We start from the raw sequence: 72,089 nt of genomic DNA on the forward strand, positions 1-72,089 counted from the left end.
AACATCATAATTCTGTTCCGCTGAGGAAAACTTCTTAGAAAAGAAACCGCAGGGGTGAAGCTTGGCCTAAGGGGATTACCTTTGAGAAAGAATAGCGCCTGTGCCAACGTCAGATGTGTCCACCTCCAGAGTAAATGGTAGTTTGGGATCTGGATGACACGATAGGTGCAGAGCCAACAGCTTCTTTGAGAGATTTGAAGGCTTGAAGTGCCGCAGGTGGCCAGGAAGAGGTGTTTGCTCCTTTCTTTGTCAAGGCCGTGATAGGAGCTACAGTAGAAGAATTATTTTTTAATGAATTTGCGATAATAATTAGCAAATCCTAAGAATCGTTGAATTGCTTTCAAGGAGGTCGGCTGTGGCCATTCTAGTACTGCCTTGAGTTTGGCATGGTCCATGGAGAATCCGGTGTCCGAAATAATATAGCCCAGGAAAAAAATGGATTTCTGGTGAAATAGGCACTTCTCTAGTTTGGCGTGTAGGAGATTCTCCCGAAGGCGAGACAAGACCAGCTTAGTGTGATGGATGTGTTCTGAGAGAGATTTAGAGAAGATGAGAATGTCGTCAAGATAGACTATGACAAAAAGATTGAGAAGTTCTCGAAAAATCTCAATTACGAATTCTTGGAATACTGCCGGAGCATTACAAAGATAGTCAGTGGCTTCTCAGTTGCATAGGTTCAGGATCGTCTGAAAGTGAAGGATCTATAGGAACAAGATTGTGGATAGAAGGTCTGGCCGGAAGAAGCCGAGAGTAAGAGCGTTCAACCTTCCTCTCATGGAGACGCTGGTCTACACGGACACATACCGCAATGAGATCCTCTCATTTAGTAGGTCTTTCCTGAGCAGGCAGTTGATCCTTGAGGGGTTCGGCTAACCCCTGCCAGAAGGCCGCAGACAATACCTCATCATTCCAGGCTCTGCTGCGATGGTCCGGAACTCAAGAGCGTATTTAGCGACTGGCCAGAGACCTTGAGAAATATGAAAGAGAGAGGATGCCGCGGTGATCTTGTGACCCGGGGTGTCAAAGACCTGCTTAAATTCTTTTATAAAGTGAGGGTAGTCCTGGGTAATCTCTGGTCTTTATTCCCAAATGGGGGATGCCCAGGCCAGGGCGTCACCGGTCAGCAGGGCGATGATTTAGGCTACTTTCGACCTTGCAGAGAGAAAACGAGAAGGGGTTAATTCGAATTGTATTCCACATAGGTTAAGAAAACCTCTGCATTCATGGGGGTCACCAGCGTAGCGGTTAGGAGTAAGGAGACGCGGTTCAGCAGACGTGGTTAGTTCCGAAGAGGATGAGAAAGTCGCTGCCGGTCTCGTAGGTCTATTTTGCTGCTGCCGCAGAGAGAAGTTTGCAAAATCCTGGTTTAGAGAGCTGACCTGCGCCTCTAGCCGATAGAGACGGTCTAGAGGGCTTGCTTGGCCCACCTCAGTGGGGTCCACGTTTGTTGGGCTGAGCATACTGTAACGCTTGCGCTCACCACGAACAAGGCAGGACCCCCGGTGCTGAGTATGAAACTGCGCACCCACAGCAGCACAGGCACGCCTGGAGGGTGGATAGTTGAGGTCGCCGGGTCTGGGCTGGAGAGAGTGGGTTAGTCTTAAAACTTGCCGAGGTCGTAGGTAGGTGCCAGGAGGGTAGTCAGTGTCCGGAGTGCAGAGGTCTGGGGTTGGAGCCAGTAGGGAGGTAGTTGGTCCGATAGCCGTGGTCAGGGATGGAGAATAGCGAATGGTCGGAGGCAAGCCGGGGTCGGTAATCCTGAGAGAGGTCCTAAAGTCAAGCCGGGTCGGTACACAGAAGAGATAAGCAGCAGAGGGTTAAAGCGCAACAGGAACAAGGCAGGGCAGGGACGTGGGAACCCAAGGCTACCATGAACTATGCTCAGCCAAAGAATGAAAGTAAAGGCTGAGCATACATAGGAAAACTGGACGAACAGGACTGAGGGGAGGAGTGGCCTCCGCAGAAGTAGGGATAGGCTGCAAGGTGCAGGAGACAGGTGGGAGAGAGATTAGTGCTGACGCGCAGCTGGAGAGCGGTGCACGCGTGTCATGTGGGCGCACCACGCGGGGCGGCCGCACGGTACCAGCGGAGGGGCGTAGCCAAGCTCCGTGTGATCATTGAAAGCCCTCCGTGGGTGCGCGCGCTCTGTAAGGTGCACGGGAGGCTGTAAAGCAGAAGGCAAGGAGGAAGAGCACCACGAGGGACGCGCTCTCTTGCAGCGGGATGCTGTGCAGCAGGAGGAAAGGAGGAAGCGCGCCGCGAGGAACACGCTCTCTGACCGCTTGCAGTGGGATGCTGTGCAGCAGGAGGTAAGAAGGGAACGCACCGCAGGGGACGTGTTCGCCGATTCCTTACAAAGCATCTGCGCACAGTGACCATCGGAGATCGCCAAGCAGCCGGCTTGCTCGACTCCGGTGCCACTGTTACCCTTGTCCAACCTGATATGGTCCGGCCAGAGGATTTGCTCCCGGGCACCGGGATGCAAGTGACCATGCCAGACGATGGACCACGGTCCATCCAGGTTGCTCGGGTCTTCCTTGATTGGGGTGCCGGATGTGGCAATGAGGGAGGTGAGAGTATTGCCCGAGTTAGATGCTGAGGTCCTCCTTGGCAATGACCTAGGGCATGCAACATGTGTTTTTACGGCAGAGCTGGCTCCTGTTGCAGCGATTACCAGGAGTCAGTCATCAGGAGTTGCACCTGACGGGTTCGCCGTCCCCCCACCATTGGGACCAACAGTTCCAGGGGTCTCTGAGGAGACTAGGCAGGTAAGCCAGACTGGGTCACGACAGTGTGATGACTTACCTTCTCCTTTACCTGTTTCCCTGTCCCCTGACTTAGGGACTAAGGAGGGGTGGCCAGAATTAGGGACACAATTTAGGGATGCAGCGAGGATGATCCCAGCTTGGAGTGCATGAGGCTCCGGGCGTCCGAGCCTAACTCAGGCAGTGGGTCAGAACTGTTCTCATGGCACCACGGGCTCATATAGAGAGCAGACAGCTATGGGTCTAGTTAGGGTCTGGACCGGTAGGAGACAGCTAGTGGTACCTAGGGAGTATAGGCATCAGTTGTTACAGATAGCTCACTCAAATCCACTAGCTTGGTATCAGGGGGTCACTCGGACGAGAGCCCGGCTGTTGCAGCGTTACTATTGGCAGGGGGCATCAGGGGCAGTGGCAGAAATCTGCCGGTCCTGTGATGCCTGCCAGCAAGTAGGTAAGGTGGATGATTGGGTGAGGGCACCCCTGAACCAGTTACCGGTAATTGGGGATCCATTCCAGAGGATAGTTATGGATATAGTGGGACCCCTCATGATCCCCAGTTGGGCGGGCAAGCGTTACATACAGTACTCACGGTGGTGGATTATTCCACCCGGTACCCCGAGGCTGTAGCACTTGCCACCATCGATGCTAGGGCAGTAGCTGAGGCATTGTTAGTTATCTTCATTAGAGCAGGTTTCCCAAGTGAGATTCTAACTGATCAAGGGTCACATTTCATGCGTTAATTGTTAGTGTCTCGGGGACGCGCGAGGGGTAAAGCACCAGCGCATGACCCCTTACCACCCCCTGACAAACGGATTGTGGTATATAAGGGGGCAGTGTTATATCAGGGGGCGGTGGTATATCAGGGGGCGGTGGTATATCATGGTGCGATGGTATATCAGGGGGCGGTGGTATATCAGGGGGCGGTGGTAGATCGGGGGCGGTGGTAGATCAGGGGGGCGGTGGTAGATCAGGGGGGCGGTGGTATATCAGGGGCAGTGATATATCAGGGGGCGATGGTATATCAGGGTGCGATGGTATTTCAGGATGCGATGGTAGATCAGGGGGCGGTGGTATATAAGGGGGCGGTGGTATATCTGGGGGCGATGGTATATCAGGGGGCGGTGGTATATCAGGGGGCGGTGGTATATCAGGGGTCGATGGTATATCAGGGTGCGATGGTATTTCAGGATGCGATGGTAAATCAGGGGGCGGTGGTATATCAGAGGGCGGTGGTACATCAGGGGGCGGTGGTACATCAGGGGGCGGTGGTAGATCAGGGGGCGGTGGTAGATCAGGGGGCGGTGGTACATCAGGGGGCGGTGGTAGATCAGGGGGCGGTGGTACATCAGGGGGCGGTGGTACATCAGGGGGCGGTGGTACATCAGGGGGCGGTGGTAGATCAGGGGGCGGTGGTATATCAGGGGGCGGTGGTATATCAGGGGTCGATGGTATATCAGGGTGCGATGGTATTTCAGGATGCGATGGTAAATCAGGGGGCGGTGGTATATCAGAGGGCGGTGGTACATCAGGGGGCGGTGGTACATCAGGGGGCGGTGATAGATCAGGGGGCGGTGGTACATCAGGGGGCGGTGGTACATCAGGGGGCGGTGGTATATCAGGGTGCAATGATTTTTCAGGATGCGATGGTAGATCAGGGGGCGGTGGTATATCAGAGGGCGGTGGTATATCAGGGGGCGGTGGTATATCAGGGGGGCGATGGTATATCAGGGGGGCGATGGTATATCATGGGGCGGTGGTATATCAGGGGTCGATGGTATATCAGGGTGCGGTGGTATATCAGGGTGCGATGGTATTTCAGGATGCGATGGTAGATCAGGGTGCGGTGGTATATCAGGGGGCGGTGGTACATCAGGGGGGCGGTGGTAAATCAGGGTGCAATGATATTTCAGGATGCGATGGTAGATCAGGGGGCGGTGATATATCAGAGGGCGGTGGTATATCGGGGCGGTGGTATATTAGGGGGGCGGTGGTATATCAGGGGGCGGTGGTATATCAGGGTGCAATGATATTTCAGGATGCGATGGTAGATCAGGGGGGCGGTGGTATATCGGGGCGGTGGTAGATCAGGGGGCGGTGGTAGATCAGGGGGGCGGTGGTAGATCAGGGGGCGGTGGTAGATCAGGGGGGCGGTGGTAGATCAGGGGGCGGTGGTAGATCAGGGGGGCGGTGGTAGATCAGGGGGGCGGTGGTAGATCAGGGGGGCGGTGGTATATCAGGGGTCGATGGTATATCAGGTTGCGGTGGTATATCAGGGTGCGATGGTATTTCAGGATGCGATGGTAGATCAGGGTGCGGTGGTATATCAGGGGGCGGTGGTACATCAGGGGCCGGTGGTATATCGGGGTGCAATGATATTTCAGGATGCGATGGTAGATCAGGGGGCGGTGGTATATCAGAGGGCGGTGGTATATCGGGGCGGTTGTATATTAGGGGGGCGGTGGTATATCAGGGGGCGGTGGTATATCAGGGGGGCGGTGGTACATCAGGGGGCGGTGGTAGATCAGGGGGGCGGTGGTAGATCAGGGGGGCGGTGGTACATCAGGGGGCGGTGGTAGATCAGGGGGGCGGTGGTAGATCAGGGGGGCAGTGGTACATCAGGGGGCGGTGTAGGATAAGGGGGCGGTGGTACATCAGGGGGCGGTGGTACATCAGGGGGGCGGTGGTACATCAGGGGGCGGTGGTAGATCAGAGGGCGGTGGTAGATCAGGGGGGCGGTGGTAGATCAGGGGGGCGGTGGTAGATCAGGGGGGCGGTGGTAGATCATGGGGCGGTGTAGGATAAGGGGGCAGTGGTATATCAGGGGGCGGTGTAGGATAAGGGGGCAGTGGTACATCAGGGGGCGGTGGTACATCAGGGGGGCGATTTCTTAGAGGCAGTGTTTATTTTGCAGATCCCGCATCATTTCCATTTTCCTGATATAAATCCCGTTACATTTCCGCCCCCATAACTAATACATGTAAATACTAAGTACTACCCCTTACATTACGCGCCCCGGACCCTGCATTTCCCCCGTGCCCCCCTTTAGCTGTGCATTGCAGGACCCGATTCATTGCTAAGGGTCAGTGTCGGCTCAGGCCCCGGTCACTGTCGGCTCAGGCCCCGGTCACTGTCGGCTCAGGCCCCGGTCACTGTCGGCTCAGGCCCCGGTCACTTTCGGCTCAGGCCCCGGTCACTGTCGGCTCAGGCCCCGGTCACTTTCGGCTCAGGCCCCGGTCACTGTCGGCTCAGGCCCCGGTCACTGACGGCTCAGGCCTCGGTCACCGTCGGCTCAGGCCCCGGTCAGTGTCGGCTCAGGCCCCGGTCAGTGTCGGCGCAGGCCCGGTCACTGTCGGCTCAGGCCCCGGTCACTGTCGGCTCAGGCCCCGGTCACTGTCGGCTCAGGCCCCGGTCACTGTCGGCTCAGGCCCCGGTCACTGACGGCTCAGGCCTCGGTCACTGTCGGCTCAGGCCCCGGTCAGTGTCGGCTCAGGCCCCGGTCAGTGTCGGCGCAGGCCCGGTCACTGTCGGCTCAGGCCCCGGTCACTGTCGGCTCAGGCCCCAGTCACTGTCGGCTCAGGCCCCGGTCAGTGTCGGCTCAGGCTCCGGTCAGTGTCGGCTCAGGCCCCGGTCAATGTCGGCTCAGGCCCCGGTCACTGTCGGCTCAGGTCCTGGTCAGTGTCGGCTCAGGTCCCGGTCAGTGTCGGCTCAGGCCCCGGTCAGCGTCGGCTCAGGCCCCGGTCACAGTCGGCTCAGGCCCCGTTCACTGATGGCTCAGGCCCCGGTGAGTGTCGGCTCAGGCCCCGGTCAGTGTCGGCTCAGGCCCCGGTCACTGTCTGCTCAGGCCCCGGACACTGTCGGCTCAGGCCCCGGTCACTGTCGGCTCAGGCCCCGGCCAGTGTCGGCTCAGGCCCCGGTCACTGTCGGCTCAGGCCCCGGTCAGTGTCGGCTCAGGCCCCGGTCAGTGTCGGCTCAGGCCCCGGTCAGTGTCGGCTCAGGCCCCGGTCAGTGTCGGCTCAGGCCCCGGTCACTGTGTTTCTCTCTGTACAAACCTGTCCTCTCCTGAGTCACTCACATCATCCAATTAACATAACCAGCTGGACATCACTTAGCAGCCTTAACGACAGAGTCCTAATGAGCGCCGCGGGAAGCTGCATGTCTCTGCTGGACATTGGGGACGGGGCTCCCCGGGGGTCTCTCCAGGGGGTGGGGGGCGCACCGGTCACCCGTCATCCAATTAAACATTAATTGGTTATCCAGTATAGCTGCTTCTCTTATTTCTGTGCTTTTCCTTTGGGGCAGTTTTTGTGTATTACGGTGTTTAGAAAACACGCAATCCCCCGGGCGTCCGGCTCCTAATTAACCGGCCCGGCAAAATGGGCCGTGTGTTGGCATTAGAATAACAGGTTTAACCGCTTAGGTGCTGAGAGGTAGTTGGAGCTTTGGCATAGCGGACTGATGATCATTTACAGAGATGTAACATTCAGGGAGAGATGGAGGTTCTGGGCTGAGAAATGACATTGGGATGTGCTGAGTGAGACTGAGCCCAAAACAGAGAGACTGAGCCCAAATCCGAGAGACTGAGCCCAAATCCGAGAGACTGAGCCCAAATCCGAGAGACTGAGCCCAAATCCGAGAGACTGAGCCCAAATCCGAGAGACTGAGCCCAATCCGAGAGACTGAGCCCAAATCAGAGAGACTGAGCCCAAATCAGAGAGACTGAGCCCAAATCCGAGAGACTGAGCCCAGAACAGAGAGACTGAGCCCAAATCAGAGAGACTGAGCCCAAATCCGAGAGACTGAGCCCAAATCCGAGAGACTGAGCCCAAATCAGAGAGACTGAGCCCAAATCAGAGAGACTGAGCCCAAATCCGAGAGACTGAGCCCAAATCAGAGAGACGGAGCCCAAATCAGAGAGAAGGAGCCCAAATCAGAGAGACGGAGCCCAAATCCGAGAGATTAAGCCCAAATCAGAGAGACTGAGCCCAAATCAGTGACACTGAGCCCAAATCAGAGAGAAGGAGCCCAAATCCGAGAGACTGAGCCCAAATCAGAGAAACTGAGCCCAAATCAGAGAAACTGAGCCCAAATCAGAGAGAAGGAGCCCAAATCAGTGCGACTCACCCCCAATCAGTGCCACTCACCCCCAATCAGTGCCACTCACCCTCAACAAGTGCCACTCACCCTCAACAAGTGCCACTCACTCTCAATAAGTGCCACTCACCCTCAACAAGTGCCACTCACCTTCAACAAGTGCCACGCACCCTAAAACGTGCTACACCCGGTGCGCGTTAACAAGATGACGCACATTACACTGTTTCAGTGTGCCTACTCACACTCGCTGCACCGGAAGTGGGAACTAACGCCTCACTAACTGCGCCTACTCACACTCGCTGCACCGGAAGTGGGAACTAACGCCTCACTAACTGCACCTACTCACACTCGCTGCACCGGAAGTGGGAACTAATGCCTCACTAACTGCGCCTACTCACACTCACTGCACCGGAAATGGGAAATACTGCCTCAATAACTGCATCTACTCACACTCGCTGCACCGGAAGTGGGGACTAACGCCTCACTAACTGCACCTACTCACACTCTCTGCACCGGATGCGGGGAACTAACCCCTCACTAAATGCACCTACTCACACTCACTGCACCGGAAGTGGAAAACTACCACATCACTAACTGCGCCTACTCACACTCACTGCACCGGAAATGGGAACTAATGCCTCACTAACTGCGCCTACTCACACTCGCTGCCCCGGAAGTGGGAAGTAACGCCACAATAACAGCGCCTAATCACAATCACTGCACCGGAAGTGGGAACTAACGCCTCACTAACTGCAATTACTCACACTCGCTGCACCGGAAGTGGGAACTAACGCCTCACTTACTGCACCTACTCACACTCACTGCACCGGAAGTGGAAACTAACCGCTCACTAACTGCGCCTACTCACACTCACTGCACAGGAAGTGAGAACTAACGCCTCACTAACTGTTCCCACTCACACTCGCTGCTCCGGATGTGGGAACTAACCGCTCACTAACTGTGCCTACTCACACTCACTGCACCGGATGTGGGAACTAATGCCTCACTAACTGTGCCCACTCACACTCGCTGCTCCGGATGTGGGAACTAACCGCTCACTAACTGTGCCTACTCACACTCACTGCACAGGATGTGTGAACTACCGCCTCACTAACTGCGCCTACTCACACTCACTGCACCGGAAGTGAGAACTAACGCCTCACTAACTGCACCTACTCACACTCGCTGCACCGGAAGTGGGAACTACCACCTCACTAACTGCACCTACTCACACTCACTGCACCGGAAGTGGTAAACTACCACCTCACTAACTGCGTCTACTCACACTAGCTGCACCTGAAGTGGGGAGCTAACGCCTCACTAACTGCGCCTACTCACCCTTACTGCACCGGAAGTGGGAACTAACACCTCACTAACTGTGCCTACTCACACTCGCTGCACCGGAAGTGGGAACTAACACCTCACTAACTGCGCCTACTCACACTCACTGCACCGGAAGTGGGAACTAACGTCGCACTAACTGCACCTACTCAAAATCACTGCACTGGAACTGGGGAACTAACACCTCACTAACTGCACCTACTCACACTTGCTGCACCGGAAGTGGGCACTAACGCCTCACTGACTTCGCCTACTCACACTCGCTGCCCCGGAAATGGGAACTACCGCCTCACTAACTGCGCCTACTCACACTCACTGCACCGGAAGTGGGGAGCCAACACATCACTCTGTGCCTACTCACACTCACTGCACTGGAAGTGGGAACTAACCCTCACTAACTGCACCTACTCACACTCACTGCACCGAAAGTGGTGAACTACCGCCTCACTAACTGCGTCTACTCACACTCGCTGCACCTGAAGTGGGGAGCTAACGCCTCACTAACTGCGCCTACTCACACTCACTGCACCGGAAGTGGGTACAAACACCTCACTAACTGCGCCTACTCACCCTCACTGCACCGGAACTGGGGAACTAACGCCACAATAACTGCGCCTACTCACACGCGCTGCACTGGAAGTGGGGAAATACCACCTCACTAACTGCGCCTACTCACACTCACTGCATCGGAACTGGGGAGCCAACACATCACTAGCTGCGCCTACTCACACTCGCTGCACCGGAACTGGGGAGCCAACAGATCACTAACTGTGCCTACTCACACTCGTTGCACCGGATGTGGGAACTAACGCCTCACTAACTGCACCTACTCACACTCACTGCACCGGAACTAGGGAACTAATGCCTCACTAACTGCGCCTACTCACACTCGCTGCACCGGAAGTGGGGAGCTAACGCCTCACTAACTGCGCCTACTCACACTCGCTGCACCGGAACTGGGGAACTAATGCCTCACTAACTGCGCCTTCTCTCATTCGCTGCACCGGAAGTGGGAACTAACACCTCACTAACTGCGCCTACTCACACTCACTGCACCGGAAGTGGGAACTAACACCTCACTAACTGCGCCTACTCACACTCGCTGCACCGGAAGTGGGAACTAACACCTCACTAACTGCGCCTACTCACACTCACTGCACCGGAAGTGGGAACTAACGTCGCACTAACTGCACCTACTCACACTCACTGCACCGGAAGTGGGGAACTAACACCTCACTAACTGCACCTACTCACACTCGCTGCACCTGAAGTGGGAACTAACGCCTCACTAACTGCGCCTACTCACCCTCACTGCCCCGGAAGTGGGAACTAACGCCTCACTAACTGCGCCTACTCACACTCACTGCACCGGAAGTGGGAACTAAAGCCTCACTAACTGCGCCTACTCACCCTCGCTGCACTGGAAGTGGGAACTAACTAACACCTCACTAACTGCGCCTACTCACACTCACTGCATCGGATCTGGGGAGCCAACAGATCACTAACTGCGCCTACTCACACTCGCTGCACCGGAACTGGGGAACTAACCCCTCACTAACTGCGCCTACTCACACTCGCTGCACCGGAACTGGGGAACTAATGCCACACTAACTGCGCCTACTCACACTCGCTTCACCAGAAGTGGGAACTAACGCCTCACTAACTGCGCCAACTCACACTCACTGCACCGGAAGTGGGAACTAACACCTCACTAACTGCACCTACTCACACTCGCTGCACCGGAAGTGGGAATTAACGCCTCACTAACTGCGCCTACTCACACTCGCTGCACCGGAAGTGGGAACCAACGACTCAGCAACTGCGCCTACTCACACTCACTGCACCGGAACTGGGGAGCCAACACATCACTAACTGCGCCTACTCACACTCGCTGCACCGGAGCTGGGGAACTAACCCCTCACTAACTGTGCCTACTCACACTCACTGCACCGGAAGTGGGGAACAAACCCCTCACTAACTGCGCCTACTCATACTCACTGCACCGGAAGTGGGGATCTAACGCCTCACTAACTGTGCCTACTCACACTCGCTGCACCGGAGCTGGGTAACTAACGCCTCACTAACTGCACCTACTCACACTCACTGCACCGGAAGTGGGGAACTAACCCCTCACTAACTGCGCCTATTCACACTCACTGCACCGGAAGTGGGGAACTAACCCCTCACTAACTTTGCCTACTCACACTCGCTGCACTGGAAGTGGGAATTAAAGCTTCACTAACTGCGCCTACTCACACTCACTGCACCGGAAGTGGGGAACTAACCCCTCACTAACTGTGCCTACTCACACTCACTGCACCGGAACTGGGGTGCCAACACATCTCTAACTGCGCCTACTCACACTTGCTGCACCGGAACTGGGGAACTAACCCCTCACTAACTGTGCCTACTCACACTCACTGCACAGGAACTGGGGAACTAACCCCTCACTAACTGCGCCTACTCACACTCACTGCACCGGAAGTGGGGAACTAACCCCTCACTAACTGCGCCTACTCACACTCACTGCACCGGAAGTGGGGAACTAACCCCTCACTAACTGTGCCTACTCATACTCGCTGCACCGGAAGTGGGAAACTAACGCCTCACTAACTGCGCCTACTCACACTCACTGCACCGGAACTGGGGAACGAATGCCTCACTAACTGCGCCTACTCACACTCGCTGCACCGGAAGTGGGAACTAACACCTCACTAACTGCGCCTACTCACACTCACTGCACCGGAAGTGGGAACTAACGTCGCACTAACTGCACCTACTCACACTCACTGCACCGGAAGTGGGAACTAAAGCCTCACTAACTGCACCTACTCACACTCACTGCATCGGAAGTGGTAAACTAACGCCTCACTAACTGTGCCTACTCACACTCGCTGCACCGGAACTGGGGAACTAATGCCACACTAACTGCGCCTACTCACACTCGCTTCACCAGAAGTGGGAACTAACGCCTCACTAATTGCGCCAACTCACACTCACTGCACCGGAAGTGGCAACTAACACCTCACTAACTGCACCTACTCACACTCACTGCACAGGAAGTGGGAACCAACGCCTCAGCAACTGCGCCTACTCACACTCACTGCACCGGAACTGGGGAGCCAACACATCACTAACTGCGCCTACTCACACTCGCTGCACCGGAGCTGGGGAACTAACCCCTAACTAACTTTGCCTACTCACACTCACTGCACCGGAAGTGGGGAACAAACCCCTCACTAACTGCGCCTACTCATACTCACTGCACCGGAAGTGGGGATCTAACGCCTCACTAACTGTGCCTACTCACACTCGCTGCACCGGAAGTGGGGAACTAACGCCTCACTAACTGCACCTACTCACACTCACTGCACCTGAAGTGGGGAACTAACGCCTCACTAACTGCGCCAACTCACACTCACTGCACCGGAAGTGGGGAACTAACCCCTCACTAACTGCGCCTATTCACACTCACTGCACCGGAAGTGGGAACTAACCCCTCACTAACTTTGCCTACTCACACTCGCTGCACTGGAAGTGGGAATTAAAGCTTCACTAACTGCGCCTACTCACATTTGCTGCAACGGAAGTGGGGAACTAACCCCTCACTAACTGTGCCTACTCACACTCACTGCACCGGTACTGGGGAGCCAACACATCTCTAACTGCGCCTACTCACACTTGCTGCACCGGAACTGGGGAACTAACCCCTCACTAACTGTGCCTACTCACACTCACTGCACCGGAACTGGGGAACTAACCCCTCACTAACTGCGCCTACTCACACTCACTGCACCGGAAGTGGGGAACTAACCCCTCACTAACTGTGCCTACTCATACTCGCTGCACCGGAAGTGGGAAACTAACGCCTCACTAACTGCGCCTACTCACACTCACTGCACCGGAACTGGGGAACTAACCCCTCACTAACTGTGCCTACTCATACTATCTGCACCGGAAGTGGGGAACTAAAGCCTCACTAACTGCGCCTACTCATACTCACCGCACCGGAAGTGGGAACTAACGCCTCACTAACTGCGCCTACTCACACTCGCTGCACCGGTTGTGGGAACTAACGCCTCACTAACTGCACCTACTCACACTCGCTGCACCAGAAGTGGGAACTAATGCCTCACTAACTGCGCCTACTCACTCTCACTGCACCGGAAGTGGGAACTAACGCCTCACTAACTGTGCCTACTCACACTCGCTGCACCGGAAGTGGGAACTAACACCTCACTAACTGCACCTACTCACACTCGCTGCACCGGAAATGGGAACCAACACTGCGCCTACTCACACTCACTGCACCGGAAGTGGGGAACTAACACCTCACTAACTGCGCCTACTCACACTCACTGCACCGGGACTGGGGAGCCAACACATCACTAACTGCGCCTACTCACACTCGCTGCACCGGAACAGGGGAACTAACGCCTCACTAACTGCGTCTTCTCACACTCGCTGCACCGGAACTGGGGAACTAACACCTCACTAACTGCGCCTACTCACACTCGCTGCACCGGAAGTGGGAAATAACACCTCACTAACTGCGCCTACTCACACTCACTGCACCGGAAGTGAGGAACTAACGTCGCACTAAATGCACCTACTCACACTCACTGCACCGGAAGTGGGAATTAACGACTCACTAACTGCGCCTACTCACACTCGCTGCACCGGAAGTGGGAAATAACACCTCACTAACTGCGCCTACTCACACTCACTGCACCGGAAGTGAGGAACTAACGTCGCACTAAATGCACCTACTCACACTCACTGCACCGGAAGTGGGAACTAACACCTCACTAACTGCACCTACTCACACTCGCTGCACCGGAAGTGGGAATTAACGACTCACTAACTGCGCCTACTCACACTTGCTGCACCGGAAGTAGGAACCAACGCTTCAGTAACTGCGCCTACTCACACTCACTGCACTGGAACTGGGGAGCCAACACATCACTAACTGCGCCTACTCACATTCGCTGCACCGGAACGGGGAACCAACGCCTCACTAACTGTGCCTACTCACACTCTGCACTGGAAGTGGGAACTAACACCTCACTAACTGTGCCTACTCACACTCTGCACTAGAAGTGGGAACTAACACATCACTAACTGCGCCTACTCACACTCGCTGCACTGGAAGTGGGGAACAACCCCTCACTATCTGTGCCTACTCACACTCACTGCACCGGAAGAGAGGAACTAACCCCTCACTAACTGTGCCTACTCACACTCGCTGCACCGGAAGTGGGAACTAACGCCTCACTAACTGTGCCTACTCACACTCACTGCACCGGAACTGGGGAGCCAACACATCACTAACTGCGCCTACTCACACTCGCTGCATCGGAAGTGGGAACTAACGCCTCACTAACTGTGTCTACTCACACTTGCTGCACCGGAAGTGGGAACTAACCCCTCACTAACTGTGCCTACTCACACTCACTGCACCGGAAGTGGGGAACTAACCCCTCACTAACTGTGCCTACTCACACTCACTGCACCGGAAGTGGGGAACTAACCCCTCACTAACTGTGCCTACTCACACTCACTGCACCGGAAGTGGGAAACTAAACCCTCACTAACTGTGCCTACTCACACTCGCTGCACCGGAAGTGGGGAACTAACGCATCACTAACTGCACCTACTCATACTCACTGCACCGGAAGTGGGAACTAACGCCTCACTAACTGCACCTACTCATACTCACTGCACCGGAACAGGGGAACTAACCTGTCACTAACTGCGCCTACTCACACTCGCTGCACCGGAACAGGGGAACTAACCCGTCACTAACTGCGCCTACTCACACTCGCTGCACCGGATGTGGGGAACTACCACCTCACTAACTGCAACTACTCACACTCACTGCACCGGAACTGGGGAACTAACGCCTCACTAACTGCGCCTACACACACTCGCTGCACTGGAAGTGGGAACTACCCCCTCACTAACTGCGCCTACTCATATTCACGGCACCGGAAGTGGGAACTAACGCATCACTAACTGCGCCTACACACACTCACTGCACTGGAAGTGGGAACTAATGCCTCACTAACTGCGCCTACTCACACTCGCTGCACCGGAAGTGGGGAACTACCACCTCACTAACTGCAACTACTCACACTCACTGCACCGGAACTGGGGAACTAACGCCTCACTAACTGCGCCTACACACACTCACTGCACCGGAAGTGGGAAATAATACCTCACTAACTGCGCCTACTCACACTCACTGCACCGGAAGTGGGAACTAACACCTCACTAACTGCGCCTACTCACACTCACTGCACCGGAAGTGGGGAACTAACACCTCACTAACTGCGCCTACTCACACTCACTGCACCGGATGTGGGAACTAATGCCTCACTATCTGTGCCTACTCACACTCACTGCACCGGAACTGGGGAGCCAACACATCACTAACTGCGCCTACTCACACTCGCTGCAACGGAACTGGGGAACTAATGCCTCACTAACTGCACCTACTCACACTCGCTGCACCGGAAGTCGGATCTAATGCCTCTCTAACTGCGCCTACTCACACTCACTGCACCGGGAGTGGGGAACCAAGCCTCAATAACTGTGCCTACTCACACTCGCTGCACTGGTACTGGGGAACTAACGCCTCACTAACTGCGCCTACTCACACTCGCTGCACCGGAAGTGGGGAACTAACGCCTCACTAACTGCACTGGAAGTGGGAACTAACGCCTCACTAACTGCGCCTACTCACACTCGCTGCACCAGAACTGGGAACCAACGCCTCACTAACTGCGCCTACTCACACTCACTGCACCGGAACTGGGGAGCCAACACATCACTAACTGTGCCTACTCACACTCGCTGCACCGGAAGTGGGAACTAACACCTCACTAACTGCGCCTACTCACACTCACTGCACCGGAAGTGGGGAAGTACCACCTCACTAACTGCGCCTACTCACACTCACTGCACCGGAAGTGGGGAACTAACACCTCACTAACTGCGCCTACTCACACTCACTGCACCGGAAGTGGGAACTAACACCTCACTAACTGCGCCTACTCACACTCGCTGCACCGGAAGTGGGAACTAACACCTCACTAACTGCGCCTACTCACACTCACTGCACCGGAAGTGGGAACTAACGTCGCACTAACTGCACCTACTCACACTCACTGCACCGGAAGTGGGGAACTAACACCTCACTAACTGCACCTACTCACACTTGCTGCACCGGAAGTGGGAACTAACGCCTCACTAACTGCGCCTACTCACACTCGCTGCCCCGGAAGTGGGAACTAACGCCTTACTAACTGCGCCTACTCACACTCACTGCACCGGAAGTGGGAACTAAAGCCTCACTAACTGCACTTACTCACACTCACTGCATCGGAAGTGGTAAACTAACGCCTCTTTAACTGTGCCTACTCACACTCGCTGCACCGGAAGTGGGAACTAACACCTCACTAACTGCGCCTACTCACCCTCGCTGCACTGGAAGTGGGAACTAACTAACACCTCACTAACTGCGCCTACTCACACTCACTGCATCGGATCTGGGGAGCCAACAGATCACTAACTGCGCCTACTCACACTCGCTGCACCGGAACTGGGGAACTAACCCCTCACTAACTGCGCCTACTCACACTCGCTGCACCGGAACTGGGGAACTAATGCCACACTAACTGCGCCTACTCACACTCGCTTCACCAGAAGTGGGAACTAACGCCTCACTAACTGCGCCAACTCACACTCACTGCACCGGAAGTGGGAACTAACACCTCACTAACTGCACCTACTCACACTCGCTGCACCGGAAGTGGGAATTAACGCCTCACTAACTGCGCCTACTCACACTCACTGCACCGGAAGTGGGAACCAACGACTCAGCAACTGCGCCTACTCACACTCACTGCACCGGAACTGGGGAGCCAACACATCACTAACTGCGCCTACTCACACTCGCTGCACCGGAGCTGGGGAACTAACCCCTCACTAACTGTGCCTACTCACACTCACTGCACCGGAAGTGGGGAACAAACCCCTCACTAACTGTGCCTACTCATACTCACTGCACCGGAAGTGGGGATCTAACGCCTCACTAACTGTGCCTACTCACACTCTCTGCACCGGAGCTGGGTAACTAACGCCTCACTAACTGCACCTACTCACACTCACTGCACCGGAAGTGGGGAACTAACGCCTCACTAACTGCGCCAACTCACACTCACTGCACCGGAAGTGGGGAACTAACCCCTCACTAACTGCGCCAACTCACACTCACTGCACCGGAAGTGGGGAACTAACCCCTCACTAACTTTGCCTACTCACACTCTCTGCACTGGAAGTGGGAATTAAAGCTTCACTAACTGTGCCTACTCACATTTGCTGCAACGGAAGTGGCAACCAACGCCTCACTAACTGTGCCTACTCACACTCAATGCACCGGAACTGGGAGCCAACACATCTCTAACTGCGCCTACTCACACTTGCTGCACCGGAACTGGGGAACTAACCCCTCACTAACTGTGCCTACTCACACTCACTGCACCGGAACTGGGGAACTAACCCCTCACTAACTGCGCCTACTCACACTCACTGCACCGGAAGTGGGGAACTAACCCCTCACTAACTGCGCCTACTCACACTCACTGCACCGGAAGTGGGGAACTAACCCCTCACTAACTGTGCCTACTCATACTCGCTGCACCGGAAGTGGGAAACTAACGCCTCACTAACTGCGCCTACTCACACTCACTGCACCGGAACTGGGGAACTAATGCGTCACTAACTGCGCCTACTCACACTCGCTGCACCGGAATTGGGAACTAACACCTCACTAACTGCGCCTACTCACACTCGCTGCCCCGGAAGTGGGAACTAACGCCTCACTAACTGCGCCTACTCACACTCACTGCACCGGAAGTGGGAACTAAAGCCTCACTAGCTGCACCTACTCACAGTCACTGCATCGGAAGTGGTAAACTAACGCCTCACTAACTGTGCCTACTCACACTCGCTGCACCGGAAGTGGGAACTAACACCTCACTAACTGCGCCTACTCACCCTCGCTGCACTGGAAGTGGGAACTAACTAACACCTCACTAACTGCGCCTACTCACACTCACTGTATCGGATCTGGGGAGCCATCAGATCACTAACTGCGCCTACTCACACTCGCTGCACCGGAACTGGGGAACTAACCCCTCACTAACTGCGCCTACTCACACTCGCTGCACCCGAACTGGGGAACTAATGCCAAACTAACTGCGCCTACTCACACTCGCTTCACCAGAAGTGGGAACTAACGCCTCACTAACTGCGCCAACTCACACTCACTGCACCGGAAGTGGGAACTAACACCTCACTAACTGCACCTACTCACACTCGCTGCACAGGAAGTGGGAATTAACGCCTCACTAACTGCGCCTACTCACACTCACTGCATCGGATCTGGGGAGCCATCAGATCACTAACTGCGCCTACTCACACTCGCTGCACCGGAACTGGGGAACTAACCCCTCACTAACTGCGCCTACTCACACTCGCTGCACCCGAACTGGGGAACTAATGCCAAACTAACTGCGCCTACTCACACTCGCTTCACCAGAAGTGGGAACTAACGCCTCACTAACTGCGCCAACTCACACTCACTGCACCGGAAGTGGGAACTAACACCTCACTAACTGCACCTACTCACACTCGCTGCACAGGAAGTGGGAACTAACCCCTCACTAACTGTGCCTACTCACACTCACTGCACCGGAAGTGGGGAACAAACCCCTCACTAACTGCGCCTACTCATACTCACTGCACCGGAAGTGGGGATCTAACGCCTCACTAACTGTGCCTACTCACACTCGCTGCACCGGAAGTGGGGAACTAACGCCTCACTTACTGCACCTACTCACACTCACTGCACCGGAAGTGGGGAACTAACCCCTCACTAACTGCGCCTATTCACACTCACTGCACCGGAAGTGGGGAACTAACGCCTCACTAACTGCACCTACTCACACTCACTGCACCGGAAGTGGGGAACTAACCCCTCACTAACTTTGCCTACTCACACTCGCTGCACTGGAAGTGGGAATTAAAGCTTCACTAACTGCACCTACTCACACTCACTGCACCGGAAGTGGGAACTAACACCTCACTAACTGCACCTACTCACACTCGCTGCACAGGAAGTGGGAACTAACCCCTCACTAACTGTGCCTACTCACACTCACTGCACCGGAAGTGGGGAACAAACCCCTCACTAACTGCGCCTACTCATACTCACTGCACCGGAAGTGGGGATCTAACGCCTCACTAACTGTGCCTACTCACACTCGCTGCACCGGAAGTGGGGAACTAACGCCTCACTAACTGCACCTACTCACACTCACTGCACCGGAAGTGGGGAACTAACCCCTCACTATCTGTGCCTATTCACACTCACTGCACCGGAAGTGGGGAACTAACCCCTCACTAACTGCGCCTACTCACACTCACTGCACCGGAAGTGGGGAACTAACACCTCACTAACTGCGCCTACTCACACTCGCTGCACCGGAACAGGGGAACTAACGCCTCACTAACTGCGTCTTCTCACACTCGCTGCACCGGAACTGGGGAACTAACACCTCACTAACTGCGCCTACTCACACTCGCTGCACCGGAAGTGGGAAATAATACCTCACTAACTGCACCTACTCACACTCACTGCACCGGAAGTGAGGAACTAACGTCGCACTAAATGCACCTACTCACACTCACTGCACCGGAAGTGGGAATTAACGACTCACTAACTGCGCCTACTCACACTCGCTGCACCGGAAGTGGGAAATAACACCTCACTAACTGCACCTACTCACACTCGCTGCACCGGAAGTGGGAATTAACCACTCACTAACTGCGCCTACTCACACTTGCTGCACCGGAAGTAGGAACCAACGCTTCAGTAACTGCGCCTACTCACACTCACTGCACCGGAACTGGGGAGCCAACACATCACTAACTGCGCCTACTCACATTCTCTGCACCGGAACTGGGAACCAACGCCTCACTAACTGCGCCTACTCACACCCTGCACAGGAAGTGGGAACTAACACCTCACTAACTGTGCCTACTCACACTCTGCACTGGAAGTGGGAACTAACACATCACTAACTGCGCCTACTCACACTCGCTGCACCGGAAGTGGGGAACAACCCCTCACTATCTGTGCCTACTCACACTCACTGCACCGGAAGTGGGGAACTAACCCCTCACTAACTGCGACTACTCACACTCACTGCACCGGAAGAGAGGAACTAACCCCTCTCTAACTGTGCCTACTCACACTCGCTGCACCGGAAGTGGGGAACTAACGCCTCACTAACTGCGCCTACTCGTACTCGCTGCACCGGAAGTGGGAATTACCGCCTCACTAACTGTGCCTACTCACACTCACTGCACCGGAACTGGGGAGCCAACACATCACTAACTGCGCCTACTCACACTCGCTGCATCGGAAGTGGGAACTAACGCCTCACTAACTGTGTCTACTCACACTTGCTGCACCGGAAGTGGGAACTAACCCCTCACTAACTGTGCCTACTCACACTCACTGCACCGGAAGTGGGGAACTAACCCCTCACTAACTGTGCCTACTCACACTCGCTGCACCGGAAGTGGGAACTAACGCCTCACTAACTGCGCCTACTCACACTTACTGCACCGGAAGTGGGAAACTAAACCCTAACTAACTGTGCCTACTCACACTCGCTGCACCGGAAGTGGGGAACTAACGCATCACTAACTGCAACTACTCACACTCGCTGCACCGGAAGTGGGGAACTACCACCTCACTAACTGCAACTACTCACACTCACTGCACCGGAACTGGGGAACTAACGCCACACATAACTGCGCCTACACACACTCGCTGCACTGGAAGTGGGAACTACCCCCTCACTAACTGTGCCTACTCACACTCGCTGCACTGGAAGTGGGAACTACCCCCTCACTAACTGAGCCTACTCACACTCGCTGCACCGGAAGTGGGGAACTAACCCCTCACTAACTGTGCCTACTCACACTCGCTGCACTGGAAGTGGGAACTAATGCCTCACTAACTGCGCCTACTCACACTCGCTGCACCAGAACTGGGAACCAACGCCTCACTAACTGCGCCTACTCACACTCACTGCACCGGAACTGGGGAGCCAACACATCACTAACTGCGCCTACTCACACTCGCTGCACCGGAAGTGGGAACTAACACCTCACTAACTGCGCCTACTCACACTCACTGCACCGGAAGTGGGGAACTAACACCTCACTAACTGCGCCTACTCACACTCACTGCACCGGATGTGGGAACTAATGCCTCACAATCTGTGCCTACTCACACTCACTGCACCGGAACTGGGGAGCCAACACATCACTAACTGCGCCTACTCACACTCGCTGCAACGGAACTGGGGAACTAATGCCTCACTAACTGCACCTACTCACACTCGCTGCACCGGAAGTCGGATCTAATGCCTCTCTAACTGCGCCTACTCACACTCACTGCACCGGGAGTGGGGAACCAAGCCTCAAGAACTGTGCCTACTCACACTCGCTGCACCGGAAGTGGGGAACTAACGCCTCACTAACTGCACCTACTCACACTCACTGCACTGGAAGTGGGAACTAACGCCTCACTAACTGCGCCTACTCACACTCGCTGCACCAGAACTGGGAACCAACGCCTCACTAACTGCGCCTACTCATACTCACTGCACCGGAACTGGGGAGCCAACACATCACTAACTGTGCCTACTCACACTCGCTGCACCGGAAGTGGGAACTAACACCGCACTAACTGCGCCTACTCACACTCACTGCACCGGAAGTGGGGAAGTACCACCTCACTAACTGCGCCTACTCACACTCACTGCACCGGAAGTGGGGAACTAACACCTCACTAACTGCGCCTACTCACACTCACTGCACCGGATGTGGGAACTAATGCCTCACTATCTGTGCCTACTCACACTCACTGCACCGGAACTGGGGAGCCAACACATCACTAACTGCACCTACTCACACTCGCTGCACCGGAAGTCGGATCTAATGCCTCTCTAACTGCGCCTACTCACACTCACTGCACCGGGAGTGGGGAACTAACGCCTCACTAACTGTGCCTACTCACACTCGCTGCACTGGTACTGGGGAACTAACGCCTCACTAACTGCGCCTACTCACACTCGCTGCACCGGAAGTGGGGAACTAACGCCTCACTAACTGCGCCTACTCACACTCGCTGTACCGGAAGTGGGGAACTAACGCCTCACTAACAGCGCCTACTCACACTCGCTGCACCGGAAGTGGGGAACTAATGCCTCACTAACTGTGCCTACTCACACTCACTGCACCGGAAGTTGGATCTAATGCCTCACTAACTGTGCCTACTCACACTCACTGCACCGGGAGTGGGGAACCATAGCCTCATTAACTGTGCCTACTCACACTCGCTGCACTGGTACTAGGGAACTAACGCCTCACTAACTGCGCCTACTCACACTCGCTGCACCGGAAGTGGGGAACTAATGCCTCACTAACTGTGCCTACTCACACTCACTGCACCGGAAGTTGGATCTAATGCCTCACTAACTGTGCCTACTCACACTCACTGCACCGGGAGTGGGGAACCAAAGCCTCATTAACTGTGCCTACTCACACTCGCTGCACTGGTACTAGGGAACTAACGCCTCACTAACTGCACTTACTCACACTCGCTGCACCGGAAGTGGGGAACTAACGCCTCACTAACTGCGCCTACTCACACTCACTGCACCGGAAGTGGGAACGAACGCCTCACTAACTGCGCCTACTCACACTCACTGCACCGGAAGTGGGGAACTAATGCCTCACAAACTGTGCCTACTCACACTCGCTGCACCGGAAGTGGGGAACTACTGCCTCACTAACTGTGTCTACTCACACTCGCTGCACCGGAAGTGGGGAACTACCACCTCACTAACTGCGCCTACTCACACTCACTGCACCGGAAGTGGGAACGAACGCCTCACTAACTGCACCTACTCACACTCACTGCACCGGAAGTGGGGAACTACCACCTCACTAACTGCGCCTACTCACACTCACTGCACCGGAAGTGGGAACGAACGCCTCACTAACTGCGCCTACTCACACTCACTGCACCGGAAGTGGGGAACTAACACCTCACTAACTGCGCCTACTCACACTCACTGCACCGGATGTGGGAACTAATGCCTCACTATCTGTGCCTACTCACACTCACTGCACCGGAACTGGGGAGCCAACACATCACTAACTGCACCTACTCACACTCGCTGCACCGGAAGTCGGATCTAATGCCTCTCTAACTGCGCCTACTCACACTCACTGCACCGGGAGTGGGGAACTAACGCCTCACTAACTGTGCCTACTCACACTCGCTGCACCGGAAGTGGGGAACTAACGCCTCACTAACAGCGCCTACTCACACTCGCTGCACCGGAAGTGGGGAACTAATGCCTCACTAACTGTGCCTACTCACACTCACTGCACCGTAAGTTGGATCTAATGCCTCACTAACTGTGCCTACTCACACTCACTGCACCGGGAGTGGGGAACCAAAGCCTCATTAACTGTGCCTACTCACACTCGCTGCACTGGTACTAGGGAACTAACGCCTCACTAACTACACTTACTCACACTCGCTGCGCCGGAAGTGGGGAACTAACGCCTCACTAACTGCACTTACTCACACTCGCTGCGCCGGAAGTGGGGAACTAACGCCTCACTAACTGTGCCTACTCACACTCACTGCACCGGAAGTGGGAACGAACGCCTCACTAACTGTGCCTACTCACACTCACTGTACCGGAAGTGGGGAACTAACGCCTCACTAACTGTGCCTACTCACACTCACTGCACCGGAAGTGGGAACGAACGCCTCACTAACTGTGCCTTCTCACACTCGCTGCACCGGAAGTGGGGAACTACCACCTCACTAACTGCGCCTACTCACACTCACTGCACCGGAAGTGGGAACGAACGCCTCACTAACTGCGCCTACTCACACTCACTGCACCGGAAGTGGGGAACTACCACCTCACTAACTGCGCCTACTCACACTCACTGCACCGGAAGTGGGGAACTAACGCCTCACTAACTGCGCCTACTCGTACTCGCTGCACCGGAAGTGGGGAACGAACGCCCCACTAACAGCGCCTACTCACACTCACTGCACCGGAAGTGGGGAACTAAAGCCTCACTAACTGCGCCTACTCACACTCGCTGCACTGGAAGTGGGGAACTAACGCCTCACTAACTGCGCCTACTCACACTCACTGCACCGGATGTGGGAACTAACGCCTCACTAACTGTGCCTACTCACACTCACTGGACCGGAAGTGGGGAACTAAAGCCTCACTAACTGCCTACTCACACTCGCTGCACCGGAAGTGGGGAACTAAAGCCTCACTAACTGCGCCTACTCACACTCGCTGCACCGGAAGTGGGAAATACAGATTAAATCGGGGTGTTGCAATTTATCTGCACGATGGGTATTTGCCCGATACTGCTCCTAGTTACCCTATAATAATAATAATAGTATCATTGTCCCTCTTTCCGCACTGGATTGCACAGTAGAGGTGGCTGCACGCGCACCTCTGCTTTATGAATTTATTCCATATTTACTGTGTTAGAAATGAATCCATTCCTAGATAATCGGTTTCTTGCGCTGTGCTAATGTGCCCACTAGGTGGCAGAGCTGCACCACATCTGTGCTGATGTATACTGTGATTCCATCCCATCCTCCGGCGGCAGCGGCAGCGGCGAAGGGTTAATGGTTTAATAGTTACCCGCACTTGTAATGTTTCGGTGATTTACGATATGTTTAATAGCGCTTCAAATACAGGTCACACGTGTAGCTGCCGTGTGCAGCGCAGGAACACACACCTGCACCATGCGCGTTCACACGGGGGGTTCGCACGGGGGGTTCGCACGGGGCGTTCACACGGGGGGATCACACGGGGGGTTCACACGGGGGTTCACACGGGGGGTTCACACGGGGCATTCACACGGGGGGTTCACACGGGGGGTTCACACGGGGGTTCACACGGGGGGTTCACACGGGGCATTCACACGGGGGGTTCACACGGGGGTTCACACGAGGGGTTCACACGGGGCATTCACACGGGGGGTTCACACGGGGGTTCACACGGGGGGTTCACAAGGGGCGTTCACACGGGGGGTTCACACGGGGGTTCACACGGGGGGTTCACACGGGGGGGTTCACACGGGGGGTTCGCTTTCTGCTGCAATGAGCGTTTGGGACAGGATTAACACTTTCAGGAGTAACACCTTCTACTAAAGTTACCATGACAACGGGATGCTGCATGGCGTCGCGGTGTCACGTTTTCACGGCGCCGCGACGTTGTCATGGCAACGCGCATCACGTGATGCTGTGACATAGCGTTCCCGTTGACATGGCAACACGGCACCATTTGACGCCGCGCGGCCATATTGACAGGAGTTACTTGCAGGGGAAGGTGCCGGGAGGACTCTGACGCCGGGAGACGCCGCCACCGCCGCACGCCACCGCCCTATGTTTAATATGTAACCCGGAGACCGGAGATACGTGGTCAAAACTCGGAGTGGGGCTGAGCCCTGGGTTAGGATTTTGTGGATCTTACAGTCTAACATGTAATGCCTGGAGCATGGGGGGCCACAGGGGGGCATGGGTCATTGGGGGGCCACAAGGCGTCATTGGGGGGCCACAGGGGGTCATTTGGGGACATGGGGGGGGGTCATGGGGGTACCACAGAAGGGCATGGGGGGGACACAGGGGGCTATGGGGAAATACAGGCAGGGCTGCCAATAGGGGGGGTCTGCCAGGGTTGCCGTCCCGGGCCCGGTGAGTGGCCGTGTAATTAAAAAAAAGTGTCAGAAGAAAATAAATAAATTGTCGGCCATCCCCGTGCGTATGCGCAGAGCAGAGGTCTCGGCGAGCAAGCGCCTGATGGGCTGCCCCCCCAATCGCGGACCCCTTCTTCGCTCCACCCCTGGTCCTGTCTCCCCGCCCGCATGGGCACTCGAGGGGAATGTGGGCTGGAGGGGGATGCGCCGTGCTTAACCCTGCTCCAGCCTCCTGCACCAGTCACCCAGGCTGTTAGTCAGTCAGTCACCCACCCTGTCAGTCACCCACACAGTCAGTCACCCACACAGTCAGTCAACGCAGTCAAGTCAGTCAGTAACCCGCCCACACACCCACGCAGTCAGTCAGACGCAGTCAGTCACCCAAACCAACGCAGTCAGTCGCCCACCCACACAGTCAGTCACTCAAGCCAACGCAGTCAGTCAAGGTATTACAGTACCTCTCATTTTTTACTGGACAGAGTGTCCAAATACAGGACAGTCCAGTTCAATACCGGACACCTGGCAACCCTATGCATTGCCAATATAAACACGCTTAGAATGCCCCCACGCGGGCCTAATAACTGAGGGCTTCCCGGGACACTCGCCAGTTACCTGCACACGCTCCACGCTGGTAATGTCCCATGATTCATCGGGCTGTTTGCACTGAGACTTTTGGGGCCATATCATCACATTAGTAACCACAATGTCAGAAAAGGTGTTACAGGGCCGAGTTCTCTTGCTGTGTTGCATCTTCGATATACAGTAAATGGCTAAGCCAGGCAGCACGGTTTAATGTATATTGTGAGATAAACCCCATTCATTTTGTCACGTAAAAAGGCCTTGAAACACTGCAGGGGTTGTGTTATCGTGAGTGCCGTATTGCTGCTATGGCCGTCACCGGAAAACCTGCAAGCGCTTCACCTCGTGTCATTATTTTGCCAAGAACTCCTCTCCCTATAGTAAAGGAGATAATTAGCACGCCCGCTCCGGTTAATCAGGTCAGCGTGTTATAATAAGTCCAGCCGGGGCAGGCCGGGAGACGAGGGACCGTGGCTGAAGCTGCACTTATTAGCGTGTTATAATAAGTCCAGCCGGGGCAGGCCGGGAGACGAGGGAGCGTGGCTGAAGCTGCACTTATTAGCGTGTTATAATAAGTCCAGCCGGGGCAGGCCTGGAGACGAGGGAGCGTGGCTGAAGCTGCACTTATTAGCGTGTTATAATAAGTCCAGCCGGGGCAGGCCGGGAGACGAGGGAGCGTGGCTGAAGCTGCACTTATTAGCGTGTTATAATAAGTCCAGCCGGGGCAGGCCGGGAGACGAGGGAGCGTGGCTGAAGCTGCACTTATTAGCGTGTTATAATAAGTCCAGCCGGGGCAGGCCGGGAGACGAGGGACCGTGGCTGAAGCTGCACTTATTAGCGTGTTGACAAAGCACAGGTCTCCTGAGAGATGAGTGTCCGTCCCGGACTGTCCCCTAAGGAGGTCTCCTCGGTCTGATGCCAGAATTAGACGCACCACAGTTACAAAGCGTGGCGTGGTGAGCCGCGGCCACACAAACGCCTTAACCCCTTCACTGCAGGGGGAATGGATATCATGGTCACCCACTGAAAGACGCTCTGGAAAAGTACAGCACACACTTCTATAGCAGCGATGTACTAATACAGCACGGAAACTTTCATTCAACACTATTTTGGGGCCAATGTCTTGAAGTCCTATTTTAATCATTTTGATGCCAATTAACCTTCATAATATGTGTGTTACCCAAGCAGCAATCCAAATGTTGAACAGGGATCAACATTAATAAAAAGGAGTGCAGCATTCAACTAGTACAATGCACACGTACATATCGAGTCATCAGATAATGCTCAATGCACCTTTAAAATAAAGTCAGCTTAACTTCTGTTGCAAGAAAAAAAAAAAAAAGGGAAGCCACAGAAAACAGACCTCCCCCAGCACAGCTTCCTAAATCACAGGCTTAAAAATACAGCCGCCCACACACTTCTGAAGCTCATAACCTATACACAGGATGCATCATTAGTTGTTTGAAATTATGTGAGAGGGTGTCAGGCATTGGACATCAATCACCTCCACCCAATCCCTCTTTGCCACCTCACTTGAGAGGCAAAGTAATACCTGCCCACTGGGTGGGCCTTATTCTAATCAGGGGCTCATTTCCCTAGCACCCCTCCCACAAGACCGGTGTCTGAAAGTCTAACAGACATGGATCTGGTCAGGAAATCCTTTGTCTTAAGGTGTGAAACACAACACTTATCACAAGTACCCACGTCCTGCTTTGTTTTGTGCTAGCATACACAATCAGGGTGGGGGAGCCTTTGATCAGGGGGTTTATTGTAGACCATTTGTCTCCCTCCTGAGCATTAACATACCATATGGGCTCTGGCTTCCCCGGGCTTTTATACCAGACCCAAAATACAATACATTCTTTAATATCTACACATATTAAAATAATCCGTTCTGTGGGTCTGAGCGGGCTGAAATTTGCCAGGTCCTCATGCCGGAGGACCCTTGCCATAGTGGCCAAATATCAGCCTTCCTCGACCCCCAGAACTGGAGATACAAAAATACAGTTTAAAAGCACATTACAAAAGTGGCTTTTTTCTGCCATGCAAGTCAATGGCAGAAACGTAAACTTTACCATTTCCCTGACTCCATTCTGTTGCTCCGAGAGGGTCGCTATATGTCATGCAATCCTGCCAAAACTAGGACTACCTGGTGGCCGAATCTCAGCCCTCTAGGTTGAACAGAACCGGAGTTATGGGTTCCAGGTTTCTGCTCATTCTGACTTAGCCGTTTTTTTCACACGGCTTCCCTCCATTAAAATCAATAGGGTCGGCGCCTCCATAGGAAATGCATGGGCCGTCGCCACCGTAGGATTCAATGGTAGGACCCTCCTGGCCGGCGCGACCCTTTCTCGCCGCCATTAATTGTCGGACCCTGTTGGGGTCAAGTGAGGGGGTTCCTAACATCTAGGGTCAAAAGGAATTTTATTTCTGGGTGTCCTAGAACAAACGTTCCCACGCCAATTGGCCGTGAACTTGACCGAGGCCCTAGTTCCCACGCCAATTGCGCGATCAAAGCTCTTTTTTGACAATGTTGCCGCTCTTGCGGTTTTGCGGTCTGGCTGGCTGCCAGCTCGTCTCCGGAGGTCGGCATCCAGGAATCCCCATTGAAATGCATTACTCCATTCACTTTCAATGGGGAACCGCCGCTCCTCCTCTCGAGCGCCACCTGCAGGACTTCTACGGAAACGGGCCCAAATCGCCGGAATCTCCATAGGATTGTATTGAGCCCCAATGGCGACCTATGGAGAAACTGCAAAATGGAGCCTGCAAAGGCGGGAAAAGGTACAAAGGGCCATAAACACAGAATTAACATTAACCCTTTCCCTCCCGCATAGATCCCAGTGTATGTGTTGATGCAGAAACTGGAATGGGAACAATATATATTCACAGGGGGATACACAGTGGGTGCTGAAGCAGGGGCATAACTACAGTACTGGACATCATTCCAGTTAACCTCTCGCCTCCCAGGTGAGAGCAGGGGGTGGCCAAATGGGGTGTAACCACTTTAATACCGGCCAAACCCCCTCTCCCATGACAGTGTAGATTTTCTGCCTGGATGTGTAGCCCTTTAATTCTGGTCTCTGCTGCATGTGATTCTTTGCTTTGTTGCTCAGGCTGTTTGCAGGAACTATGTAGGCAAAAGAACAAAAAAATTCACAGGCAATCTCCGGGGCCCCTTTGAACTTCAAGGGCCACCTCTCATCCCAACTTCTGACACCATATGTAAGAGATGTGTGCAGAGGTATGCAATGAAGACCGTTTTTGAGGTGAAATTAAAATAAGGCTTTATTGCGCCTGTCCCTTTTAACACAGCAAAACATATGAAAACAACAAACGCCTATCCCTGTGTAAGGGCTAACTTACTTCCCCAGTCCCTTTCTCCAGGGCTGGAGGGATAATCCCATTACCACCCTATTCCCCAAAGTCACAAAAGATACCTTAAAGCAGGTAGCCCTTCGTGTCAGTCTGGTACAGTAGGTTCCTGTGTCCAGGAATATAGGTCTTTGGGTGTCTTGATTTCAGCAGAGCCTTTCTGCTCAAGACCTCTTTCCTCTTGTCAGCACCCTTGTGTACTGAGGAAAATCTCCCTTCCTGTCTCTGAGGCAGGCTTTTTTGACACCTGTAATCAGCCAGGTGGTGTTGGTTAATTGTCTACAAGCAGTTAACCACCACACTGCTGGATTAGAGGCACATTTCTGAACAGGGATAAGTCCCCTGTTACACTTCCGCTTTCCCTTCCTCCGCGGGTGTCGCACGCACGCGCAAGTATGTCCACCTCCACTGCCGCCAATGATCTTGTTTCTTCCACACCTGCCCTGCATCCAGCTTCAGCCTATCAGCGCTCTACCTACGTCTGACCTCACTGCTGGTAGTTCCCATTGGTCCCTCTCGCTATATAGTGCTACCAGCCCTGAGCTGATTGCTGAGCATAGTCAGTCTCTCGTTGTGCTTGCTATAAGCTACCTCGCAGTCTGCTCTTGTCCTTCTGTTACAGACTCTCGCTTGTTTCCAGACTCCCGACTTCTTTCACCCTTGACCCCGGCTCGCTCATCGGATTTCTACCTTCTCCTCTCCTCGACCCTAGCATTGGACTTCGAATACTCTTGACCACTCCGACCCTGATTCCGGCAAATACCTCTACAATTCTATACTCTCCAGCCCCGACCCAAGCTATCCACTACTACTCTGCTTACCGGACCCGCCCACGCGGCTGTAGGGCGGTGGCTTACCCGTATTCCCACCTCGGCCTCGCGGTCCAGTCCGGTTTGTGGTGAGCACCAGAGACATTCCCGTGACATAGGTGCAGGCAGTGGTTGGGTTAATTCCGTCAGAAAGGCCCTGTGTGCTTTTTTGATTTTGTAAGATAATATATAATATAATAATATATGTAACACACATCCCCCCCCCCACCTCCCCCGGCACTATAAGCATACGCGACAGTTACAATGCATTTCTTTTGCCGTGACGGCGCCGGCACTATAAGCGCAGCCTTAGACACATCTGACGTATCTAAGGGCGGGCCTAGCAACAGCCAGAGAGTGTCAGCCTGAGGGAAGGATACTGATTGGTTCATCTGCTGTATGTGATGACCAATCAGTATTCAGAGCTGCTCTTTTATGGGGCGTGGTTACATCTCCTCAGGGGGATTCTGGCACTTTCTGTCAGTTCTGTTTCCCTTCCCCTGAGGAGTGTGTGGGAGTGAGTGAGTGTGGATGTCAGGATTACTATCAGGGACAGTTATTGGGATGGGGTGTTGGGGTGAGTGTGTGGGAGTGGGTGAGAGTGCCTGGGAGTGGGTGAGTGTGGGAGCGGATGTCAGGATTACTATCAGGGACAGTTATTGGGATGGGGTGTTGGGGTGAGTGTGTGGGAGTGGGTGAGAGTGGGTGGGAGTGGGTGAGTGTGGGAGCGGATGTCAGGATTACTATCAGGGACAGTTGTTAGGATGTGTGGGAGCGGGTGAGTGTGGGAACGGATGTCAGGATTACTATCAGGGACAGTAATTGGGATGGTGTGTGTGTGTGTGTGTGTGAGAGTGTGAGAGTGTGTGTGTGTGAGTGTGTGTGTGTGTGTGTGTGTTTGTGTGTGTGTGTGGGAGAGTTTGTGTGTGTGTGTGTGGGGGAGAGTTTGTGTGTGGTGTGTGTGGGGGGGAGAGTTTGTGTGTGTGTGTGTGTGTGGGAGAGTTTGTGTGTGTGTGTGTTAGTGTGTGTGTTTGTGTGTGTGTGTGTGTGTGTGTGTGTGTGTGTGTGTGTGTGTGTGTGTGTGTGTGTGTGTGTGTGTGTGTGTGTGTGTGTGTGTGTGTGTGTGTGTGTGTGTGTGTGGGCGGGGGGGAGAGTGTGTGGGATAGTGTGTAGAGTGTGTGGGAATTGTGGGGAGTGTGGATTGGGCCTGCGGGGCCTTATCTCTATATGGTCTGTATGTGCTTGAGTGTGGGTGTGTGTGTGTGAGTGTGGGTGTCAGGATTACTATCAGGGACAGTAATTGGGATGGGAGTGGGTTGTGGGGGTGGGTATGGGAGTTGGGGAAATGATGTCAGGATTACTATTGTGTGTGTGTGTGTGTTCAGGATTACTATCAGGGACAGTAATTGGGATGGGGTGTGGGGAGAGTGTGTGAGTGTGTGAGTGTGTGTGTGTGTGTGTGTGTGTGTGTGTGTTCAGGATTACTATCAGGGACAGTAATTGGGATGGGGTATGGGGAGAGTGTGTGAGTGTGTGTGTGTTCAGGATTACTATCAGGGACAGTAATTGGGATGGGGTGTGGGGAGAGTGTGTGAGTAGGGATGGGGCCTGCAAGGCCTTACCTCTATATGAGGGCTGAGTGGTCTAGCTGACTTCTGAGTAAAGGAATACAGACCCAGTTGCACCAGAACTTCTTGTGGTTACTGACTGGATCAGAACATAGTGTCAGTATGGACCCTCCTGCAAGCACAGGACCCGCGCTGACTGGAGGCGCTGCCAAGGAATGAAGAACGGTGAAAATCTGTCCTGTTTCTCCCCACGCCATCGCAGAGCAACTCAGCCCTCCTGTTACCGCACCACCTCTAATATGGAGTAGCAGACCTGATCCCCCGTGTCAGCTGGTGGAGGTTAGTGACTCTTCATTCCCAGGTTTCAAGCCCGCCCCTCCCCACTTCCCTAGTTTGCAAGTGCCTCATTCTGCTGGATATAGACCCACTGTGGTCTTTCTCCCTCCTAATAGAGGTAAATGAGAATTTTAATCCTAATAGAGGTATATTAGCAGTGGTTGACAAATCACCAAAAAATCTACTCGCCACACAAAAAAATCTACTCGCCACCTAGTACCAAACGTGTGCTGCTTGGGCCAATATTTATTCACCCGGGGGTTAAATCCACTCGCCCGGGGCGAGCAAATGTATAGGTTTGTCGAACACTGTATATTAGTATTTTATCTGGTAGTGTTAGGACTTGCGAACAGGTGTCTGCCTTGACGTGGCTCGCAAGCTTACAACGCTTTGGCCAAAGGGTTAAACTAAATGACCCTACTTCAAGAGAATATATAAGTATTTTTCTGTGTATTTCTATCATGTTAGATGTAGCGTTTGGCTTCCCTGTCGTCTGTTGTCAAACAATATTAATAAGAATCAATAATAAAAAATAATTATATTTCAAAAAATAAATAATCTTGAACAAAAAAAGATATACAAGATAATCTTAGCGACAACAATACCAGATAGAAGGTAAATCATTTGAAAACATATAAGAAAGGAGAATGTAAATTGACAATAATATAACTAATAATAATACTATTTAGCAATTATAATAGTTTAATCATAAATCACCACATTCAGAATATATATATATATATATATATATATATATATATATATCAAAACTGCGCTGATCTGAATATACATACCTCACTATATGGCTATTTCTCTCATTTTTTAGATCACACTCGACTTCTGGACTCTTATTTGATTGGACTTTTTTCATAGCAACATATTTCATTACTGTTTTATTTTAAACATTGTTTGCGGGGGTTTGCGCCTTTTGTTGCTTTTCACCCATATATATATATATTCATTAGCTTACTGATTATTCTGTTTAATTTTACATTTGCGCACCTATTATATATATTTCTATGTACTATATTATATATATATACTATTTCTATGTACTGTATTATATATATACTATTTCTATGTACTATATTATATATACTATTTCTATGTACTGTATTATATATATACTATTTCTATGTACTATATTATATATACTATTTCTATGTACTATATTATATATATACTATTTCTATGTACTGTATTATATATATACTATTTCTATGTACTGTATTATATATTCTATTTCTATGTACTATATTATATATACTATTTCTATGTACTGTATTATATATACTATTTCTATGTACTATATTATATATACTATTTCTATGTACTATTTATATATACTATTTCTATGTACTATATTATATATACTATTTCTATGTACTATATTATATATACTATTTCTATGTACTGTATTATATATACTATTTCTATGTACTGTATTATATATATACTATTTCTATGTACTGTATTATATATACTATTTCTATGTACTATATTATATATACTATTTCTATGTACTGTATTATATATTCTATTACTATGTACTATATTATATATTCTATTTCTATGTACTGTATTATATATACTATTTCTATGTACTGTATTATATATACTATTTCTATGTACTATATTATATATTCTATTTCTATGTACTGTATTATATATATACTATTTCTATGTACTATATTATATATACTATTTTTATGTACTATATTATATATATACTATTTCTATGTACTGTATTATATATATACTATTTCTATGTACTGTATTATATATACTATTTCTATGTACTATATTATATATACTATTTCTATGTACTATATTATATATTCTATTTCTACGTACTATATTATATATATTATTTCTATGTACTGTATTATATATACTATTTCTATGTACTATATTATATATACTATTTCTATGTACTATATTATATATACTATTTCTATGTACTATATTATATATTCTATTTCTATGTACTATATTATATATACTATTTCTATGTACTGTATTATATATACTATTTCTATGTACTATATTATATATTCTATTTCTATGTACTATATTATATATATTATTTCTATGTAATGTATTATATATACTATTTCTATGTACTATATTATATATACTATTTCTATGTACTATATTATATATACTATTTCTATGTACTATATTATATATACTATTTCTATGTACTGTATTATATATACTATTTCTATGTACTATATTATATATACTATTTCTATGTACTATATTATATATATACTATTTCTACGTACTGTATTATATATACTATTTCTATGTAATATAGGAAATATATTCTATTTCAATGTACTATATTATATATTCTATTTCTATGTACTATATTATATATTCTATTTCTATGTACTATATTATATATATACTATTTCTATGTACTATATTATATATACTATTTCTATGTACTGTATTATATATACTATTTCTATGTACTATATTATATATATATACTATTTCTACGTACTGTATTATATATACTATTTCTATGTACTATATTATATATACTATTTCTATGTACTATATTATATATTCTATTTCTATGTACTATATTATATATATTATTTCTATGTACTGTATTATATATACTATTTCTACGTACTATATTATATATATATACTATTTCTACGTACTGTATTATATATACTATTTCTATGTACTATATTATATTTACTATTTCTATGTACTGTATTATATATACTATTTCTATGTACTATATTATATATACTATTTCTATGTACTATATTATATATACTATTTCTATGTACTATATTATATATACTATTTCTATGTACTATATTATATATTCTATTTCTATGTACTATATTATATATATTATTTCTATGTACTGTATTATATATACTATTTCTATGTACTATATTATATATACTATTTCTATGTACTATATTATATATATACTATTTCTATGTACTATATTATATATACTATTTCTATGTACTATATTATATATTCTATTTCTATGTACTATATTATATATACTGTTTCTATGTATTATATTATATATTCTATTTCTATGTACTATATTATATATACTATTTCTATGTACTATATTATATATACTATTTCTATGTAATATATATATATACTATTTCTATGTACTATATTATATATTCTATTTGTATGTACTATATAATATATATTATTTCTATGTACTATATTATATATATTATTTCTATGTACTGTATTATATATATACTATTTATATGTACTATTTTATATATTCTATTTCTATGTACTATATTATAGATACTATTTCTATGTACTATATTATATATACTATTTCTATGTACTATATTATATATTCTATTTCTATGTACTATATTATATATACTATTTCTATGTACTATATTATATATACTATTTCTATGTACTGTATTATATATACTATTTCTATGTACTATATTATATATATATATATACTATTTCTATGTACTATATTATATATACTATTTCTATGTACTGTATTATATATACTATTTCTATGTACTGTATTATATATACTATTTCTATGTACTATATTATATATATACTTTTTCTATGTACTGTATTATATATACTATTTCTATGTACTGTATTATATATATATATATACTATTTCTATGTACTGTATTATATATACTATTTCTATGTACTGTATTATATATACTATTTCTATGTACTGTATTATATATACTATTTCTATGTACTGTATTATATATACTATTTTTATGTACTGTATTATATATATACTATTTCTATGTACTATATTATATATTCTATTTCTATGTACTGTATTATATATACTATTTCTATGTACTGTATTATATATACTATTTCTATGTACTATATTATATATTCTATTTCTATGTACTGTATTATATATACTATTTCTATGTACTGTATTATATATACTATTTTTATGTACTGTATTATATATATACTATTTCTATGTACTATATTATATATACTATTTCTATGTACAATATTATATATACTATTTCTATGTACTATATTATATATTCTATTTCTATGTACTATAATATATATATATGTGTAACGGGTATTCCACCCCACCCAATACGCAGATATAGTGTGGGTGCGGAGAACATACAGTGTTTCCAGGTGTGGTGCTTTACCTGTAGGCTCACAGGAGGGCTGAGCTTCCACCACGGGGAACCTGGGGCAATTATATTAAGAGTAACCCTGTACTCGGTGCAGCGCCTCCATCTACGATGGTTCCTAGCAGAGCAGGAATTGTTCCTCGCAGGACACATATAAATAACAGGCACAACGTATGTAACCAATCAATGACTTTACTTACAGTAACCATAGACGTACTTGCATATCATAACCATAAGCAGATGCACATGTATCAACAGGTGGTCCTCCCTAGAGGAGACACTGACAACTGTGTCGCGCAGGACGCTAACTTCCTTCCCAAACGTCACCGGATGATCCCACCCAGTGTCCAGTAGCCCCACACAGTATTACCCCACCCTTCAAGTGAGATGTGTATGTGTGACTGCGCAGCCACTGTGTCCCATGTGAATATGAGAGGACTCATTGGTGCACTTGTGGATTACCTGCCGGACACTCTGGTGCCCGGGCCTGCCAAGGAACTTCACAAAGGATCCGTCGGCTGATGTCGGCTGAATGCAGGGGCTACCGTCCGGGGCGATCCCACCCGGATGGCTACTGCAACGACGGCGGAGGTCTGAGCCCAAACCTCTGGACGGACGCGCAACTTCTGCTGTTTCCCTAACTGGCTCTAGAACGTAAGTGACAGGATCCCTAACCTGAGGGCTGTCCCTGACAACACTCACTCTACTGGGTGACTCAGGGCTATCTCGGGCCTTGGGGGCTGCTGGCCTAGTGCAGAGAGTCACTGACTCCTGCACCCTACCTCCTTCCCGTGGCTGCTCCTGGATCTGACTGAACTGCGTGCTCCAAGCCCGCAAAATGTATCTATTTGCTCCTGCAGGGTCATCCTGTAGCCCTATTGGCTCCCTGGTGTCACATGGGGTGCTACAGAGGCTCATGGGACTTATAGTCCCTTCCAAGAGCCTTCCCTGGTAGGCTAGGGTTCGTGCGCTTCTTACTGCGCATGCGCGACCTGTCTGTGGGCCTCCCGTGCTATCCAGCTCCTGCGCATGCGCAACAGCAGCCGTAATGGCGGCTTCCTTCACCGCGAGCCGCCAGGACCCTCGCTACGCGACCGCGGCCCTAGCAACTGCCCGATCGCGTCCCCGGCAACCGTCCCACTCGCGTCCCCGGCAACCCCCGAGCAGGAGCCTGACCGCCCTCACCCTTGCGATCGGCTGGCGGGGTCGCCATTGGACTCGGCGACACCCGCGATCGCCAGCAAGGTGAGGGGGGTGCTGACAGGCAGGGGGGACCTGGCTACATATACTTTTTCTATGTACTATATTATATATATACTATTTCTATGTACTATATTATATATACAATTTCTATGTACTATATTATATATTCTATTTCTATGTACTATATTATATATATATACTATTTCTATGTACTATATTATATACAGTATATACTATTTCTATGTACTATATTATATATATACTATTTCTATGTACTATATTATATATACTATTTCTATGGGTTCCCCTGCTGGGCAGGCATCAGTATTCCTAGCTCCTGATTCTGACCCAGCCATTATACCATACACAGAACGCAGCATGAAGAGGCTCAGTGAAGGTGGCAGTGATGGTGTGTAAGTGTCTGATCGGGTCACACAGCTGATAAAAGGACAGCCGCCCAGCCTCATAGTCCAGGTATATTCCTAATCTCTGCACGGGAGACTCAGAATATATCTGTGTTTCTATTGTGTCATGTATCACTGAATGATTATTACCCCACATGTGCAAACACCAGGACTTCTTATTTAATCCTATGCAGGACTGAATTCCTTCCCTTTCTATACTGGGATAGGAAATCCCTACCCTCCTGCACCCTGCTTCACTGATTTCCACCTCCCAGTAATGTTTTCCTGAGGAAAAACTCCTGCTGCTTAAAACCTGATTATTAAACACAAATTTCTCTGGTGTATTTGGGCGTAACTGGTCTGTTTCTGACCAGGATGCAGTTTTCAGGTCACCTGATACAGATACATAATTACCCGCTGTATTTACATCCAGTAATATGCCTGAAGCCTCTTGCACACAGAACCCGCTCTTTGCTTTTAGATCGGTTACAATATCAGATAATCTCTGTAAGGTCAGTGGGATCAGAACCTCATACAAATCCCCTACAGCAGGGACCTTATAATCCTCTCTCTCTCTTTCCTCATTACCTCCCTCCTCAGCATCACAGAAGTCAGCATTGTCTGATTCCCGTCCCTGTAAGACAGTTAATGGATCAGTGATGTTGCTCAGCTCCTCAATGTGAAGCATCTTCCTGGACAGCCGCTCCTTCTTTATTTCCAGCTGCTGGATTAGACCAGAGACTCGGAGAGAAACCTGCTCTTCCCACCTGGTGATCTCACTCAGGACTCGCTTCTCTAGGACTTCCAGCTGTTCCCTGATGTCCCTAATCAGGGCAGTGACTCGGGCTGTTACCCCAGCTGCTTTTTCTTGCACTTCTCTCCTGTGTTCCTGCAGACTCTGGGCTCTTTTCTCAGTCTCCTCTCTCACTGAGGTCAGTTTCTCCAGAACATGTCTCAGTTTCTCCTTCTTTTTCTCAGAAGCCTCATTCAGCGACTCCACCTGGTGTCCCCTGTGCTCCCCAAACACCCAGCAGGACACACAGATACAGGCAGCATCCTCAGTGCAGTAACACTTCAGGATCTCCTTGTGGACGGGACATTTCCTGTTCTTTAGGGAAGTGGTTGGCTCTGTTAAGACATGTTCCTCTGACTTGCTGTGTCTCTCTAGGTGAATATCACACAGGGAGGCGTCACAATGCAGACATGTTTTAGCAGCAGGTACAGAGGAGGTAACACAGTAAGTGCAGAAGATCACAGCCTCCTCCTGCTCCGGCTGAGTAGAAAGGAAACGCTCCGCTATGTTACACAGCTTCAGGTTCCTCTGCAGTGCAGGACGCTCCTGAAACTCTACTCTGCATTCAGGACAGGTATAAAGTCCAGATCCCCCCTGGGAATCCCACACACTCCCAATACAGCCCTGGCAGAAGTTATGCCCACATCTCAGCATTACAGGCTGGGTATAAATGCTCAGGCAGATGGGGCAGGTTAGCTCCTCTCTCAGACCAACAGACGCCATGCTTGGAAGCTGCAAGAAGAAATGAAACTGAAACTCTCTTATCTCTCATATAACCAGTTGGACGGGTTTCCCCTTTTCAGCACACAGGGCGGGGAGTTTGTTACTCAGACTTTAGCTATGTGACTGTTAACCCTGTAAATTCCTGTCTGCTGTATCACACGTTTCTTTGGCTTGGTACTGCAGAAGGCACCCCCTGTACTCAGGCAGGGGGAGCCTCATGGTAAAGCAAAGAAGGTGCAATTGGCTGGGAGAGATGCATTGTGGGGTTTTTACCACTTATAAGTTACCACTAAAGAGTGGCTCCGTGGTTAGGACACTATGGCCCGGATACATCAATCAGCGAAAAACTGGAGTATTTATCTTGCTTATGTATCCCTTGTACCCCCACCCTAAATGAGATTGGGGTCATCTGCTTCTCTGGCTACTCCATTTAGGTGTTAGTGCTGTACCTGTGTGGCAACAGAAGGGCTGAGTGCTCTGCGGTGTTGTGGGGAGAACCGGCAGGACAGGTTTTCAGGGTACCTTAGTTCTTGGGTGCAGCGCAGGGGGTATGGCCGGAGACTTATCAATGTCCAGGATTGGGGCCGTGGGGGCAGGACAAAGTCCTGAAGCTTTGCTAGGCCACGTCCCGCCTTCTGGACCAGGGTAGAGCCAGAGATGGTAACCCTCCGCTTCCCCCGGTCAATAACCAGGTGGATATACTCATCCGTTTCGTCTGTAGAAGGGAGGATACTTCACTAGTTCTCTCCTGATCAGCAAGGTTATCTACCCCCGTTTGAAACTGCATGAGGACATATCTTTTTGATTCTTCTTAAATTGGAGTAATACTGTAAATAAAGTTATTAATACACATATCGAGGGAGTCCAATAATAATTTCATTAATTTACACTTCAGTTCACTATAGAAATATGTAGTTTTATTGTTCAGAAATTTCATTTTTTGAAAAAGAAAGATTCAATTCATATATTAGGACACTAGAGGGAGCTCTAGGTTTATGTTTGATCAAATTTTAAATTTTATCACGACATGGGCTATTTTATTAAGTTCATTATATTTATATATATACAGTTAGGTCCGGAAATAATTGGACACTGACACAATTTTCATAATTTTGGCTCTGTACGCAACCAAGGAAATGTGGTATATGTGGTGCTCAGAATCAGACCGGTAACTTCTGTAACATAATTGTGATTGAGACCATAAGCTTGGTGGTCTGGCGACGACGGAGTGCCCCTCAATAAGGCAATAATGCGTAATAGCTGTAGGGGAAGTGACAAGTGGAGTCAGTTGGGACAGCCACTGTGATGTACACAATAAACACCCTAGCAGTATATAATTGAAGGAACTATGTCCATTGAATAGCAGGGTTTAGATAAGGCACATTGGCACTTTACCTGCACATCCGGGGGGGGCACTCTCAGGATCAGTAGCGTGCAGTCCATCAGATAAGAAGTCCAGAAGGATAGTTGGTGTAGATAGAGCACAGCTGCAGACGCCCTGCAATGTGAAGCAGGGAAAACAAAGCCAGGCCACTCCGCAATAGTAACAAAAAGTGTATTAAGCAAGCAAACACATACAGGGAACAAAAATAGAACAGATAGAACGCACCTACGCGTTTCGTACAATAGTACTTTATCAAGGTGAAGCAAGAGTAAAATAACAGCCTATTTATACCCACCTTAAACACTTCTAATCAACTGGGTTGCGGCGTCATGCGCCGGCAGCTGCAAGCAGTCGCGGCAGAGTGACGCGCATTCACAGGGATCAGGGTGTATCAGGCAGTACATAGGGGCTGCCACGTGACCTCCGTCGCATCATAGGGATGACGTCATCAGCGTGCGGCACGTAGGCCAGTCACGCTGACGCAGAGTCCATCTCCATTAGTTCGGGATATGTCACGTGATCCTAATAGTTTTTTTACAACACAAAACTTTATTAGTGAAACATAATATGTAAACAATCAGTAAAAAAACATTAAAAAAACCAAATCAATGGCTGGTTAATATGATTTCACAAACCGAGTTTTAACAAGAGACTCATTAGACTATTAAGTCACAGACTCCCAGTCTAGGTATAATATATATTATTGTAGAGATTTGATCTATATACTTTCATTGAATAATATATTATAATAATAAACAGATACAGTCATAATACCATACCCATTCCTGGGACCGAAATAGAACCTTGCTAGTTCATGGAGGCTTGTAAAACAGATGTATATATATTATTATTACATCATGATAAAAAACAGTTTGTAGAAATAGAAAACTTGAAGTACAATATACATTTTGAATTTATAATACATCTAAGAGAGGAGAAATATGATACCTATTATGTGTCTTATATACTTTAATTAAGATATGAACACAGACTGGGATTGCATAACTAATATTAAGCAATATCAGACAGTATTTGATACAACTATGATCATTGAAGACCATTATAATAACAAAATATATATATGAAATCAGTATAAAATAGAATTAATGAAAAATTCATTAGAAAATTATTACATTATTAAAGAAAAAATTGATTAATAAAATAAAAGTGTAATCAATCAATCAAAATTATTTAATTATTAATGTTAATTTCATAATTGGTAATACATTTGTTAATCAAAAGAGGGGGGGATAAAAATCATTTACTGTGATATATTCATAAAGTCAACTAAATTAATCGTTTAATAATCATAAAAAATCACAAAAAATGACTTAGATCCCACTCTGTGTTCATACCCAGGGGTATTCTGGTCTTTAGGGTGAAAATCCAATAGGATTCACGTCTGTCTAAATACTTAGTCCTGTCACCACCTCTTGGGAGCATAGGTATTTTTTCAATTCCTTGGAATGAGAAGGAGTTAGTGTTACCTAGTGAGCAATTATGGAAATGGTTAGACACTGGGTGACTCTGATCACCCATCCGTATTAGACGTAAATGCTCCAAAATTCTGATTTTTAAACATCTTGTTGTTCTCCCGACATATTGTCGCCCACATCCACATTGCAGAAGGTAAATTACAAATGTTGAATTGCAATTTATGAAGGATTTTATGTTATAATTTAAACCAGAATTAAATGAGCAAAATTGTTTGCCATTTTTCATTTTTAAACATACCTTGCAATGTGTACAGGAGTATGTACCGAGGGGTAAATTAGGAACTGCTTTTTTGTCTTCATTAGATTCAAAGAGACTAGGGGACAGGCTATTGGACAAAGTTTTGGCTCTTTTGTACACTACGTTAGGACCCGAAATGATATGTGGTTTCAATACTGGATCTAGGGTCAGCACATTCCAATGTTTTTTTAAGATTTTTTTAATTATTGGCGCTTGTTTGCTATACGGGGTAATAAATGAGGGGCTAACATTGTCCCTATTCGGTCTTTGTTCTTTCCTCAACAGCAAACTTCTGTCTAAGTTGGATACTTCCTTTAGTGATCTGTCCAGATCCGCTTTTTTGTAACCTCTATTGAGGAACCTTAAATATAGGTCATTTACTTGATGATTATAGTCAGACTCACTCGAGCAATTTCTCCGAGCTCTGATGAATTGACTCTTGGGTATCCCCCGGAACATGTTTGAAGGATGACAGCTGCTGGGTCTCAGAAAAGTATTTCTTGAGTTGGGTTTCCGATATAATGTAGTTTGAATATTTAAAGTTGTGTCCACATATAAGCAAAGATCTAAATAATTTATGTGTTGTATATGAAACGAATAAGTGAAAGTGAGATTAAAGCTATTAGTGTTTAGTGATGAAATAAATTTGTGCAAAGTAGTGACGTCACCCTATTGCTTAATATTAGTTATGCAATCCCAGTCTGTGTTCATATCTTAATTAAAGTATATAAGACACATAATAGGTATCATATTTCTCCTCTCTTAGATGTATTATAAATTCAAAATGTATATTGTACTTCAAGTTTTCTATTTCTACAAACTGTTTTTTATCATGATGTAATAATAATATATATACATCTGTTTTACAAGCCTCCATGAACTAGCAAGGTTCTATTTCGGTCCCAGGAATGGGTATGGTATTATGACTGTATCTGTTTATTATTATAATATATTATTCAATGAAAGTATATAGATCAAATCTCTACAATAATATATATTATACCTAGACTGGGAGTCTGTGACTTAATAGTCTAATGAGTCTCTTGTTAAAACTCGGTTTGTGAAATCATATTAACCAGCCATTGATTTGGTTTTTTTAATGTTTTTTTACTGTTTGTTTACATATTATGTTTCACTAATAAAGTTTTGTGTTGTAAAAAAACTATTAGGATCACGTGACATATCCCGAACTAATGGAGATGGACTCTGCGTCAGCGTGACTGGCCTACGTGCCGCACGCTGATGACGTCATCCCTATGATGCGACGGAGGTCACGTGGCAGCCCCTATGTACTGCCTGATACACCCTGATCCCTGTGAATGCGCGTCACTCTGCCGCGACTGCTTGCAGCTGCCGGCGCATGACGCCGCAACCCAGTTGATTAGAAGTGTTTAAGGTGGGTATAAATAGGCTGTTATTTTACTCTTGCTTCACCTTGATAAAGTACTATTGTACGAAACGCGTAGGTGCGTTCTATCTGTTCTATTTTTGTTCCCTGTATGTGTTTGCTTGCTTAATACACTTTTTGTTACTATTGCGGAGTGGCCTGGCTTTGTTTTCCCTGCTTCACATTGCAGGGCGTCTGCAGCTGTGCTCTATCTACACCAACTATCCTTCTGTACGCAACCACAATGGATTTGAAATGAAACAACCGAGATGCAATAGAAGTGCAGACTTTCAGCTTTTATTCAAGGGATTGAACAAAAATATTGTATGAAACGTTTAGAAATTGCAACCATTTTCATACACAGTCCCATTATTTCAGGGGCTCAAATGTAATTGGACAAATTAACACAATCATAATTAAAATGTTCATTTTTAATACTTTGTCCAGAATCCTTTGCAGGCAATGACTGTTTGAAAAGAAAACTTATCAAATAGTGGCGCTCTAAATAAATCAAGGTATACAAAGTGATATTAAGTAAAATAAATGGTGATACTTATACAAACATATGTGGAAATGCGGCTGTGACCTGGTGCAGGATTGCTCTGTCAATCCTCGTGGAATGTAGAAAGGGATGAATCATCGGGAAGCACAAAATATGTGAAGAAAAAAATATATAATAGTGCAATACTGTATATAATGTGATTGACCAGTAATGGCTGGTCTATTTATGAAATACTCACAAACATGAGAGGGTTAAAGGCACGTAAGGGTATCTTTAAGTGCTGCAGAAGCCCCACAAAACGATCAGGAAATCAGTCTATGTCCCCAATATATAGACTCCACAGGACCTTAATAAAGGATAAAACTGGACATAGTGCAGACTGTATACAAAAGATTTATAAAAGGTAAGTGGAAGGTATTACACTCACATGGTTCAAAGTTAAAAAAAAGCATTTAGATCACACGCAGTGGATCTCTGCAACCGGCTCAGTAGTTTCACAGGTTCCCCTCCGCTATGGCGTGCGTTTCACAGATGCGTTCCAGCGAAAACCGGAAGTGACGTCATCCGCTTGCAGGGGTTCCGGCCGGTGGGGTGAGCGTCACTCTACGCGTTTCACCTATTCGGTTTCCTCAGGAGTCCATTACTTGTCAATCACATTATATACAGTATTGCACTATTATATATTTTTTTCTTCACATATTTTGCGCTTCCCGATGATTCATCCCAATGACTGTTTGAAGTCTGGAACGCATGGACATCACCAAACGCTGGGTTTCCTCCTTTGTGATGCTTTGCCAGGCCTTTACTGCAGCTGCCTTCAGTTGTTGTTTGTTCGTGGGTCTTTCTGCCTTAAGTTTTGTCTTCAGCAAGTGAAATGCATGCTCGATCGGGTTGAGATTAGGTGATTGACTCGGCCATTGCAGAATATTCCACTTCTTTGCCTTAAAAAACTCCTGGGTTGCTTTCGCAGTATGTTTTGCGTCATTGTCCATCTGTAAACTGAAGCGCTGTCCAATCAACTTCGCTGAATTTGGCTGAATCTGAGCAGACAATATATCCCTATACACTTCAGAATTCATCTGGCTGCTTCTGTCTTCTGTCACATCATCAATAAACACTAATGACCCAGTGCCATTGTAAGCCATGCATGCCCATGCCATCACACTGCCTCCACCGTGTTTTACAGATGATGTGGTATGCTTCAGATCATGAGCCGTTCCAAGCATTCTCCATACTTTTTCTTCCCATCATTGTGGTACAGGTTAATCTTAGTTTCATCTGTCCAAAGAATGCTGTTCCAGAACTGGGCTGACTTTTTTAGATATTGTTTGGCAAAGTCTAATCTGGTCTTTCTATTCTTGAGGATTATGAATGGTTTGCATCTTGTGGTGAACCCTCTGTATTTGCTTTCGTGAAGTCTTCTCTTTATGGTAGACTTGGATAATGATATGCCTAACTCCTGGAGAGTGTTCTTCACTTGGCTGGATGTTGTGAAGGGGTGTTTCTTTACCATGGAAAGGGTCATACGATCATCCACCACTGTTGTCTTCCGGGGACCTCCAGGCCGTTTTGTGTTGCAGAGCTCACCAGTGCGTTCTTTTTTTCTCAGAAATTACCAAACTGGTGATTTGGCCTCTCCTAATGTTCCTGCTATCTCTCTGATGGATTTTCTTTTTTTTTTTGCAGCCTAAGGATGCCCTGTTTCACTTGCATCGAGAGCTCCTTTGACCGCATGTTGTGGGTTCACAACAAAAGCTTTCAAATGCGAATGCCACATCTGGAATCAACTCCAGACCTTTTACCTGCATAATTGATGATGAAATAAAGAAGATATAGCCCACTCCTGTCCATGAAACAGCTTTAAAGTCAATTGTCCAATTACTTTTGGTCCCTTGAAAAGGAGGGGGCTAAATATTAAAGAGATGTAATTCCTAAACCCTTCCTCCAATTTGGTTGTGAATACCCTCAAATTAAAGCTGATAGACTGCACTTTAAGCCCATATTCATTATTTAACTGTAACTTGAATTTATTTTGGTACACAGCCGAAATAACAAAACTTGTATCAGTGTCCAATTACTTCCGGACCTAACTGTATATATATACACATTTATCATCATAGGTATTCACAATATTTAGAATAAATCGGACTTTATTAAATGCATTGTATGGATTACTCTTCTGAGTTATTAAAGGTATTCACTGTTTAAGTTTATTCTGCTTATTATATGTATATATATGCACATTAATCATTTAGTATATTTACATTATTGAGGATCACATATTTATTTCTCTATATCACTATTTGTACTATTAGGACATCTGTTGTCCTATTGACTTCCAGGGTAGTTAGGGTATTTAAACCATCATGAGACTTCCTGAACCATAGAGCCTGAGGAAGCTTGCAGGACAAGCGAAACGCGTTGCTCGAATTCTGTAGCTGTTGGTGTTTTTTGTCTGTCGGAGGCTTCCGTAGCCAGGAAGAGAGGGGTTGCGTTCCAGACACCATCTTGCGTTTCAACGCTCCAACGTGCTGCGGATGCCGGAGTGAAGGAGCTGCCATTAAGGAAAGCACCCGCACTGACTGTCTACACCCGCCGACTTACTGTATGTGTTTTTAAAGTTTTTTTTATTAAACCACCATTCATTTAATTCGGACTGTCCATCTATTTCGGTGGGATCTTTGGGGTGATGGGGGATATCTGCGCAGGATTTGCTGCTTGAACAACGAGGAGCAGACCGAATCGCCTACAGTTAACCCCGTATGGGTTTTAACTCACACTGGCCCGTGTGAGTATCTGATATTATTTATCTATATTCATTCACTGTCTCCATGGAGATTATCTAACATCCCCGTATCAGTTGTCATCAATATCTATTCTGACTACTATCTGTGGTTTCTCTCTTTTACTTTGGGGGTACAGTAATTGAATATCCTGAGGATCCGTGTGCTTACCAGCAGCTAAAGGGAAGGTGTGTGACTCCAAGGAAGGACTTTCTTCAGAGTTAAGCCCCGAGAGGCATTGACTTACACAGATCCGTGTAAGTACTTTTGAGTTATTTACATATACCATTCCACCATCTTGGAGTAATTCACTTATTCCACTTTACCATCTTTGACGTCCAGTCATTTATAGAGTGTACTATTTATACCTGTGTAGTTGTGTGGTTGTTTTTTGATGATCTGCGCTCCCCTTGTTTCTCTATTTTCTGTGTCTGTAGAAAGGGCAATACTCACCGGAGCGGTCACAGCACAGTCCCGGTCCGCTCCGGCAGTCGCCTCGGAAGTGACGTCATCTGGTGGAGACATCGCAAGATCCGGTACAGGTCCAGGTCTCGCACCGGAAAGACGTCATCAGCTGGGGATGGCGCCGGAAGGTCATCATGGTCCTCCCCGTAGAAGTAGGCGCCGGGCAGGGCCTCTTCAGTGGGTACCTCCATCGCAGCCTGAAGGGAGTAAAGGGTTTGTGTCTCACTGCTCCGCAGGCTCTAGATGGTCGTCGGTTCATCTGGAACGCTGTTAGGTACCGCCTCCGCTGCACTGGACACCGCCATGGCCGTGTGACTTCTCCTCGGTTCTAGGCGCACTAGTTCTCGCCATGTGGTGGTCTCTGGACTCGGCCGCTCTACTCGGCAGGTACGTGACTCTTCACAGGATACACATATACCATGAACGTACATATAAATGTTATATTTGTCGCATATCCATAACATACATTTATAAATATATGGTATTTCAATGGTGTTTTAAATGCAAAGGCAGGAAACCCTTTCTGCCGGTCCGGCAATGAATCCATTAACATGCCCATATGTTATGGAGGAATGAGCTGAGGGATTTTTCATCTCCGTACTTCAAATGGGCACCCTGCTGAGATGGTGACCCAGAGCCTAGCAAAGTCCGGAGTTGAAAAGCCTCAGAAACCCCAGGTGTTAGCGTGGCCGGAATATTTGTAAGTATCAGATACCGGTGTGAAGTATTGGAGCATCACAATTGGTAGCCAAACCCCAGACTTACTGTCGCCAGGTAAGAGGTTGGGCCCGGTATGCTAAGCAGCTTAGGTGTCAAGTTGGCACATGCTCTGAGCAAACCGGGAAGCAACCTCTGCCCTTTTTGTGAGCTACTGGCAAGTCTGGGATATGTGGGAAAAGTTATTCCCACGGGGGGATTGGCTGTGTATGTTAGGCATAGTACCCTCAACCCTATAAAGATGCCTGCAGCCCAGGGAGATTCTTATGAGATTCAACAAGAAACGTCCTAGTTCCAGCATCTGCAGTTCCGGAGTGTGAGGGGTTAATTACATCAAAACCAAGGATCGTCCCCTCTTCCAGAATTCGTTTGAGCTAAGGCTTCCCGAACGATTCCTGTAAGGACATTACGAAATATTTCCTATCGGCGGGAACTATACTGGATCTACGAATTAAAGACCCTGGCACCGCAGGGGTTAAACGTAGAATTCAGTATAGTTCCATTTCTGGAGGAATAATTTTTGGACTTTCTTATTTTTGATGCGCTCTATGTTTTAAGTATATGTTCGCCATGGGCAGTTTTCTGTGCTCTGAGTCTTTTTCGTTTCCTTGTCTACGCTTGTAATATAGTTCTGATTATATATACATTGGAGGGTTTAATATCTTATTGACATCCAGTTTTTTATATTTGCATCATGATTTACAGCTTTCCAGATTGCATGGTCTCTTTTCCTTGTATTTGGAGTAAATACAGCTGTACTGTGTGTTACATATCTGCTATTATCATGTAACAACATGCTTACAATGGCTAGTAATATTTTAAGCCAAACTGTCATTCATATATACAGTATTCGTTTTCTGTTTTTTCTTTATCATCAAAGAATTTCATCTAAAATAACTAATTAATTTGATTATGATTCACAGTTATTTTTAGGAATACAATTATATGTTTTTTTCAGAGTGTTGAGCAAACACAATTTTAAGTGGACATTATTTATTACACATGTTCCCCCAGTGGGGGTGGACTCTTTTGGGCCTATTTAATCCTAAACGCAGGGACTATTTGCGCATACTTCTATACCCCTGAGGAAGCTGATCAATCCGCGAAATGCGTAGGGTGACGTCACACACCCTGCGTCCTGGCGTTCAAGTGTGCATCCCTACAATCCACAGGAATCGTGGATCTGATGTGCCAACACGGGTATCGACTCCCGTTTACAGCAGCATCTCGCGAGAGAGCATGAGCTGGACACTGGTAGCGGCGCCTAGGTCACGAGCAGGAGAGGTCTGGCGGCATTAGGCGACTCCGAGGCAGATGGGAACCCCACCGGGCCACCCAGCAGGTCTGAGTAGGAGACGGAGGAACGTCCGTGCAGGACACCTGAAGCAGAGGGGCAGCCATTCCTCGTGGATATACTTATTCTTATGCGCTTGATCTACTTGCATCTTGTATTTTTTGTTTTTGTTTTTATATGTGTATTAAATTTCTCTTTTTATCTACTTGCTCTAACACTCTGATTTTTCCTTATGTTTAATCATTGTTATTATAGGTGCCTTAGCACCTAACAATATTACACTATGTTGCTGTGTTTGTTTTTTCACATGTGCTGAGTGATAGTGGGACCTCATCATCTCCTCCTTGGAACTTTTGGGGACTTTATTCAGCCTTCCTTTTCACCTATACCGTTGTATTCACCTATATTGTATAATTTATTCTATTGCATTTTATTGTGTGTTATTTACTATTTATAGATGCAAGGGCGCCCCTAGTTTTTGTTCTGTGTAAATGCTAACGTAGGGTAGTTAGTTATATAATTGGCTGCCCAATCACATATAATTGTTTAGAGTGATTCCTTAGTGTTTAATTATTATCACTTATTTTTAGGCTAGCGCTGCACACAAATCCACTTTTCTCTTAGAATCTCACAGGTAATCCTACTCTAGAAAAAATTATAACTGAACCAGGGTCGCAATTCATGTCTGATTTGCTTCACTGTCTCTGGGATGCGTGCGGGGTGACCCACCAGTGCACGACCCCATACCACCCTCCGACAAATGGACTATGTGAGCGGTTCAATGGTACCCTGAAGCAGATGCTTCCGGCATTTATAGAGGCTGAAGGGAAAGACTGGGAGACTCATTTGCAGCATTTGCTGCATTTGCTGTTTGCATACCGGGAGATACCGCTAGAGTCCACTGGCTTCTCATCCTTCCAGCTTCTATATGGCTGTAGGGTCCGGGGACCACTTGACCTATACCGGGAGGGATGGGAAGGGAAGACTACTGCTATGGGTGCTTCTGTGCTTCAGTATGTAGTGGATCTCAGGGACCGGTTGGAAAAGCTCATGAGGTTAGCACAGGCTAACCTCAGGGGGGCTCAGACCAAGCAGAAGACTTGGTATGACCAACATGCCCGTAGCAGAGAGTTCATCCCTGGGCAACAAGTACAGTACTTGTTCTGAAGCCCATTCGGCAGTACAAACTAATGGTTGCCTGGGCTGGCCCGTTTACGGTTCTCCGATGGATGAACAAGTGCAACTATGTTGTACAGCTAGATGGAGAGACAGAGAGACATAGGACATATCACATCAATATGTTGAAGGAGTATTTTCATAGTGTGGCATCGGGAATGGCTATCTGTAGCCCACCGATGGGGGACCCGGCGAGCCAAGCTCTGCCCAACCTCCTAGGGGATGCTAGGCATGGGGGCATAGTGGAGCAGGTAGAAATAGGGTCTAAGCTCAGTGCACCCGAGCGGGTGCAAGCACGAGCTATGTTAGAACAGCACAGGGTCCAGTTCACGGATAAGCCGGGCAGGACCCATATCACTGATCACCCGGTCCACACTAGAGATCATAGACCTCTGCATAAACATGCCAATCGGGTATCAGCAGAGGTGAAGGGTAGTATAGAGAGGGAGGCAGAGGAGATACTCGCCCTAAGGGTAATTGTTCCGTCTGAAATCCCTTGGGCTTCTCCAGTAGTCCTCGTGCCCAAGAAGGACTGAATCATTCGGTTCAGTGTGGACAACCGGCAGCTCAATCCTCAGATGGTGTCAGATGCTTATCGCATGCCCCGAATGGATGAGATCTTAGATGAGCTTGCGGGTGCAAAGTATCTGACCACTATGGATTTGTCCAAAAGGTATTGGCAAACCCTCTGACCCAGGAGGCACAGGAGAAGCCAGCAGTCATCACTCCGAGTGGCCTATATGAATTCTTAGTTATGCCATCCGGGATGAAGAATGCTCAGGCTACCATCCAACGCCTGGTCAACAGGTTATTGAAAGGGATGCAAAGTTTTGCAAGGGCATACCTGGATGACATAGCTGTATTCAGTAATTCCTGGGAAACCCACTTAACCCATGTAGCAGCGGTGCTGAAAAGAATTAGGGAAGCAGTGCTGACACTTAAACCTACCAAGTGTCTAGTTGGGATGGCAGAGGTTCTGTATCTGGCGCACAGAGTTGGTGGAGGGCATCTCAAGCCGGAGCCGGCTAAGGTAGAATCCACCATTCAGTAGCCATTGCCCCGAACCAAGAAGCAGGTCATGGCTTTCTTAGGCACCGCTGTTTACTATAGGAAGTTTGTCCCTCAGTATAGTGTCCTTGCCAAATCCATGACTGACTTAACACAGAAACGACTCTCGGTTCTGGTAGCTGGGTCGCCTGCCTTTGAGGAAGCATTCCAGGCACTGAAGACAGCACTGGCTAGTGATCCCGTCCTGGCAGCACCTGATTACAGCCAGCACTTCCTTGTGCTGACCGATGCCTCCGACTATGGTATCAGAGCTGTACTAAGCCAGGTGGGTGAGGATGGGGGTGAACACCCCATTACCTACCTGAGCAGGAAGTTGCTGCCCAGGGAAGTGGCTTATGCCACTATAGAGAAGGAATGCTTGGCCATCATATAGGCTCTCAAGAAACTGCAGCCCTATTTGTATGGCAGAGCATTCACTGATCATAATCCCCTCAGCTGGTTGCAGAGGGTGTCGGGGGAGAATGGCACATTACTTTGCTGGAGCCTAGCCCTTCAGGAGTTTGACTTTACCATACAGCACAAGAAGTGTAGTGAGCATCGTAATGCCGATGGACTCTCCCGACAGGATATCTCCAGTGACCCAAAATCTTCCAGGACATCCAGGCTTGAGGAGCCACCTGATGGAGTGACTACCCCAGAGCCTTCATCTTGAGGGGGGAGGTGTGACGGGAGGGGGTAACCAAACTATATAATAAAGGTCAAGCCAATTTAGTTACCTCTGCTCCGTGTATAAGGGTCCAAGAGAGTTAGCTCTTGGACTCAGTAACTGTATTATTGCATTGAACTGTGTTTGCAAAACTGTAATTATAACCTTTTTTGTATTTTTCCCTTTCCGGGCATGCAATCAAGCAGGGATTGCTGGGGTATGACTTGGAAGGGGGGTTTTGCGGAAGAAACGTTGACAGAATGTGTCTAGGAGGTTGAGGTCCAGAGTTACCGGTTCCCCAATAAATGTGTCCGGGAATCATACTTGATTCTCGGATACATGTAGGCACGTTGTCCCGGCAATACCTCCCCTTGAAAACGTAAGCACGACTCACCACTAGTGGCCCTGCTTCAGCACAATTCAGAAAGGAGAAAGAGGCACAGGGATAAATATCTATTCCTTTAGCTGAGGGAATCCCTAAGTTAAGGGGGTACCTCAGCTTGTGCCAAAGTGATCCACAAACAGTATATGGTTTGTGGGTACCCCAACCATACATAAGGTTAGGGGGACTCTGAGAGTCCAACCTGAGTCAAAGGGAAAGCAGGGGGGGGACATAATGCATACAGAAATAAAAAGAGTAATTTTTCCTTTTTCTGTTCCCTGTACCCCGAGACTCAGAGGTTATTCAAATGTATTTCAGTGATGTCCAAACAGGCAGCCCGTGCAAACCCATAGGCGCCGGTATGTCTGCTGGACATCAGAGTTCAAAGCAGCCAGAAGATGCCCAGAGGTGGGAACAGCGTTTGGTCAGCGGGGAAAGGTGGAGTACCAGGTCTGGAGATCAATGGCAGCCCTCCGGGATGCCACTTGTTCTTCCAGACCTGGTGGAGCCTGCCCAGCGGGGGGCATTGGGATGGCTGTGGGGGAGGGGGTATGAGGCAGGCTTACGCATGTCCCTTGGCTATTTCAAATTTTCCGCTAGCCCAGCTTTTCTACCCGGCTTGGGTCAGATTGGCTGCTTGAGAAAGTTTCCACGTGCTGATTGGCTGTCTGTTCTGCTTCTATTTTATGAATGAAGCACAGAATACTATAAGAAGCCCTGAGCCAATCAGATGGTGTGTTCCCCTTGAGTCTGAGCTGAGAGAGCGGGCGGGCTTTTCAAAGTTTCTTTGTGCGAAATAGCAAAGCAACCGGCTTCGATTTCAAGCCTTAAAAGTCTGTCCGCCAGAGTCTAAGTCCCGATGTTTGCGCCCAAGTTCTCAGAAGAGAACGTAGCGGTGGCGTGTGGAACTTTATGCCGATTTGGGTTCCAGGAGATTCCGGGCTAAGTCCCGGTCAGGGTAAAACTCTCCCAAAGGGTTCCCTGCAACTAGGAAAGTCTAGTTTTCAACCCCAGACCCCCAGGAAGTGTGTCTTTTTGCCTGTATTTTGTGTATCATTGTGTGTAAGCGAATTTATGCCGAATAAATTACAATTGATTTCTGTACCTTGTTTTGCTCAATGAATGATCCTGGTAAAAAGGTGTAAATAACCTGGTTTCTCGTGACACTGGTCTATTCTTTAAACTACGATAAGTGCATTTCCTGGCAAAAACAATCGTTTTTTTGCACATAATTACATCTTGCCGCAATCATTAACTCCTAATGGCATGTTCAAACGAGGCGGAATTGTCAGTTTCTCATGTGACGTGGTACCGGCTGTGCATTTCCGTTTCAAACGCGGTATGTGAGTGAGGTGAAGTCACAGAGTTACATATTCACAAGCTATATACAGATAATTCCTGGCAATATCAGAGTGCAATGAAAAGTCCCCCGTGGAACATGTGTTTCTGTGCAAAAGGGGTCAAATCTGGGCAAAATATCTTCACCCGACGTAGGAAATAACAAAATCCCATTGCAATAAATAGGTTTGTTTCCTTTGATACAGATGGTGCAATAGCTTTGTCCCAGAAATACACTACCTATTATTATTATCTGTGTATAAGAAGTACACATTTGATATCTCATTTGCCCGCACTTCTTGCTAATGCGCTGGAATACAGCCCAGAAAGTGACGTTCACAAACCTCCCCGCCCTCAGATAGGGAAATAGGGCTTTCGCTGGACAAATGATGTATTTGTTTATAAAATGTTTTACCAGGAAGTTATACATTATAGGATAAATAGGAATGTTTGCCTCCTCTGTCCTCCAAAAAGTGTATTATGCCAACTTGAGAGGAGCACGATTACTGGCAGGGACTCTGCAAACTCACAGCTCTGTATATAGCTCCGTATATAGCTCTGTATATAGCTCCGTATATAGCTTGTGAATATGTAACTCTGTGACTTCACCTCAGTCACATACAGCGTTTGTGATAATGGGGGGAGGGGGGAGTGGATGGACTGGGCGCTTCCCAAGTGAGAATAAATAAAGTAGTGTTATAAGTGAAACACAAAATGTACACAAATACACCTTACACCAAAATAGTGAATTGCAAATCAAAAAGTGTAAATCGCAGCTCAACTTCCTCTGATGGGACAGTTCCAAGTCCCAGGATATGGAGTAGTCTTTGCTTGGAGATGAGGAGGAGCGCAGGAAAATACCACGGTATATAGAAAAGAAAAAATATATATAGTGCAGACTGTAATAACTGCTTAGGTTCTTTAAGTGTCAACAAGAATGAAACTCACAAAAATCGCTGTAATTTGTCACATGTCAGAGATCCTTCTCTCTCTGACTGGAGCCCTTTAAACCTCTGATATCAGGACATCCCTCAGTGGATGGATAAGGTATATAAATAAAGGAAAACCACAATAGTGCATACTGTTTGAACTAAATGTAATACATGTTCATCACAAATGATAAGGAAACTCACATTTTCCATATAATAAACGGATGGTGGAGAGAACCGCTGATAGAAAGGACAGTTTGAAGCTGTTTCCCAGTGCTTCACTCGCTCCTCGCCGCGGGCTTCCGCATGCGTCACTGCCGTCTCGTCACTTCCGCTTTCGCGTCACAGCTAAGGGCGGGAGGCCAAGCGGGAACTGGTATCAGCAATAGTTTTGCCAGTCCTTCTAAGCGTGGGTCCCCTCATTCAACTCTACGCGTTTCGCAAACTGCTTCCAAAAATGGAAGAAACAGGACAACAAGGCTGACTGGAGGAAGGAAGAATCTCCAATGTTCATTTCTCAATTTAATAGGTGCAGCAATCAAGTAAAATCGATTATTCACAGGCACTGGGAGGTTCTCCGCATGGATCCAAATGTAAGTGAATTTGTAGAATCAGGCCCCAGATTCGTATTCAGACGGGCTACAACGATCGCCTCCTAGATCTCACCAAGTGAAGTTTCCACTCCTATCGAAAGAGTCCTACATTTCTGACCAAGGGTTCTTATCAATGTGGGACTTGCAAACATATGAAATCCTCTACGTTCTTTTTTTCCTATATCCCACATAAAAGATATCGATTTAATAGTTTTATTAATAGTAATTCAGAATTTGTCATCTGTCGTCTGACTTGTGGGTGTGGTAAAAGGTACGTAGGGAGAACCACTAGAGCCCTGAAGGTCAGAATCCTGGAGCACCTAAGATTGATGACAAATTGTGATTTATCCCACCCAGTATCCAAACACTTTACTGAATGTAAGCAGGGTGGCACAAAAAAAACAAACCTTTCTTTTCTAGGAATTGAAAAAATTGTTATGCGAGAACGAGGTGGGAACTCACTAAATCTTTTGGACCGCAAGAAAGCGGATTGGGTTTTTATTTAAAGAACATGCCTCCCTGAGGAAATGAATGTAGAATGGAACCGAAGCCATATCCTGAAATAGAGCCTATTCTGAGAGAAATTCCTTGTTAGAGTATTATTTATTTTTGATTTTGTATTATTTTTGTTATTTTATTTTCTGTAATTGTGATTGTTTATGATAACAATCTTGAATTCTGGCATTGCTTTCATAGTGATGACCCATCACGTGTTCCAACCTCTTGCTTATCGGACTTCCTGTGTGGCTGGCTTTTTGTATGTATTTATATATATATATACACATATACATACATATACACACACACACACACACACACACACACACACACACACACACACACACACACACACACACACACACACACACACACACACACACACACACACACACACACACACACACACACATATATATGGTCATATTGAGCTGTTGTGTTCATTATGGCCAATATAGTATTGTACAGTTTATATATGTTATATAGCTAAAAGCTTTCTTGTGTTTACATTTATTACAATTTTTGGGTAATAGACACCTGTATATGATATTATGAATATTAATCTCTGGTTGTGATATGATGTTCTATGGAAATATCAATAAAGTTAATTTAAATGTATTTGTTAATATTTGGTTACAGATCATTATTATTATAGATTTTCATTTAAAACAATTATTTCCTTTTCATCCCCCCTCCCCCTTTCCCCTGTTTGTTATTTGATATCCTTCTTTTCCTGTGACATTCCTTATTCAGTTTATGGTATTTAGATTTTGTTCATTGAAATGTTATTATTGAGCCAAGTTGAACTTTTTCAGATTCCGTAGTGTTCTATATCATCAATGTTGTGAATCGCTTGGTATGCTGGAGGAGTGTGTTATCTCATTGTTTTTAACCATTTACATTCATTCTGTATATGTCTTGTTCTGTATGACCTCTCCCCTTGTTTTATTTGGATGTTGTTTGTAAGTGACCTTCATTGACTTTGCGACATTGGTCTCTGGTACGTCACTGCTCCTTTGTGTGCGTCTCTCCTGCGCTCTGGGGCTTCTGACGTCGGAGGGTGTGTTCATGTGCATGTGCGAGAGCACGTGACGCGCACAACGCCGTGAGGTCTTGGTGCGCAGTGTGGCACACAGCAGGGGTGTTTGTGCATCATTCTCCATGGTGATTTCTTTCCTCTGTGGGCTCTGGTTTTGGCACAGGCACGTGTGACGTCATCGGGTGCGTGTCCGTGCTGCTGCACATGCGCCGGACGTGCCATCATCATGTCGTCATCATGTTCTTGGCGTGGAATGTGGCTCCCAGCTGGGTTCTAAAAGGGGACTGCAGTACACTCAATGTTACTCCTTGACAAAGAACATATAGCGGTGACTGGTCCAGCTATCTCTCTACCTTCCCCTGTCACGTAAGTTCTAATAAGATGTAGACAGTGACAGGCTATCCTATGGGGTTTTCCCCCTCCTCATGCTGAATTCCTAAGTGACAGGAGTGGAGATGACACAGGGATTTGTGATAGCCAATGGTGGTACAGATACTGGGCCCTCCCTCTTTGAGCTGCAGGAAATAAGGGCCTAAATAATAGATTGAAGTTCAGCCCGTTTGGGGTTGGGTTCCAGACTATCCATTCATGGGGTAGGAGCATGCAGTGTCTCCTCCCGGCCGGGAATGAGACATGCTCAGCCCCTCAAGGGCAGAGGCAATAATTTAACCCAGCTAGGCCTCATCATCACCTAAAGGTCAGTATAGCATGGGTCCCCTGGTCCTCTTTTGCCCCCTTTTGTCCCCTCACTTCTTCATCCGCTGTCAGGCGCGACCGCAGGAACAGGTGCGAGCGGCATGGCTGCATCCTGGCCTCAGGTGATCTGGGACCAGGCGCCTGCTACTATTATCAGACTATTAAAGGCGGTACAATCCACGCGGGACCCACCAAACTTAGAGGTGGAGGCTTCGCGGATGACGTCGCCGGATCCGAGGATCTCATCTTCCTCATCTGCGCGCCCGGGTGTGGACACACCCGGCAGGTACCGCACCAAGTGCACCAACAGTACACGGGCTAGTGGGGCAGCGCTGTCTCATACGCTTGGGTGAGTGTTTTACTCTGTGGACACCAGGGTGGTTGGGTGCCATGGGACACCTCAGTATAGTGGGGCAAACACTACAGGGGTGTGGACAGTGTTGGGGAAGCTCGGTGAGGGGGTACGGCCCTGTGAGGCCTGAATGTTTCTGGAGTGGAATTAGTATTATATTCTGTTTAGTAAAACCTGTTATATTCTACTGGTGTGCGTTTATTATATTGTCCTGCTCGGGGTTATCCCACATTGTTAGGATCCCGCGCAGGTGGAGGCGCTGTCATCAACCGGATCACACACACCCCAGGCTCCCTGCAGCGGAGGTTCAGGCCTCCTGTGAGCAGAAGGTAACGCACCACATACACCGTAGCTGCTATATCTCCCAGGGGGTGGGGGAAAGTGCGCTACACCATTACCATCCAGAAGCCGGGTATTCACCCTGTCCAACTGGAGCATACGCTGTAACGACACCAGCAGTGGCGGCTGAAATAATGAACATCCTCAATTGTTCTTCTGCTCCGCTGCAGTCTGTATGAAGAGAGGTATTGAGAGTAAAGACTGTCATAGCGGGGACCCCCTTCAGTCATGCTGAATCCCCCTATGTCTGGAGGCGTTTGTCACAGGAGACGAGGCAATTTACACCTTTTATACCGGGATCAAAAGATTGAGCAAAACAAGGAGGTAAAATAAATTGTAATTTATTCCAGGAAAAGACATACACACAATGGATCACAATATGCAACAGGAAACACACTTACTGGGAATCTGGGCTAAGGAACTAAACTTTCCTAGTCCAAATGGCAACAAAATGAGGTCTGTATGAGTCCTTTCCAATTACCGGGAGGTACTCACAAAAGTCCTGGAACTGAATTCGGCATGTAACTCCAGCCGCGACCGCTACGTTCCGTTTTCAGAACTTGGCCCCTGAAAAGAGGGACTTAGAAAATTTCTCGCCTTGAAATCTCCGAAGCCGGCCTGCGTCTATTTCTTCCAGAGCATCTTTATGGGATCTTGTATTTGCCGCTGGGGGTTTGGCGCTTAGAATCTGATGTCCTGATTGGCTGCTAGGTTTCTTATAGGTTTTGGAGTCCCATTCACAAAACACTACAGCCAATCAGCGCGTGGGAATTTCTCTGCCAGCCTATCACCGATTCGCCGGTACTCTGAAGCCGGGTGGGCACCGATTTCAATTCTGCCAAGGGGCATGCGCCAACCTGGCACCTCTGCCTTTTACCATATTAAAAACCCCGCTGTGCCAGGCTCCTCAAAATCGGGGCTGTGCATATGGTGGCCGGATGTGCATATGGTGGCCAGATAGGCCTTTGTTATACCTGGACGCGGGTACAGGAGTGTAACTGCAGTACCCCGCCTGTTCTAACACCTTGGCATCCCTGAGGCTTTCAATTCTGGGACCTGAGCAGATATAGTGGCACCAAGCCTGGTGGCTGCTGGTCTCTCGGAACCTGGGACTTAGAATACCCACAGTTCATACAGTATACAGGTTACAAGCAGATATACCTATTTAATATAATCCTTTAAAAAATCTACCGTTACACTGTATATTGTGCTAAAAATGTCTAAGTCCCCCTTTCTGGGTCAGGGATAGAATAAGGAGATATAGGGCCTCATGCAGTAAGCCCCGATAAAGCTTTTTCGGCATTTTATAGCCGTTTTTTGCCCTCCTGATTCAGTAAGCCCCGATAAGTGGGAATTATCGGCAACTTTTCTTCCGAAAAAAAAATTTTCGCCACCCGGCTGCCGATAAGCCACTTATCGGGACTTTTTTTTCCCGCCTGAATTCAGTAAGCCCCGATCAGCTTTTTGGTGCTGATCGGCAGGCCAGATTGGAGATTTTATGGCCAATCCAGCCCGCCAACTAAAGTTGGCAACTTGCTGAAGAAGAAGCATCGGCAAGGGCGACACTTAGGAAAAATCAGCCCTTTTTCCTGCCTGTGATTGATGCCGGGGGTCTCCGGAGCTGATACCCGCACCGGAGCCCCCCGGCATGCATCCGAGGCAGGAAAAAGGCATTTAAAAGCCACTTCATTACCTTAGCGGCTAACCGCTAAGGCAATGAAGGGGTTAACCCACCGTACCAGCGTTATTGTGGGTAGCGGGGATGGGTGAGGGGGGTATTTGGCCCTGGGTGTGAGTTTAGGACTTGCGGGGGGGATGCGGGGGCACTTAACCCCTTCACGACCGTAGCGGTTAATACCGCTACGGTCCTGAAGGGGTTAAGGCCTCCCGCTACCCACCCGCAAGCCCTAAACAACCACCGTTGGGGCTAATGCCCCCTTCACACACCCCCACTACCCACAATAATAAAAAAAACACACCCCAGCCCCACAATAACGAATTAAATAAATAATTAAATAATTATATATATATATATATATATATATATATATATATATATATACCCAACAACACCTATACCCCCCTAACATACAGTATAGTAATGGGCAGAATGACTATTATCCACAAATGGATAATAGTGCAGTTGTCCATTTACAATACATACACAACAATAAAGACTTTAAATACATATAGCACTCACCCATGTCCCACTGCCACGATGAAGGCCATCCTCATCTTCATCCTGCCCATGCCCCATCCGCTTCTGCAAAACAAACACAAGAATTACAACATCCAAATTAATGTCCCCTAACCCCTTAATCACCATAGCGGTTATTAACCGCTACAGTTATTAAGGGGTTAAGCCACCATCACCCACATACCCTCCCCCACAAAGCCCCCCAACCACCCTCACCCAATACCCACAGGGGAGTCCTACCAAATACCCTTGGGCCTAATACCCCCTCCCCCAGCACATACAGTACAATAATGTGCCAAATAACTATTATCCACATAGGGATAATACATTATTTGGCCATTATTAAACACATTCAATAACGTTAAAATGTAAAGAAAATTGTACTAACCTCATCAATAAGAAGTCTCCGTCGCCAGCATCATCCTTGGGGTCCGTTGCCAACATTAGAAATAGCCACAACATTTGAATATCATTAACATAACACTGAACCCCTTAATCACCTTATCGGGTACTAACCTGAAAGGTAATTAAGGGGTGAAGCCATCCTGCAATGCCTACAACAGTTATGCATAACATCCTCAGTGAAATTAAAACCAATTGCCTAACCAAATTCCATTTAATCATTCAATCTGTAGGCTCACATGCCTCATAAAACATTGCATTTACAGTGTATACATGTAGCATAACATGTAAACTGCATGTACACGCTGCAAATCAATGTTAACAATACAATAATGCCACTCAAATCGCCATACATCACAAGAAGTATATTATTTAATACAATAAACTCACCCTCAATGAATTACCACACATCAATTACATCCCTAAACAATTAAAATACCATCCATACCAATTACACAATGAACTAAAGCTATCCTAACAGAGAACAACTTCAAAACATAGTCAAAAGTACACCAACAATTACAATATAATAAAGCAAGGCTTTCCATATCCTATTGTACGGCCTGGAAGCCCAAAACTTACATCTGTCTAAAAATAAAATACATTTAGCACACATCAATGCATAGCCACAATGATTAACAATACAGAATTAGAAGCTTTAACAACACTATCATTTCTTACCCTGTATATATATCTGTACACATACATACAGACATACATACAGTGGGAAGAAATGATATGCATTGTAAAAAATGAAAACATGAAAAAGCAACACAAAAAACAGTTACATTAAGTACATTTCTTTATTTAACTTACCATTACTTGCCCCCACCGACTCCCGTTGATCAGCTTACTCACGAACCAATCCACGACACCATCCACGACACCATCCAGGAACAAATCCACGAACCAAACCAGGAACCAATCCAAGAACAAGTGCAGGAACCAATCCAGGAAGCAAGCCACGAAGAAATCCAAGAAACAATCCACGACACGATCCAGGAACAGGAACCCATAAAAGAAAAAAACATAACAAATTAAACATTAAAATAATAAAACATGACAATCAAGGGTTGTACTAGTTTTATTCTTAGTGAATCTGTATTACAATACCTTGTTCCGGGGTCTTCTTGACGTCCGGTGCCACGCCCTGGTCTTCAATCTTCAGGAGGAGGTCCGTCCTCCTCGGCATCTGCCTTCAAAATGAGACGACATAGGCTTTTAAAGGCCTATGACGTCACATTTGTCGTCATATGGTTCCCACGGCCCTGATTGGGCCGTGAAAACCATGTGTTTTGGCCGATGTAAAAAAATTGATGACGTCACTTAAAGGCAATGCCAGCACAGCCAATCAGAATGGCTTTGCTGCTATTGCCTTTAAGAAAACGTCATGAAATGACACATGGCCGGACTCACATGGTAAGCCAGCCAATCAGAGCGTGGGAACTCCATCCCTACTCTGATTGGTTCAAGTACCATGTGAGTCCGGCCATGTGTCATTTCATGACGTTTTCTTAAAGGCAATAGCAGCAAAGCCATTCTGATTGGCTGTGCTGGCATTGCCTTTAAGTGACGTCATCAATTTTTTTACATCGGCCAAAACACATGGTTTTCACGGCCCAATCAGGGCCGTGGGAACCATATGACGACAAATGTGACGTCATAGGCCTTTAAAAGCCTATGTCGTCTCATTTTGAAGGCAGATGCCGAGGAGGACGGACCTCCTCCTGAAGATTGAAGACCAGGGCGTGGCACCGGACGTCAAGAAGACCCCGGAACAAGGTATTGTAATACAGATTCACTAAGAATAAAACTAGTACAACCCTTGATTGTCATGTTTTATTATTTTAATGTTTAATTTGTTATGTTTTTTTCTTTTATGGGTTCCTGTTCCTGGATCGTGTCGTGGATTGTTTCTTGGATTTCTTCGTGGCTTGCTTCCTGGATTGGTTCCTGCACTTGTTCTTGGATTGGTTCCTGGTTTGGTTCGTGGATTTGTTCCTGGATGGTGTCGTGGATGGTGTCGTGGATTGGTTCGTGAGTAAGTTGATCAACGGGAGTCGGTGGGGGCAAGTAATGGTAAGTTAAATAAAGAAATGTACTTAATGTAACTGTTTTTTGTGTTGCTTTTTCATGTTTTCATTTTTTACAATGCATATCATTTCTTCCCACTGTATGTATGTCTGTATGTATGTGTACAGATATATATACAGGGTAAGAAATGATAGTGTTGTTAAAGCTTCTAATTCTGTATTGTTAATCATTGTGGCTATGCATTGATGTGTGCTAAATGTATTTTATTTTTAGACAGATGTAAGTTTTGGGCTTCCAGGCCGTACAGTAGGATATGGAAAGCCTTGCTTTATTATATTGTAATTGTTGGTGTACTTTTGACTATGTTTTGAAGTTGTTCTCTGTTAGGATAGCTTTAGTTCATTGTGTAATTGGTATGGATGGTATTTTAATTGTTTAGGGATGTAATTGATGTGTGGTAATTCATTGATGGTGAGTTTATTGTATTAAATAATATACTTCTTGTGATGTATGGCGATTTGAGTGGCATTATTGTATTGTTAACATTGATTTGCAGCGTGTACATGCAGTTTACATGTTATGCTACATGTATACACTGTAAATGCAATGTTTTATGAGGCATGTGAGCCTACAGATTGAATGATTAAATGGAATTTGGTTAGGCAATGGGTATTTATTTCACTGAGGATGTTATGCATAACTGTTGTAGGCATTGCAGGATGGCTTCACCCCTTAATTACCTTTCAGGTTAGTACCCGATAAGGTGATTAAGGGGTTCAGTGTTATGTTAATGATATTCAAATGTTGTGGCTATTTCTAATGTTGGCAACGGACCCCAAGGATGATGCTGGCGACGGAGACTTCTTATTGATGAGGTTAGTACAATTTTCTTTACATTTTAACGTTATTGAATGTGTTTAATAATGGCCAAATAATGTATTATCCCTATGTGGATAATAGTTATTTGGCACATTATTGTACTGTATGTGCTGGGGGAGGGGGTATTAGGCCCAAGGGTATTTGGTAGGACTCCCCTGTGGGTATTGGGTGAGGGTGGTTGGGGGGCTTTGTGGGGGAGGGTATGTGGGTGATGGTGGCTTAACCCCTTAATAACTGTAGCGGTTAATAACCGCTATGGTGATTAAGGGGTTAGGGGACATTAATTTGGATGTTGTAATTCTTGTGTTTGTTTTGCAGAAGCGGATGGGGCATGGGCAGGATGAAGATGAGGATGGCCTTCATCGTGGCAGTGGGACATGGGTGAGTGCTATATGTATTTAAAGTCTTTATTGTTGTGTATGTATTGTAAATGGACAACTGCACTATTATCCATTTGTGGATAATAGTCATTCTGCCCATTACTATACTGTATGTTGTGTATTGCTGCTATGTTTATTGGGGGCATTTGTCCCCAATAAACATGCTACTATGCGTTAACCCCTTCATTGCCTTAGCGGCTATCCGCTATGGTAATGAAGCAGCATTAATGTATTTTAATAATATTGTGCGGAAGCAGGAGGCCCCCTGAGCTGAAGCGCATTTATTTGTGGCTCAGAGACCCCCTGCCTCCCGAGTTACAGGCCCCGGTTTGGGCCATCGGTTACAGTGTGGACGCCATGTTTATTGCGGGGACGCTATAAACATGGCGGCGACACTGCCACCCGATGACACATACCGGGGCCTGTAACTCGGGAAGCAGGGGGTCCCTGCTCCACAAAGCAATGCGGTTCAGCTCAGGGGACCCCCTGCTCACTGTACAGTATTATTAAAAAGACATTCATGCTGCTTCATTACCGTTGCACATAGCCGCCAAGGTAAGGAACGAGTCTTTATTGATGTGTGTGTGTTTTATTTATACACTGGCGACACACTTTATTCGAGCTCGGCTAGTCCCACGAATTCGGGTATACTCGGGTGTATTGAGGTTTGTGACTGTTTTCTGCCCGAGTGCATTGGGGTATTTTCCAGGCAGGAATTGAAGCATTTTATTCCCGCTGGCTGCAATACTGCACAGTATATATATATATACTGCATTACAATTCATGAATTTATGCCATCTGGTAGACACGCGAAGCATTGCAGCCTATTAAATCCTAATCATTATCATTTAACAGATCAGCCGCCCGTCAGCCAGGCATGAACCCAGGCTGGGAAGGCAAACACAACGGGGCTTGTCAGAGGTGAGGAGCGGCGCATTCCAGGTATCTGCCAGGCACATACTGGGTATTTGCTCGAATAAAGTGTGTCGCAGCAGTACTGTACATGTGCAGAGGGTCTCCGGAGCAGAACAGCGTTGGTTTGAGGTCCGGGGACCCCCTGCCCCCCGAGATACAGGCCCCTTTATGGGGTGCCGGTATCCCTCTGGTTTGTTTACAGGTCGCGGTCACGTGATCGGGACCTTTAAACGCCGAGGGATACCGGCACCTCATAAAGGGGCCTGTATCTCGGGGGCAGGGGGTCCCCGGACCTCAAACCAACGCGGTTCAGCTCCGAAGACCCCCTGCACATGTACACTATGAATAAAAGTTGTTTTAAATACTTTTTTTGGTGCCGAAGTTTGCGCTGAGAGAGCGGCTTGTCTCTCTCAGCTGCAAACATCTATCGGCACCAAAGGCTTATCGGGAGCCTTATCGGGAGCCAGGCTGTATCGCCACAGCTCATCGGCAGCTTTGCTTTCGCAGTGCTTCAGCAGGGATCGGAAGGATTCGGCCCTTACTGAATACTGCGAGGGCAAATCGCCCAAAAAAAACATTTTCGCAATTCGTGCCAAAAATTTTGTATCGGGGCTTACTGCATGAGGCCCATACTCTCTACTCTTACTAGCCGTATCCCTGCCACACTGTAGAAACCTGACTTTACTTTTGGCACACCAATAAAACCCTCACAGCTTTATCACATAGCTGGAGCAACCCCTGAACCCCTATACCCGGGTCAGGGTGACTTGGGCATGAACTGGGCATCTCACCTTATACTAGGGACCCCTGTACCATTTTGGGGACACCTTGATCCCCTATGCCCTTTTTACCTTTCTGGTCTGGGCTGAAGCAGGGACTCCTGTCGATGAGTCGCAAGCAAGTTTCCAGGGTAGGATTTTGACCGGAGCACCGGGCTTCAATGTATCAGAGAATCGCACCTGATTCCAGCGTACATCTTTGGGGTATCCCGTAAGTCGGGGACCCCTGTACATAGCCACAATCTGACTAGACTTTCTCCACAAAACCCACCTTGAAACTCCTAGCCTAGCAATTTCTGCTTGCTGGCACTCCCTGCGCGCTGGCTATCTCTGCTTGCTGGCACTCTCTGCGCGCTGGCTATCTCTGCTTGCTGGCACTCTCTGCGCGCTGGCACTCCCTGCTCGCTGGCACTCCCTGCGCGCTGGCAATCTCTGCTCGCTGGCAATCTCTGCTTGCTGGCACTCCCTGCGAGCTGTCAATCTCTGCTTGCTGGCACTCCCTGCGCGCTGTCTATCTCTGCTTGCTGGCACTCTCTGCGCGCTGGCTATCTCTGCTTGCTGGCACTCCTTGCGCGCTGGCAATCTCTGCTTGCTGGCACTCCCTGCGCGCTGGCTATCTCTGCTCGCTGGCAATCTCTGCTCGCTGGCACTCCCTGCGCGCTGGCAATCTCTGCTCGCTGGCAAGCTCTGCTTGCTGGCACTCCTGGAAAGGCAAAAACACAAAAATTCTTTATTGTCGCATAATTTACACAAAGTTACAGTAATGCATGGGCAACAGCCTGGACCAAGAGCTGACACTCTAGGACCCCCACACATGGATACGGGGTAACCAAGTGGGTTAACCTTTATTATTGAGCCTGGTTACCCCCTCACCATCACAGCACTGTCACCGGGAAGGAACCAGAGGAATCCCTAAAATCTGTCCTGTGCCCCCTCTCCATTGCGGGCAACTCATCTCTCCTGTTCCCTCACAGGTAATCAGTACTACCCCTAGCAGTAGCATAGCCATAATCTCCCAGGGGGGGAGGGGGGCATGTGCTGCATACACTTTGTACGAAACGCGTAGGAGGGCTTTCTGCCTCCTCAGCATGACTTCCCAGTAAAGGGTTTTCCAGCACATGGACCCAGACTCCCCTTTTTGGCTGTGCGCTGCTCCTTTGTTCTTCACTCCTTGGCTCTTGTTCTAAGAAGCTGCCACACTTCCTTGCAGCTTCTGGAATTGGGTGAGGGACCTGGTCACTTATGCAGAGACAGCGAGTACTTTTTTGCTAATCCTATGTGTAACACCCCTTCCCTATCCCTCGGGTACTAGCGGTTATTACTGCCACGGGTGCTACCTGTTCATGCTTAGAGTCCCGAGCCTCCGCTCCTGGGGAGCCTGGGGTGTAATTCATCTGTAGTTTTTAACCCCACACACACACGCACACGCACACACACACGCACACGCACACGTACACGTACACCACCATGTATAATTGTACCCAGGCAATTATTTTACAGTCGGATCTGTAATGTTTATTTGCTACTTTGTAATTGCAGTAACGCTGAGCGGGATGCTGCATTCATTAACCCTATACAGGCATACCCCGCATTAACGTACGCAATGGGACCGGAGCATGTATGTAAAGCGAAAATGTACTTAAAGTGAAGCACTACCTTTTCCCCACTTATTGATGCATGTACTGTACTGCAATCGTCATATACGTGCATAACTGATGTAAATAGTGCATTTGTAACAGGCTCTATAGTGTCCCTGCTTGCGCACAGCTTCGGTACAGGTAGGGAGCCGGTATTGCTGTTCAGGACGTGCTGACAGGCGCATGCGTGAGCTGCCATTTGCCTATTGAGTGAGATGTACTTACTCGCGAGTGTACTTAAAGTGAGTGTCCTTAAACCGGGGTATGCCTGTATGCACTTTCACACACGGTATATCACTAAGCTCAGCCCGCAGGACAATAAGATATAATATACATTTAGTGCAGGTTCGTGATGGGTTATCCGGCTGAATCATTCTTTCATCAAAACATCTAACTGAACACCACCTTTCTTATAAGACTTAGGGTCAACATGTAGAATTTGAATAATAAATTGCCAGCCAATTCGGGAGGGGCGCAGGGTTTGTGTATTTTCTCCCTGTAATATTTCTTGTAATAACCCGTCAGAAATATATTCTAAATTATAAGGATTTTATCCATGACATATTATCCATTTGTACTTAATTGTTTAAATTGTACTCTTTGCTGCTCAGGTGTATACTACATACAATACTATACTAAATGTATCTATATACTGAATGTCAAACACAAAGAACAGCTGGAAGTGTCAAGCTTGCTGTATTTTCCTTTGCTCTCTTCTGGGCGGCAGTAACAGTATTTCTGTAGGAAACTCCGCAGGTGCTGTAGCTGAGGCGGGCTTTAGTTGCTTGGCTGGTACAGACCCCCTGAGGTTTTGGTAAGGGAGGGGAGGGCAGGTTACCTCTCCTTTATAAATTTACCCCTGCATGGGTGAAACAAGCAGCAACTCACCTTGTTACTGACAGCACCGCCCTCTGCTCTTCTGCTGCAGGTGAGTGAGTTTCTTGTACAGGTCGGTAAAGGAGCATGCACCAGGTCACATAACTCATACGGTGCCTGGCAGTGAGTATGAGGTCTGTGCTGTACCTGAGGAATATGCAGGGACCCTGTTATATATATAATGTAGGACATTACCATGCACCTGGAACTGATTTTCTGTGGGGCGGGTGAGGAACCATTATGAAAAGCAGTGGTACTGTGCATAAACGCAAGAGAATATACAGTACTCCTTTTGAATAGAACACACTTTTTTAGACTCTGCTTTTAAATGTTGGATTATATATTTATGCCAGAAACGGGGCATTTCTAGAGCTTCCTTCTGAAATTCTTTTTGCAACAAAACTGGGGTCAAACAGTTTGTAACAATCAGCCCCGGAGTTATCCAGGTGAGAGGAGCGTCCCATGGAAAGAACCGGGACTGGTTTATTAGTAGCGTCCCATGGAAAGCACCGGGACTGGTTTATTAGTAGCGTCCCTTGGAAAGCACCGGGACTGGTTTATTAGTAGCGTCCCATGGAAAGCATCGGGACTGGTTTATTAGTAGCGTCCCTTGGAAAGCACCGGGACTGGTTTATCAGTAGCGTCTCATGGGAAGCACCGGGACTGGTTTATTAGTAGCGTCCCATGGAAAGCACCGGGACTGGTTTATTAGTAGCGTCTCATGGAAAGCACCGGGACTGGTTTATTAGTAGCGTCCCTTGGAAAGCACCGAGACTGGTTTATTAGTAGCGCCCCATGGAAAGCACCAGGACTGGTTTATTACTTCTCTTTGATAAATTTAATGCTGTTTGCTGAACCAATGAATGAAAGTCAGGGCAGGAAATGGGGGGAAACCCCGCAGCGTGGTTACTGGGGACGGGGAATTGTGTTGGTGTTAATGGGATAGTTATATTGATACTGGACATCTGATGCAGGTTTTTGCCCTCAGTTTGCCATCCTATTTGAAGTCTTGCTATAAAAAACCTACATCCGAGGATACAGCGGATATACACCCATATAATAGTAGCAAATAAACATTACAGATCTGATTGTAAAATAATAGTATAATAATAATGGCCAAGTCAAGTCAAGTCTGTGTGTGTGTGTGCGTGTGTGGGCGTGTGCATGTGTGTGTGTGTGTGTGTGCGTGTGTGTGTGTAAAAAGGGTTAAAAGCTACAGATGAATGACTTTTCTGCATACATCGGAGTCTGGCGCGGATTGGTGCGGATTGGCGCGGATTGGCGCGGGTTTTTACGGACGTCTCACAGGGGCTGCTCCGTTTTTTCTATTACTGAAGATGGATCAGATACACGGACATGATAGATAAACGATGAACATAGAGCCGTGTATCGGATGGGTCTAAGGATGTAGCGCTGCTTGGTAAACATGGGCCATGTCCCAGGTATCTGATCTCCTTTCTGGGTTTAGTTTTCTTACCAGTAGAAGGAAACTGCGCCCGATTGACCCCACAGGATATTTGGGGATGTTTGCCTTCGGTACCAGTGGTGCAGGGTTTCACCCCACAGTTTTACAGAGAGGAGACATTGGTTAAGGGATGCCCTGATTATAAGAGATACTTTTAACATTGAAAAGTTCTGGGTTAAATCAGGTGCTGTTCCTTGCAGACAGAAAAGGTAAAACAACCTGTATAAAGTATCCTAAAATTATCATTAAACCCATCAGTGCTGGGAATGCCTCCCCTCTGTATGAGCTGTGTGTGCTGAGCTTTGTGTGCTGTGTGTGCTGAGCTGTGTGTGCTGAGCTATATGAGCTGTGGGTGCTGAGCTGTGTGTGCTGAGCTGTATGAGCTGTGTGTGCTGAGCTGTATGAGCTGCTGTGTGTGTTGAGCTGTTTGAGCTATGTGTGCTGAGCTGTGTGTGCTGGGCTGTGTGTGCTGAGCTGTGTGTGCTGAGCTGTATGAGCTGTGTGTGCTAAGCTGTGTGCTGAGCTGTATGAGCTGCTGTGTGTGCTGTGTGTGCTGAGCTGTTTGAGCTATGTGTGCTGAGCTGTGTGTGCTGAGCTGTGTGTGCTGGGCTGTGTGTGCTGAGTTGTATGAGCTGCTGTGTGTGCTTCGCTGTGTGTGCTGAGCTGTATGAGCTGTGTGTGCTGAGCTGTGTGTGCTGAGCTGTGTGTGCTGAGCTGTGTGTGCTGAGCTGTATGAGCTGTGTGTGCTGCACTGTGTGTGCTGCGCTGTGTGTGCTGTGCTGTGTGTGCTGAGCTGTGTGTGCTGAGCTGTGTGTGCTGGGCTGTATGAGCTGTGTGTGCTGAGCTGTGTGTGCTGAGCTGTGTGTGCTGAGCTGTGTGTACTGAGCTGTGTGTGCTGAGCTGTGTGTGCTGAGCTGTGTGTGCTGTGTGTGCTGAGCTGTGTGTGCTGAGCTGTGTGTGCTGAGCTGTATGAGCTGTGTGTGCTGAGCTGTGTGTTCTGAGCTGTATGAGCTGTGTGTGCTGAGCTGTGTGTGCTGTGTGCTGAGCTGTGTGTGCTGTGTGTGCTGAGCTGTGTGTGCTGTGTGTGCTGAGCTGTGTGTGCTGAGCTGTATGAGCTGTGTGTGCTGAGCTGTGTGTGCTGAGCTGTGTGTGCT

The 72,089-nt window shown here is 47.8% G+C and overlaps 1 protein-coding gene across 1 annotated transcript; it reads right to left on the reverse strand.

Annotated features, from left to right (window-relative positions):
• Positions 1 to 37,111: 37,111 nt before the first annotated feature.
• Positions 37,112 to 40,066, reverse strand: LOC142491236 (E3 ubiquitin/ISG15 ligase TRIM25-like). Its single transcript, XM_075593504.1, has one exon. The coding sequence runs from the start codon at positions 40,047 to 40,049 to the stop codon at positions 38,460 to 38,462; it is 1,590 nt and encodes a 529-aa protein (XP_075449619.1). The 5' UTR covers positions 40,050 to 40,066; the 3' UTR covers positions 37,112 to 38,459.
• Positions 40,067 to 72,089: the final 32,023 nt, after the last annotated feature.

Source organism: Ascaphus truei, chromosome 3, assembly GCF_040206685.1.
Source record: "Ascaphus truei isolate aAscTru1 chromosome 3, aAscTru1.hap1, whole genome shotgun sequence".
In the NCBI taxonomy this organism is placed as follows: Eukaryota; Metazoa; Chordata; class Amphibia; order Anura; family Ascaphidae; genus Ascaphus; species Ascaphus truei.

Coding starts and splice junctions, on each gene's coding strand:
- LOC142491236 (XM_075593504.1), bottom strand. CDS start 40,049: ATGGCGTCTGTTGGTCTGAGAGAGGAGCTAACCTGCCCCATCTGCCTG.